General features: G+C 35.6%; 1 protein-coding gene across 1 annotated transcript; it reads left to right on the plus strand.

The window, feature by feature from the left end:
* Nucleotides 1-9,191: 9,191 nt before the first annotated feature.
* Nucleotides 9,192-55,951, plus strand: AHR (aryl hydrocarbon receptor). The gene is made up of 11 exons (XM_058526697.1): nt 9,192-9,849; nt 21,516-21,703; nt 36,928-37,031; nt 41,839-41,928; nt 44,365-44,488; nt 45,188-45,318; nt 46,780-46,982; nt 47,761-47,870; nt 48,523-48,664; nt 49,553-50,768; nt 53,337-55,951. Exons 1-11 carry the CDS (start codon nt 9,785-9,787, stop codon nt 53,472-53,474), a joined length of 2,511 nt encoding a protein of 836 aa, XP_058382680.1. The 5' UTR covers nt 9,192-9,784; the 3' UTR covers nt 53,475-55,951.
* The last annotated feature ends 16,138 nt before the right edge of the window (nt 55,952-72,089 follow it).

The raw sequence follows: 72,089 nt of genomic DNA on the forward strand, positions 1-72,089 counted from the left end.
ACCTTTTAGTCTTATGTCAAATCTAGTTCTTCTTCCAAACTCAGACTTAATCTTATTTTACAGTACTTACAGTTAAACCAACACTGCAAGGGTTTAATACCTTTGAGTATTTTTCTCAGCAGGCTTGCTGCTAATCCATTTAATGTCAGAACAACACAAACCTTCTTACTAAAATGGGGGAAAGGACATTATTAGAGATTACATTAGTGGCTTTCTTTCTGCTGGGTAAAACCTGCCAATATGTCAATATTCGTACCTTATCTTTATTTTAATTTGTGTTTTCCACTAACCATATAAGAAAAATATTAACAAAGGAAAGATTTGGGATGTCAAATCCTCTCGAATTTTAATCACACATGAAAGAAAAAAAGAAGACTGAAAGTTCTCCTAGAAAAATCTCCCTAAGTTTGTACTTCAATATTAAAGATTAAAAGTATGGGTATGTAAAAAAAATATTTGGGGTATGTAAAATATTTTGGGGTGTTTTTACTAATATGGGTATGTAAATAAAAAATGAACATTTTTTAATGCATCAGTAACATCTCACTAGTATCAGTTAAATCATAACTTTCATTCCAAATGCTTTTTAAAGCAACTTTAGGAACACATTTTTATATGCACATTTAATGATTACCGAAATTCCTTATCTAGACATTAAAAGAAGAATATAAATTACTAGATACATGTCTATTTAGACTTATCAACAATACTATGCAAAAATTAAAAGAAGGGGTTAAATTCATGTTACTACATAAAAAATTCAGTTCTTGCCAAAGTTAACATCTAACTGTGAGCTGTTCAAGAATAACCAAAAAGAGTTAAAGTTTGCATTTTATATCTTTCATATACTTTCCATGTACAATCAAAGCAGTCTAGCAGGATTCAGACTGGTGCTTTTACTAATATAGGTGTATGTTGACTTTTTTTTGGTGGTGGCGGTGATATGCTTCAAAGAATCATGCAAAAAGTTGCCATCAATCTGAGCACTCACAAAATATTAGTTTAAATAAGTATGGAAAAATACAATATCTAATAAATATTTGAAAATTCTGGTTTCTGAAGAGTTTAGATAAAGATTGTTTTCATTATAAAATAATCTAGTTGGTATTCCTTAAATACCAATGTACTCCAAAATAATTATTTGAGTTCCATGCTTTTTTTCAGAAACACATTTGCTTTACGTGATTCTTTATTTACAGACTCAGATAACCAAAACAGATGCAACCCAAAGCAAGGACTGAAAGAATGTAAGAGATTTGTCCAAAAGTTGGGAATAAATTAAATCCTTCTAACCCATTTCCATCAGGACTCCTTGCCTCTGTAAAGGCAGATGGGAAGTCGATCTGTATTCAGGCAGGAAAGCAATTCAACTAAAGTTTAAAGTTTGACAAGGGAAATTCTTCCGCCTTGCCTTAGGAGGGAAGGGTGGAGAACCTGCTCCACCCTCAACTACATCCCCTTCATTAATTACATAACCAGATCTGTTTTATCATTATCAACTTAGCAATCATGTAATGGCAGATTTTTCTTGGTATAGCGTTTGATTGAGGAGGGTCCTAAGGCCCTTACTTATTGTACTTGTTAACCACAGCACTAATGTGAAAAGATTTAACTTGGGGTGCAAGTTAACATTTTTCCCAAAAGATTTTTAAAAAGCTATTTTTTTAGCATGCAAGCCTTACAGATATAAATCCTGACTACTGATGCATTATAAAGTATTACACAAGTCAGAGAGTATATGAAGAAAGTGGATAAAGAAGAAATTTCAAATTTATAGTATAAGAACAAGTGAAAAATATTTGTAAGGTATTAGAAACTGTTAGCATTTTAATATATATAACTGACTGGTGAACACAGCAAAATGAATAATTTGTGGTTAGCATAAACCAGCTAAAGTCTTGAAATGCACAGCTAACTACACATATATTCTTTGGCCCACAAATGCTGCAAAATGGGCATGTGGGCCTCTAAGTTTGTTCTCACATTAGAGAAGTGCAGAAATTTCATTTGAATCTTCTTTCACTTATCTTCCATCTGTTTCCTGCAATATCCAGAGTTAGAGCAAGTTATAAAGCTTTATCTTATGTAAGAGCTGGGTCATTAATATATCAGTCCCAGCCCCACCTGTCACTGAAACAGTTATCAGGCTTCAAATAATTATTTTGTCTCTAAATTTTAAAAGTGAGGGTAAATGGTTATTTGTTTTGGCTCTTATTTTTTTCCCTTTTTATCACGAACATTTTCAACATATGGAAAAGTTGAAAGACTATTACAACAAATACCTGTATACCCTTCACAAGTGTGTGTGTGTATATATATTTTTTAAATTAATTAACTATTTATTTTTTTATTTTTGCTAGACTATTCTTAAGTAATTTGCAGACACCAGGATATTTCACACTTAAATATTGCAGCATGAGTTTCTTGAGGATAAGAATCTTCTACATAACCACAATATAACTATTACCTTTAAAAATCCTGATGCCCAGGCCACCACCTAAATCAAAATCAACTAAATCAAAATCCGGAAGAGGACCCTGGTCATCAGCACTTTTTAAATCTCCCAGGTGATTACAATGTATAACAAAGTGGAGAACCACTGTTTACAGATTGATTAAATTCAAGTTAAACATTTTCAAGAAAGAATACATTGTTTTTGTTTCTTAATATGCATAAGAATGTGCTAGTCTTTCAGTTTAGCAGATCTAAATTATAGATTTTAGATCAGAGTGTCACAATAATTTATATTTCCTTAAGTTTTTCTTGTCACATTAATATAATTTTCTTTTTAAATATTTCTTTAATATAAATGTATTTGATCTTCATTTCAGTTTCTTCTGTATCATGATTTAAAGTGCATAAAATATGTATTGTTATATAAATTCCAAATATATTCATCTCTAAAGCTAAATGGCTTTAAACAAAAAATATTTATATATATATTATTTAATAAAATGTTTAATAAATCACATAGGAATCTTATGAAGCTTTTTTATAATCTTTCCCATAATCATATTTCAAATTTATAAGAATACAAGGTCCAGCAAACAAAAATCAAAATCTAAACCTAATACACATTAATATTTTAACAGATAATGTTCTTTCATGTGTTGAAAATCTTGATGTTTCTTACAAGAAAGCATTATACCTAAGTAAATAAAAATAATTTTGACTAATAACAAATTATTCCTACATTTTATTGTAGTTTCCTTGTCAGTGTTAAGACTAGCATTAGCCTAAAAGGTATTTCCAGAATTCTTCAAGACCTATTAATTACCTGTTTTTTGGCTTCTAACTCTCACATTGTTGAGAATATACAAGCGAGGAAAGAAGGCATTAAGTGTTTAGAAATAGCCCTTTGGGGCCGGCCCCATGGCTTAGCGGTTGGGCACATGCGCTCCGCTGCTGGTGGCCCGGGTTGGGATCCTGGGCATGCACCTACGCACCGCTTCTCTGGCCATTCTGGGGCCACGTCCCACATACAGCAACTAGAAGGATGTGCAGCTATGACATACAACTATCTACTGGGGCTTTGGGGGGAAAAATAAATAAATAAATAAAATTAAAGGACAAAAAAAAAGAAATAGCCCTTAGATATTTATGTCTGTTCCTTAGTGTCAGAGTCAAAGCAAGCAGTGCATAAACTGATTATTTTTAAGAAATGATTCAAACCAGTTCAAAGTGAGATAAATTATATATTTTTGACTGGAAAAGAAGTCACAAGACCTGAATTTTAGGCTATAATGCGCAAGTGGCTTGATCTCTCTGGGCCTCAGGTGTCTCATCTGTTAATGAAGGGTTTAACTATGCTCAAGATTCCCAAACTTGCCCGGTTTGTGGTATTCTTAGTGTCTCAGTAATTTTTTCATGGAGTTGCAGACTAAAAGAAATACCTAACAACTCCATGTATTAAGTAGTTAGGTCCAACCTTATCATGTATGTCTCTCCTAAGAACTTAGTAGCTATTTAAAAAAAATAATTCAAATTTTTAAAAAAATTTATATCATTCTTAATGGGCTGTGCATGTCTCTTGGGCACTTTACAACTTCTCAAACCTCAGTTCCTTTTCCACAGTCATTTTACCATGGTCCTTGTGTTTTATAACAGCAACTTACAAAAACTCAGCCTCAGGAAGACATGATGCCATCAAAAGGAATGAGTACAATTCAATATTGAAGCTCTGAACTACCTGGAGCTAGCGGTTTGCATGGTGTCCAATTGATGTCACTGTGTTGGCCTTGAAAATTTAAATATCCCGTGATGGTGCCCCTTTGAGTTTTTTTGTGGTGCCCTTGAGGTGCCTCAGCACACAGTTTGTGAAGCACAGGCTATGCTCTCTAAAATATTTGGTATAACTATAATGAGGGATCTAAGTCGTAGAAGCAGAGTTTGAGTGAAATAGATCATTCTGAAGGCCTGGGGTAAAGAACTGCAGGATTGAAGAGGAGGTAAAAATTGTGATAAATGTTCTATCTGCATGGTATGCACTTCCTTCCCTACTTTACCTACAAAATGCCTACCCATGCCTCAGAATTCAGCTCAAGCTTCTTCACTTCTTTAGCACAACCTCCCCTAAGTCAAACTCACCTATTACACATTCTCAGACTACTCGTTTCATAGCACTTACCACAGCTGCAATTATACATTTATTTGTATAACCACTTGATTAATTCTTGTATCTCTCATTAAAATGTAAGTTCTAAGAGGCTAGGGATATGTCTGATATCACCATAGTGTCTCACAGTGCCTGGCATATTATAGGAGCTAAAATCTTGAATGAAATGAATGAAGGCATGTACTGTGACACAATAGGGTTAGCATTTATTTTAGTTATTTTCCTTTATTCTAAGACAGCTGCTATGTATAATAACATTCCTAAAACTTATTTCTTTTTCTCATAATATTTAGCAGGAAAAAGAAACCCATAGAAATATAGCTGCATCTGAAACCTCAGAAAGTCATCTCACCTAAACTAAATAAAAGGATAATGGTGCTTTGGATTAGGCAGTCAAATATTAATAAACTCTTATATGCAAACCAATTGTTATAAGAAAAAATCACGTTATTATATAAAAATGGCTCATGGAAAATTTAAAAATTTTAGCAATGGCAACAAAACATACTTTGAGAACCATGTCCTACAGTGGTGATATTAGAAGTAGAAGTGATAGTTTCTAAAAGTGGCAACTCATTCTTTTTTTTTTTTTAATTGCATTATACTACAAAGACTGATTTTATTGACATACTAAGCAAAAATTTTAAGGGCAGTGGATGGTGTCACTATTAAAATGAAATGAATTCTGAAAGTCTTGTTGATACTCTTATTTCAATCTTGGTATACAAAGATCAGTTACTAAACTGATTGTAATACAGTATAGCATGATATGATTTCTGGATAATGAAAATGGTCCTAAAGTCAAAAAGAAAATAAAGGTATGGAAGTAGGACAAAATAAGACAGAGAATGATTGTACCAAAGAACTAACAACCTTAAAAAGGTGGACATTTTTAAAAAACACTAAATTAAGATTGATTATTGGGATTTAGTACATTTAGTATATCCTTTTTCTGAAAAGGAGCTTTAAACTACAGAATCAATAAATTATGTTTTGATATGCATTTTTCACCCTTAAAGTTCCTATGCTAGAAGGAAATTACTTGTTTACACTATACATTTTAGATAGAACAGCTATGAATAATAATACAGAGATGAGGAAATAAAAGAGAAGATAAGATAGAGTTGGTTGACTCTGTGCCCCCAGAACTGCTAATCCATCCACAGCAAACTCTCCTGTATGCACTGTCTTCTTTGCTCCATCTTTTGCCTTAAACTGAAAGCTGGCTCTCCCTGAGGGTGTCATCTCCAAAATGGTTCCTAATTATTTTTCCTCATCACCTAGTTCTCTGTTGCCACTTCCTGCATCACTTTCACTTTATAGTCTTGTAAAATTAAAATAAAACAAAACCCATCAACCACAAAACACACCTGCTCCTTTGTAGGTCATGCTAGAATACTCTCTTCATCACATCTCCTTCATCTTTCTGATTCAAAATTACCAGCCCACTACATCTTACCCACCATCCTCTTTTCCTCTAGCTTCTGTAGAGTAGTGCTCCTCAAACTTCACGTACATTTGAATCAACTGGGAGATCTTGTTAAATTCAGATTCTGACTCAGTAAGGACACCCAGAGGTTCTGCATTTCCTATAACTCTCATGAGAAGCTAAGGACACTGTGAACAGTAAAGCACTACATAAACTCTGTCTGGTATTATCTAATCTGCTATAATCCTAATTCCCCTTTTCTTTTTTGGCCCTCGTTCTCTCTTGCCTTTACCATTTTTAATATCTATTGTTCCCTTACTATTCTTTGTCTTTCTTACACAGCCAATCTCAATCCGTCTCCTCTCTTTCTCAACTGCTTAAGTATCATCCATTAAAAACAACAAACCCTAATTTAACACTTTACTCCCCCTAGCTACCATTCTAGGTCTCTCCCTTTCACAGCCAAACTTTAAAAAAAAAAGAATTGTCTGCGCTTGCTGATGTCATTTCTTCATCTCCAATTCAATTCTGCATCCACTTCAATCTGACTTGCAATCCACTAGCCCACTAATATAGTGTTCACTAAAGTCACCAATGACCTCGTGTTGAGAAGCCAAAAGACATTTTCAATTCTCATCATATTTGAAACTCTCAACAACACTCAATAATGTGAACCACTCCCAACATTTTTCCACTTTGTCCTCTACGACACAATAGTGCCCTCACTTTCCTGTTACCATTCGAGCAACTCTTTTTCATTCAGTTTTACAGGACCATCATCTTCTATTCAGCTATTGGATACTACATATTGAAATTCTCTGGGTCCCAGTCTTTCTCTGGTATATATTTGCACCCTACAACCTCCACTCTCTCATGTCACCTAAATGCAAATGATTTCTGAATTTATATCTCCAGTTCATACATCTTCTTTGAGTTACAAACATGTATATCCTATGGCCTACCTGACATCTTCTCTTAGCTATCTCAAAGGTACTTCAACCCTAAGAGATCCAAAGCTAAATTAATAATTTCCCACCAGTACGTGCCATTATCACATAGCCAGATACATAGTTGAGAACACTATTATGATGTTTTTGACACATCCTCTTCCCTCACTGTCATATATCCACTCTATCTCCCAAGACTTTCCCAATATCTATGGAATCTATTAATTTTCTCCATCTCCACCATCACATCCATCCTAGTGTCAATAATGTCATCTCTTGGCTGGATTACTGCAGATGGTTTCCTGAGGAGTATTACTTCCATCCATTCCGCTCTGTTCCTGCCTCTTTGATCTGTTCTATACCCTGCAGATATGGTGATATTTTTGAAACGCAAATTTGATCATTTGTGCCCTTCTCCTCTGCTCATACTGAACTTGTTTTAGTCCCTCATACCTACCAGGCTCCTTCCCACTAAAGGGACGTTGCTTGTACTGTTTCATTGAGTTGGAATGGTCTTCCCCTGCTTTCTCCCAGCTAACCCTACTTTATCCTTCAGACCTCAGCTCAATCAACATTTTGGGGGGAAAGCCCATATTTGCCTCAATGAGTAGGTCAATTTATCCACTAGAAGATCATACTGAGTTGTGTACTTCTCCATTACAGTATTTCCTGAGAGCATAGGACATTTCTGTTTGTGTTCACCATTGTCTCCCCAGTACTAGCATAATTCCTGGCACATAGGAGTCACCCCCAAATCTTTTTTGATTGAATTAATGTGTGGAGGGGATAATATTAGCTTAGGAATCCTACATGGTATGGCATTTGAGCTAGGCACTGTCTGCTATTATTGAAGAATAAAGTTGAGGGAAATGAATTAGGGATATTGTAAAGAACAAAATTTAATAGTATTTGCCGGAATATTTACATATAAGTGGTAGGCGAGTTGAACATGATTCATAGGTTGATCTGGAGAACGGCGGAGCCAATGACAAAGTTTCAGCTAAAGCATATGACGAGCTTAATGTATTGATGCACTGAAGTTGAGGTAACAAATTTACCAGGTGGAAACAGCTTGAAGACATTTTAAAACGTAGGAATGGATATGGTGTGAGATGTCATCTAGGTATCTTAATCTGGATGCCCTTCTGCTCCTGACAAGCAGACTCCTCTGTGTTTACTATCCTGGTTAACAGCACAGAAAGAGTCAGAAATCCTAGAGCCGTTTGAGACTGCTCTTTCTCTTCCCCTATTTTCTTATCCTTTTCTATCATCATCTGAATTTTCTTTCTTCTCTCCATCCCCACTGCCACTTCCCCGGACTTACACCCGGACTATTTCAACCGTAATGAAATAGTACAACGACCTAAGTACGGTCTCTGCATCCATCTCCCGTATTCCAGTTTGCACTTTCCTCCCAGAGGGACTTTTCCAAGACACCAGAATGTCACTTTTCTGCTATCTTTAAAAGGCTTCCAATGCCTACAGAATAAAATCCAGACTCTTTATCAAGGCTTTATGGTTTGAGCCTAGAATTTCGGAACTTCGCCTCCAGCTCCTCTGTCCAACCATAGCAGACTGCTTATTATCCCCAAATGCCTTGTGCTTCCCTTCTTCCTCGTTTCCTTCCTTTCAACTTTATTGAAATCTGACTACAGAATAACAAAGTTATTCTGGCTAAGGAAAAGATGTTATATTGTTTAGGATGGAGACACACACACACACACAAAAAGCCAAGGAAACTCCTAGCCTTCATGTTTTAACTCAGATGTGGCCTCCTGAAGCCTTTCCCTCTAGGAAAATTTAGAGTTCCACTGGTTATCCACCAGCTCACTGCAATCCTTCGCCAAAGGTTAGCTGAGTCACTGTCTCTCATATAGGTGAAGTTAAGCTCACTATTTGGCATGTCTATCCTTGAGATAGTCTAGCTACAAAGAGTTCGGCTACAATACGCAATTTGTTGTCACACCTCTTTCTGGGCTGCAAATCTGGCCACAGAATTCCACCCCTCGACCTCAAGAAGATGGCTACTGGGGGGCGTCGTTACGCCTTACGTCATCACGTACAGGGAAGGTGGGGCCCTCAAGGAAGATGGAATGGAAGGGCGGGGCCAAGTAGGACGGGGCGGGGCCACGAGGGGCTGGGCGGGGCCGGAGACGGGTTGGGGGCGCTTCTGCTATTCAGCCGGTGCGCGCGGCGGCGGGAGGCAGCCCCTGGCGGGTGCACTCGACGTTCCGTCCCGGGAGCGTGCCCAGGACCAGCGGCTCAGACCTAGGGCAGCTGCGTAGCAGAGCGGAAGCTGGTGGCACCGGAGTGGCGGTCGGAGTCCGAGCTCCGCGGGCGGGAAGCACCCAGGATCTGGGAAGCCCCAGGAGCAGCGCGGCGGCGCCTCCCTTACCCGAGGGGCCGCGGCGACGGTCACGGGGCGCGGCGCCACCGCGCGCGACCCAGGCCGGGATTCCAAACAGGCAGCCCAGCCTCCTCCTCCGCCCGGGCCGCCTCACCTGCGGCCAGCGCCGCGCCGCCTCCGCCGGTGTAGAGGACACCTGCGCCACCTCGCGCGCCGGTCTCCGCCCCCGCCCCCCGGCGCCAGGCCCGGGCGGCGCACCTGGACGCGCGGGGCTGCGGGTGCCGAGGAGCGAGGACGCGGCGTCCTCGCTGCCGTCCGGGGAGGACGCAGGTGGAGCAGCGGGAGCGGCTTCGTGGAACCCCGCGCCCGCTGCCGCCGTCGTCCAGGTCGCCGCTGGCTCCCGGGGAGTGGGCCGTCCGAGCCGGGGAGGAGCCGCCGCCGGCACCATGAACAGCAGCAGCGCCAACATCACCTACGCCAGTCGCAAGCGGCGGAAGCCAGTGCAGAAAACGTGAGTGTCCGGAGCGCGTCCTCGGCGCGGGGGTGTGCGCTGTGGCACGCGGGTGCGGGAGGTGGCCGCACCCCGCCCCCAAATCCCCGCGGTCCCGGGATTAGGTCCATTCCTGACACAGTCCGTGGAATCGAGATTTGGAGGCCGGTCGAAAGACTCAGGCCTTGGATTTTCCTTTTTTAATTATTGCATTTTAAAAATTGTGCCCCGTGTCCCCAGCGCACCCTCTCGCACCTCCACCCCTTTGCAGCTCTGTTCTCTCTTCCGTGGTCCTAATTTGTTGACAGCTCTGGTCTGCTGTGTGGGGCTGGTGGATTAGTTAACCTAAATCCGCCTTGAAATCCCTTTCCACTTTTAATATCCTCATCGGTTAGGTTAGAGGACGGTCATAATTCTCATTCCTGGTAGGGCGAGATGTTTTAAAGATCTAAACACGTGCTGTCTGCAAGAAAGTGGCTGAGTGCCTCTGAGGGTATTTTTTGGTCCGGTGCACCTGGCTTCTGTTGGGCTCTTATTTGACAGTAATTTTGTAGCGCTCAACGTGACCATATCGGTAAAATGTATAGAGGTGGTAGCAGGTATGAGTGAGTGTAGTGGACAGGATACAGTGAGGGATTTGTGTTTTCAGCCACCTTTTGGAGGAGCTTTCTTATCACTTTGGGGATGGTTTTAGGGTCGTAAAGAAAAAGATTTGGAACTGGAATTACTGAAACAGACGTTTTCATTCTTAACATCTTTCTCTAATTTCCTTTTCCCCCACTGCAAAGTTTTGTCGATTCTAATAGAATGGTTACAAACTTAGATTTTCTGTTTGTTTTGGTGGGCTATTTATGTGAGATGACAAATACTTTAAAATAATTTTTTTTCAGAAAAAAAAATCTATGCTTGAGACAGATTTACTTTTAATTGGCTTTATTCATGTGTTTATTCCTAATTATCTCTGAGACACTTTATTTCACATTTTTCAAATTTTCATAAACAATTTTAAGAACACCTTAAAGCTTTACTCAGAGCAAATCAGAAGTGTGCATTTTGGTTAAAACTTAACTTAGGTCACTAATCCAAACCGGAAAAATAAGAGTTTAAGATTTATATTTAAAACCAGTAACTTGGTTTAAAAGTTTCATTATTCTGGAGTTTTAATTTCCATTTAGAATTTCAATGATCATAGTTCTTCAGATCTAGACTTGGCATTAACAGAGGATATTCGTCTATAAATAGACTGATTAAAATTTGGAAGTCTTATCCTGCAGTGTGGCTAACATTAGGAATACTGCCGAGTCAGCAATTTTCTGTCTTGCCTGTTCTGTGACATTGGTTTACCATACTTGTATTTCGTAGAGTGGTTTCTTACATAAAAATGTATTTGTCTAATTCTGTGACACTGGTTTACAATACTTGCATTTTGTAGAGTGGTTTCTTATATAAAAATGTGTTTGTCTAATCTGACTTTAACCTTGATGGTTATTAAAATTGAGAGGCGTTCCAAATGCATGTCCTGTGTAATTACTAATACAGTAGCATAAATATAAAGAGGTATCATGGGTTTTTATGTGTATGGTCATAAAACTTGAATATCTCTTTGATGGATTTTTAAGTTACTGAGTTTTAGTCAGTGTGTTACAAAAGGACCTAGATGACTTTTTTAAGAAAAATCAAATACTTTAATTTTGTATTCATTATAAAGTTTAACATTTTTGGCTCCTAGTTAACATTTCATTAAAGATCTTCCCTTTAAACATATTACATTTTCTTTTATTTATATAAGATGTACCTTTTATTATTTTATCTTAACATTTTAATATACTTTCTAAGACTTTAATAGTTTGTATTTAATAATCTCTTGTACTACAACTAAAGCATTTTCCATGTTTACTCTCATTTTATTTTATTCAGTTAGTATAGATGTTTATCAGATCTTTACTGAGCGCCATGCATTGCTTCTAATCATGTAAATGCCTTAAAATATCACTGCCCTGCTCCATAAGGAACGCCTATTGCTGCTATTTGCAGAATCACTTGAAATTGTTTATCAGTTGTTTTTACCTGGATGAAAAATGGTTAACTTTATAATGCAGTTAATCAAAGTTTATTTTAGGAATGTGACCATTAAACTCAATATTAAGTTTAATATGAATTTTTTAAATTACTACCTTGGAGCTAATGGGGTCTAAAATATGCCAACGTTGTCAGAAAAATACATCTTGTTTGAGCTGAAAATGCTATTCAGATGTGGTTAACTTTGACCTCTTAAGTGATAGCCATTTTATTTTACTTAAAGAGAAGATATATTGTAGTATAATTATAGAACTGTTAATAAAATGGCCATTTAAATATATAATTCCATAAAATTTTGGAATCAAGTAGGTGACATAATTTTACCCTGAAGTTCTTCCAGTCTTCTGTTGAATTATATTACACAAGATAAACTCCCCCTAGTGGCAAATCTAACATTGAAAATTATCTTATTAGTAGGAAATACATCTTAAATGTGTTAAATTTAATCCTACTAAAGTATCTTGTACCTAGTAGACACTCAATAAATGTTTCCTTTCTTTTTGGAGTAATGAAAGTTAGGAAATTAAAGGATCTGAAGCAACCTTGCATCTGGTCCATGTTCCTAAAGAAATTTTCGAAGATACCCTTAGGAATAGATTCTGCTATAACTTTCGTTAAAATGTTGTTCTACACTTAATCACCCTCCTCAAAAAAACAAAACAAAACAAAATATTTTTCACTTAAATCCTGTTCTTGTTTTATTTTCTTTGGAGATGAAAGTGTTTTTGTTCATTTGTTTAATTAGTCTCATGATGATAGGTGTAGTAGTACTTTACTGTATTTCTAGAAAGTTAGTACTGAATGTTGGCAAATAATAGGTTTTGAGTAAATGACATTTACACTTAAAAAATTACATCAGCAGTAGTGGTGATCAAACCAGCCATCCTGAAGTGTCAGAACTGGAAATAACTTCACAGCCTTAGCTGATCTGTTTTACTTTGTTGACATACTATTAATGTTAATATGATATAAAAGCATTGTCTTCCTTGCTGTGTTTTCTAAATTGCTGTTCATTCTATTTAAACCTTATGAATCTCATTTATATAATACCTACTTAACAGAACAAAATTATGTAATGTTTCACTGAAAATGTTTCATATAAATGTACTATGAGATCATTTTCTAAATAGCTTCTAAAATAAAAGGATAGGTCTTTTCAGTTACATAATTATTTCTCCACCATCATTTTTCTTTCGAATAGCTTTATTTAAATAGTTTATACATAGTGACTGTAGAGGCTCTTACAAACTGGAACTATGAAATGAGAAGTGAAAGTGTTTTATCGGTAACCTTTATAGAAAATAAATGGCAGCAGTAGGTCTAAACTAAAAGATGAGGTCTACTTGCCTTGCTTCTGTAGATTTGGGCAAGTGATTGACCAATAAAGCGGGACAGCGAGTAGCTACACTGCCACTCTCACAGCTCAAGTTAGCAGAACAAAAGCATTTTATAAACTGTAAAGACTGCTGATGATACACACGAAGCAGAGACATAAATTCTATTCTTTAAATAATTTTAGTTTAGATTATCACAATCAATTCTCCTGTGAAACAGTAAGAGGCAGTATATGATTATGTTCTCAATTACGTGTATGGCTGAAATGTGCTACTTCACTGGTGAGTAAACTTGCATACTACATGCTTATTGATGGATATAATTAAGACAATTACTTAGAAATAGTACCATGCAAATCTTTAACAACAGTAGCTTTCTACTTCCACACTGCTTTTAAAATTTACTTTTCTGCATAGTGGTTTAATATAACAAAAAACTACTGTTTATTAGTACTCACCGTGATACAAACCTACACAGTGCTTTACACGCATCCTTTTATTTCTTTTTTATAATAGTTGTTTGAAAAGGTATTATTATTTCAGTTTTATAGATAGGGACCTGAGGTTCAGATTCACAATTGTTGGGTAGTAAATGAAAAAGCTGAGTTTGAATATCGGATTGCAGGTATTTTGTCTCCAAAGCTTATGTTCTTACCAATTTCACAATCCTGCTCAGGTGATTAAGTTTAGCTCTGCATATGGTACACCCATATTCTAGGGAGTTCCTTAATGTCCACTATTTCTTCTCAAATAGTGTTTGGAAATAAATTATTTCCCATTTCCCACGCATGATTTGTGCTTGCGTATCTGCATAGTTGCATTCATGCCCTTTCCTCTTAGAGTCTTTTCCTCCTATCTTATTGATTTGCTACCTACCTCCCCTCCTTTAAAACATTGGTTTCAATGGCTGCCTAGTATTCTATTATGTTAATGTTCCACAATTTAACTATTTTTGTTTTGGGGAAATTCTGTTATTTCCAGCCTTTTAATATTTTAACTAGTATTTCAGAGAATATCCTTGAGATATATGAATTTCTATGCAAATTTTTAGTTATTTCTTTAGGAAAAATTCCTGTAAGTGGAATTTTGGGGTACAAAGTACTTTTAAGGTTGAGCCAAATATTGTGCTCTGAAACATAGTGTTAAATTACTCTATAAAAAATTTACATTCCTATCAGTAGCCTGTGGGAGTACCTGTGTCCTTGCATTTTTGCTTCAAAAGTATTGATTGTCAATTTCATAGGCAAAAAAGGTGGGGTAGATAATTGAACTTATATGTTGGGATTGTGTGTGTGTGTGTGTGTGTGTGTGTTGTAGTGGTAGTAACTGTGTGAGTGTGCAGATTTTTCTACTTAAAGGGTCCTTTACGTAATGATTTGGCTTTGTGATATATTTTTCAGTTTGCTCTTTTCCTTTTTTTTGATTGAAATATTGTTTTAAAAAGTATACCTACTAAATAACTTTTAAAAAGTCTATAATATGTGTAAAATGCTATCTTAAGTTTAGTGTATTAGGCATTATTTGTTGATGTTTTATTTTGATAGTTAAGGTTATAAGCGCTATTTCATCTCTCCTTCACCTTTCTTCATCCTCCCAGTATAATGTTATCACAATTTTGGATTAAATCCGTTTTCACTGTTTCATTATTCTTTAACTGTGAATATTGTTTACTGCTAAGTAATACCCTATGATTACATTTCCTTCCTGTTCTATGTTGTCATTGGTTTCTTTTCTACCTATTTTTCATCTTCATATTACTTATATCTGGGTTTAGCGTCTCTTACACTTATTGGAGACAGACTTTGTGTTTCTGTCTCTTGTTTTCCTTGTTTGGCATGATTTTCTGGAAAAGAAGGGTAGCTGCAGAATGCTATGTACTTTGCCATCGTGAAACCAGAAGTGACTTACCTGTCTTTAAGACCTGATTTAGATGCCACATCTCCCTGAAACCTTCCGTTTCTCTACCTGAGCTCTTACTTTCCTGAACTCTTGAGCATCACTTTTATGGCACGTACAATTTTGAGTAATACATTATGTTTGATTTTGCCTTTTTATAGAATATGTCTCCTGCTAGTAAGAAAGATAAGCTCTTTAAAGATAGATTTATTTGTCTTTGTAGCAACCAGAGCTTCCTAGTACCATGCATGTAGTATTTGAGAATTATCTACTAATTTAACAGCTGGGCACCACTTAAAATGATATGTTTTCATGATTTTGGTATAGTAGATGTATTTTATGTGAGTTCCAAGGGAAATACTGAAAAAAGGTGTACATTCATAGAAGAAGAGGAAAAAGCGAACATTTTTAATGATTTCAGGATTTTGGAAGTAACAGTGATTTCTAGGGCATATTTCATGTTACAGTTTGTCACTGTTAAAGTCTTGTGCTAAAGGCTATATGCTTTTCTTCCTCATAGCTTCTCCTTAGGAATAGCAAAAAGAGGGAAAGGGAAAAACCCATCACAGCTGGAGGAGAGGAGAGTGGTCGCCGAAGAATTCTGACTCATTAAAAGTGACTTCCAGCCAGTATTTTCAGAAGTTTTTGTAGATGTTTTTTTGCCTCATATAAGAAAGTAAAATATCCAGCAGGATTCAGCCTAACATTGAAATTTGACTTTGTGTCGCAGATCACCTCTCCATTATTACATTAAGCATATAATTTATGACTATCAACATTCAACATTTATATTCAGAGATAAATAAGTACACACTGAAGCCATGGGAAGGAAATGAAGAATGAATGTGTTTAGGAGTTGGGCTTAATTGGGTGTAGTTGGTATGGTAGAGAGATTTATTGAGGAATACTTCAATTTCCTACTTGTTGGATGGAGAGTAGTACTATAGTAGATGCAGAGAAGGGGGTGCCCAAGTTCTGGAAAATATGAATGAGAGGACATTCAGGTACAGGGCCTGGAAATGAAGATAAACAGGTAGACCGAAGCAGTGGGAATAGATTAAATCACCCAGAGGAAAAAGCTGATAGAGCAAAATCAGTACTGTGATAGGTAATCTCTGTTAGAAAATGTCACTTTAATCTCATAGCGTTACTGAAACTGTATCTTCTCCTGTCATTTGAGGTTTTATGATAAATGTCGTATAAAAAAATAAACATTTACAATAACGGTAATTTATGATTAAACTGGGTTGTTAAATTTTCAACTTTGTTTCAAACACTGGGCGTAAGTGATGAGCCTAACAGACATTTTAGACTGGGATATTAAAAAGCCTTTAAAGATAGCATTCACACTGGCATTGGACATGCTGTTGGGCCTGTTACCACCAGTACTTATAGCGTGCAGGGCTCCTAAAACAGCAGCATGGCATGCAGTCAGCTAGAGTCTTGATTTCACAACAATTTTGATTTACAGGTTGGGACAAGATTTTTTTTTTATATATATATTTTTTTGTGAGGAAGATCAGCCCTGAGCTAACATCTGATGCCAACCTTCCTCTTTTTGCCGAGGAAGATTGGCCCAGGGCGAACATCCATGCCCATCTTCCTCTACTTTATATGCGACGCTGCCACAGCATGGCTTGACAAGCAGTGCGTCGGTACGCGCCCGGGATCCCAACCTGCGAACCCCGGGGCTGCTGAAGCTGAGCATGCGCACTTAACCGCTATGCCACTGGGCCAGCCCCGGGACAAGATTTTTGAGGTTAAGGTTTAAAAAAATAATAAATTGTTCCTTTGCCTTGATAAACAGCTATGGTCTCTCTATTTCAGGAGATGTTTGAACACCAGATCTCCCAAATCTTACAGGGATGTATTTTTATATTTCAAGTGTAGCCTTTATTTAAAGAAATTTTTGGCAGTATATTTTGTCATAAATTTAAAGTTAGTACAAAAGTAAAAATACTATCATAACCCAATTCAAGGGTAATTAATGTAGAATTACTCTCTATTTTTAATTATTCTGTGCATCTTCCATATGTATGGATAAGTGGGAAATATTTTCACAAAATATTCTAAGTATTTCTCACAAAATCAGTGAAAAAGTATGTCAAATATATAACTTTAGTTTTTGTAGATTTGGAATACCAAGTCCAGTGGGCCCTTACTTAATTCTCTGTGTATTTGACTTTGTTCTGTGGCCTCCAAAATATTCTACCCTGGTTCTTTTCTTGTCTGTCTTATCATTCCTCTTTTGCCATCTTTGCCTGCACCTGTTTCTCAACCTTATACCTAAACGTTGTGATCTGTCCTCAAGTCCCTTTTCTCTTCGTTTGGTATACCTTCCATTATGAAATATAATTGTTATCCTAAGCTACAAACCCCAGTTATTTGCAACCTCTCCTCACTCAACATTTTCCTCTCCCTTACTTCCTATACCTAGTCAGACAGCAAGTCAGTTCGGTTCAGTGAACATTTGAGTCTGGCCACGTACCAAACTTTGTGATAGGCACAAATGCTGTGTTTAAATATCTCAAGTCAGGGCTTACTTCCTATTCTTACTATCGCTGCCTTTGGTCAGGCTCCAGTCATTTCTTTTCTGAACACTTCTGATCAGCAAACATTAATTGAGAGTCCACTCTGTGTCAAGTACTATGCTGAGCACTGGGGATACAAAAATGCTTAAGTTTACATAGTAAAAAGAGCAACAAACAAGTATAAGCCATATAGGTTACATAACACTTGACTTAGGAAATTTGATCTCATGCTGAATATTCCATAATGTGCATAATAATACATTAGAGCTGTGGACAGTTTTCCATTGCATAAAGAAATAGTCTCATCTAGTGCAGGGTTGAAGACTGCAGAGCCAGCACAAGAGTGGCAGCAGTGCCACATGGAGGAATACCTTTAAGCTTCTTTCTCGTGCTGTTACTGTTATTTCTATCCGTATCATGTCAGCTTGTCTTGCTTCAGTGTTTGTGTTACTCTCTTCTCCCCACTGTTTTATAATCATTACTGGAAAGCTACCAAGAGTGCAAGAGGGGATTTTATTTTCAATTTATGGGAAATGCTATCTGCACAGAATATTCCTTAACCGAATGGTTGTGTAAGGCATTTACGTAAGATGCATAAGGTACAGAAGTAGTATGAGAGGAGTCCATTGTGAGTAGGTCAGGGAAGACTTTAAAAAAGTGATCTAATTAAGCAGGGCTTTGTAGTTGGTGAGACAGAACAGGAGATTCTGGGGAGTAACACGTATGAAAGCACCAAAGTACGTGTTGGTAACTGTAAGGAATTTCTTCTCTCTGGAGTATAATGGACAAGGAAGGCTTTAGCTGGAGGAAGTGAGGCCAGAGGAATAGTTAGGGGCTGTGGAAACATCAAGAAGGATTTTGTTTGTTAGGCTAAAGAAAGTGGACTGTGCAGAGCTACTGAAAGCTTCTCTGATTCTTTGACTCAGAGAAGAGACATGGATTTATATTTTAGAAAGAAGCGCTAGCCTCGGCGAGATCTGCCCTGCATTCCATCCTCTCCATCACCAGAGTCAGCTTAGTAAAACACAAGACTGGTCATGTAAATCCCAGCTGGAAGCTTAAGATGACTCCCAGATACCAAAGTCCGATTTTGTACCATTTCTGTGAGGAAACTTGCTGTTTCCTCTGTCTTGAACATTTTTTCATCAGGCATCCACATGGCTCAGTCCGTCATTATATTCATGTCTTTGCTGAAACATTACATCAGAGAGACCTTCCCTGGCTATCAAAACCAGCACCCCCGTCACTCCTTGGTTCCTTATCTTGCTTTATTTTTCTTCTTGACACTTACCAGCCCCAAAAGGTATATGTTTCTTTATTGATTCATGTATTTATTTATGTATCCTCCCACCGGCATGTAAGCTTCCTGAGAACAGGAGCTTTAGTATGTTCTGTTCACGGCTAGGTGGTCAGTGCTTGGCACGGGGCAGGTGGTTAGTATTTGTTAAAAGAATGGGGCCCCATCCAGCTTCCCCCTTCTCTCTCTTGCACCCTGTTCTTCACTCTTCACACAGTTCACCGTTCCTCAGTCATGCTTCCTCCTGAAATCCTGTTCATCTTTCCAGACCCATCTCAGATACACCTTTTGTATAAAAATCTTTTTTCAAGCAGTTGCTTGCTGTACTTCACTCCCATGACACTTTTTGAATGTTTAGAAGGGTGTTTTCTTGGCGTGCCTGGTACAAGATAGGTGCAAATAAATATTTGTGTTAACAAGGGGCCAGCCCCGTGGCGCAAGCAATTAAGCATGCGCGCTGCACTGCGGCGGCCCGGGGTTGGCGGGTTCGGATCCTAGGCGCACACCGACGCACTGCTTGGCAATCCATAACTGTGGCGGCATCCCATATAAAGTGGAGGAAGATGGACGTGGGTGTTAGCCCAGGGCCAGTCTTCCTCAGCAAAAAAAAAAAAAAAAAAAAAGAGGAGGATTGGCAGATGTTAGCTCAGGGCCGATCTTCCTCACAAAAAAAAAATATTTGGGGCCGGCCCGGTGGCGCAAGCGGTTAAGTGCGCACGCTCCGCTGCGGCGGCCCGGGGTTCGCTGGTTCGGATCCCGGGCGCACACCGACGCACTGCTTGGCAAGCCATGCTGTGGCGGCGTCCCATATAAAGTGGAGGAAGATGGGCACGGATGTTAGCCCAGGGCCGTCTTCCTCAGCAAAAAGAGGGGAGGATTGGCGGATGTTAGCTCAGGGCTGATCTCCTCACAAAAAAAAAAAAAAAAAAAAAAAAAATATTTGTGTTAACAAGTGATTAATAGGTAAGGAATTATTTGATGAGGTAGACGCGCCTTATAGGTAAAAGTTGCAATTGTCGATTAATTGTAGAAATGGAGTCATTAGGTGTGACTTGAATTTGATTGTAAATGCAATATGATTAGGGGAAAATAGCTAGAGGAACAGTCAGCAGTTTCTGTTAGGTATGCAGTTATACCAACAGTCTGGAGAAAGTATTTACTGACTTATTTTGTATATATGCTACTCGATCAATTTATTACTCTTACTTTTTGTGGAAATAATACGAACTATAATAGAAAAAATAGAAATAGACAAGTTCTGAAGAAATTACTTGTTGGAGACAGTGTAAAAACATGTTAAAATTTCATATTTGCTTTTTATCATCTTTTTGCATAAAGTATTACCTTTCCACATATAACATTGAAAACAAATTATCTAGAAATGTTTCGATTGAATCAAATTAATAGCACTATACTCAAGCCAATTTCTACTTTTTAAGATACTATAATTTAATTTGAATTGTCAAAAATGTCTTTGTCGTCTTCTCAGTAAAACTGGGGAAAAAATGTCTTTGTCATAAGAATACTCCAGATCATTCTTTATTTTTCTGGCAAATCGGAAGGTGCAGAGGCATGATCTAAAAATTTCTTTGGTTGGTTTTTGAATATCTTCTCTATTTATATTTCAGCATGGGTGTCTAATGATCTATAAATTCACTTTAAATAATGAGTTTCTGCTATGAAATCCTGGCTAAGGCCTTTGTGTGAAGTCCAGTTTCTCATTTCTGAACTCAAGTTCTATTCCCAAACATAAGTATCTTTTCTCCCGGATGAAAGTCATGCTAATTGTTGGAGTTGCATTGAATTTTCTAATTCAGATACAAACTATGAAAGCTAATAATTAAGTAGAGTTACTAACCAGTCATAAAAGCAAAATTTGCCAATAGTCACAGTTAACCTCCAGTATTTGTCAGTCAACAAGTATAAATAACTGGTCATATTTTTCTTGTTTTAATATTGGAGGACCCCCTTGGGTGGTGGGAGGACCATCTGGAGGTACCAGGAGGGCTCTGAGAAGTTGTCATTGACAGGATGAAAGTCTTAAATATAGGAAGCTGGGGATGATGGAGATAAGCCTTTTATTTAGGATATAGCTCTTATTTATCTACAACATAAATGATGCCAAGATGCTTCTTGTGGAAGATAGCAAAGGAAGCATAATTTTCACATAATTGATTGCAGATTTCATTTTTTTCTTCCCCTAACAATGGCTGTGTTTGAGGGAAAAAAAATCCTGGTAGATTTTTAATTGGGAATCACTATACCACAAATGTATGGAGTATATGAAGTATGAAGTATGTAAGATGTACTCAGCATTTTCCTATGATGGGTTCATAAGCTTTTAATAAAACGTTATAAAGAATTTTACCCATTCCCTTGTTTTTCTTAATGAAGATATGAACAGAGCATTTTGAAGGGATTTATGTAAACTTGAAGTAGGTTTTAGAGGTTTGTTTTATTAGAGAAATATTTGAGGAGATGTTACAATGTAATAGAAATTTTTGCTTTATATATTTTAAATTATTTTATGGCATTTTGTTTGTTTTTCAGCGTCAAGCCAGTCCCAGCTGAAGGAATCAAATCAAATCCTTCTAAGCGGCATAGAGACCGGCTTAATACAGAGTTGGACCGTTTGGCGAGCCTTCTGCCTTTCCCACAAGATGTTATTAATAAGCTGGACAAACTGTCCGTTCTTAGGCTCAGCGTCAGTTACCTAAGAGCCAAGAGCTTCTTTGATGGTAAGACAGAAGGGGTTAATTTTTCAATAATTGCTTACAAAATACTTAAGTTGAATATGGCTGTTTCTGCTTCTGTGTTGAAAACTGCAAAAATTAGCCATACGTGAAAAAGTTTTGTTTATTGATGTACAGTAAAACTTGAGTAGCAAAGCCAAATTTTTAATATTTCAAAAAATCAATTTTCCAAATTCATTCATCAAACAGCTGCTGCCGCTTAAATGATATGTGGTGTCATTCTTTGAAAGTCTTATATTTGGAAGTTACGCTCATATTAAGTACGTCAGTTTCCAGTTCCCCTTCTTCCAATTCAATTTTTTAAAGTCTCTCCTTTTTTTATGGAAGGAGTAAAACACATTAACTACTATGATGTTTTTTTACTGGGTTTCCTTCAATATGTTTTGATGTCATTTCATTTATCCTTCAAAATTATGTGTACTTCTCCTGCTTTAACTGTATGTTTACTCCAGGGAAATGTAATTAAAATTTTTTTTTGCACTGGAAAGAGCATTTCGTTAGAATTTCAGTAAAATTGGATTTCAGTCTCCATTGTACCACCAACAAACTATTTGACTTTAACCAAACCGGTTAGCATCCCTGTAGTACCTCAGTTTACTCAGCTATAAAGTTAGAGATTTGATCTAGGTGATATTTGTTACCTTTTAATCATACAGTATTTCATAGTCATAAAGTACTTTAGATGGAAGATTTTGTTTGAAAAGAATGTTTCAGTGTGTCTTCTCATGTACAATAACTCCTTGCTTTCTCGTTTTATCTGTTTATACATCAGAAATAGATTTTTTCAGGAAATGTTCAGTCTTTTAAACATATCATGTTATTTTACAAACAGCAGTAAAGGATGAATGATAAAACCTCAGTGCTTCTCAAATTTAATGTGCTTACAAATCACATTAGGGATCTTGTTAAGAGGAAGTAGGTTTAGGTGTGGTGAGATCTTGCATTTTTAACAAGCTCTCAGATGATGCTGGTACTGCTGCCCTAGACACATTTACAGATACCTGAATTTGTAATTTGTGTTTAGATTATTGCAAAACAGTTATTTCCCCTTAGGTTTATACTTAGATGGTTTGATGTGTTTAGTCTGAGCATCTTTTTATTTGTTTGCTTGCTCTATGTTCTTTATTTTGGATAAAAGCTATATAGTTTAACGGTTGTGCTCTGGGCAATATACACTGATTTAAGGATAATAATTTCAGGGAAGATTTCTGTTTAAAAGTTCATAGTAGACACTTAAATTTTCTCTGATCTATATAAAAAGTCTTTGAATTTTCAATTTTCATCTATACCAGACCTTTCATCTTAGAGATGAGTTATGTGATACTTGGTGGTAGGGGGTATGTGTGATCAGCTGTATAGTCAGTTGTGATAGAGCTGGAGCTAGAACCTAACTTTCCAGATTCCCTATATTGTTTTTCCTGACCATATGTCAATTACTTCCCTTTTCTGGGAACCAATTATGTACAGCAAAACCCTGAGGACTTGTCCCCAGATCTGTGGTTCTCAAAGCGTAGTCCCCAGAGAGGCAGCATTAGTGTTACCTGGGAACTTGTTAGAAATGCCAGATCTTGGACCCCACCGTAGACCTACGGAGTCATAAACTCTGGTCGTGGGGCTAGATGCATGTTGAAGTTTGGGAGCCCCTGTTGTACATTGTAACCTCGAGGCCACTCCCAGCTTCATGGAATGCTGTCCTGGTCCTCAGCGTTTATTCACATGCTGTGCTCATTGCTTGATGCTGTGGTCAGGGGTCCCATGACAGGTAAGATGTGGTCTCTGCCCTTAGAGAGTTTACAGTCTAGAAGCCAGGGAGGTACTATTCCTTGCCTCTGGTAAAGATGTATTGACGTGAGTCATTTTACCTTTTCACTTCCTGCTCCTCTATAACAGGAAATCAAGCTAGATAGGTTAAAAAGAGAAAAAAAAAATGTGTAGGTTGCTCCCTGTTTAGAAGTAATGGAGCAGAACTGAAGCTGCTTAGACAGTAGCGAGTGTGTCATTTAAGTACTAACATAATTACTACTTTCTAGGCAGTGTGTGTATATGTATGTACATATGTGTGTATATATGCACACACATACATATACATATACACACATTAATATATGTATATTTAATGTATAAATTTATGTATATATATGTATTTTTCTTGATTAGACATGTGTGTCCTGTTCAATTCCTCAGGTAAAGGAGATTCCAAGGTCTACCTTATAAAGAATGTCATAGTTTAGCAGGGCTCATTTTGGAGATCTCACTAGTTGAAAAGTATTTTCTTAGCTCTTCATTAATGAGTTTGTTTATTTTTTATTCTGGTTCAGTGTATTTGACAGTAGGATCTTGTTACCCTATTTGCGTCATTCCTTCCTCAATTTTATTATCTTCAGTTTTAGGTCCTTTGCATTACTGGTTTTTAAACTTTAATGTGCATCAGAATAACCTAGAAAGTTTGTTAAAATGCACATTCTGGGGCATGCCCCTTTTGTGCTGATTCTGATCTTATGCTGGGTTCTCTGTAGAACCCAGGAATCTGTATTTTCATTAGCATCCAAGATGAGTCTGAGGCAGTGATTTAACTTGGCCTTGATTATGCCCTGAATTATTTAAAAAAAAAAAAGTTTTCTTTGCCTTCAGTAAGACCAGTCCAAACGTACAACTTTTAGGAAGACTGTAAGTGTGTTTGCTTGGGTTTCAGTGGAGTGTGTACCCTAAGCAGTTTCTTAGGTTGTTCAGTACAGGAACAGAGTTAGATGGAAGGTGAGGGAAATCAGTAAAAAAGTTCCCAAGTCTTCTCGAGACCACCAGTGGTCTAGGAGACAATGTAATATGTTGAGAAGACACAGAGAATAAATTTTTCAAGGTAATCCTTATGACTTGAACAAATACTAAATGCAAATGAGGAGACCTGGAGCATGCCGACAGTGGTTAGGATTTTGTGTGCAGTTAAAGCCACTCTGCCACTATTAGGGAAACAGTATAGTGAAGTGAAGGGAAGCTCTAAGTGAATAACAGGATGCAAACGGGGGTGTGTGAATTCCTGCGGAAAGAACAATATAAACGAATAATCATACAATCATGTTAGAAAGGAAACTCAAATTTTACTGTAACAATAGATATTTTTCCAAGAAAATACATCTATTTATTGCAAGTTTAAATAATCCAACTTGGATGGATGTTCTTAAACTTTGGAGCCATGACTATATGCTGTGACTGTCTGAAAAGTAACACTTAAGTACAACATTGATATTTATCCATTTCTAATTAATCAGAACATTCTAAAATATAACTTTGAAGTATTTGAACGAGACTTAATAATTTTTCAGTTATGGTTAAGTTAGAAGCAGCTTCTTTGACACTATTAAATTGAAATTACTTTATAATAAATTTTGTAATTCAAGATTGTACTTTCTTCTAAACATTGTAGGTGCTGAATTCACAAAGCAAAAGAGGGAAAAAAAGGTTTCTGTCCTCTGATAGCTCAACGTCTAATGTCTCAAACTGACAAATACAGTATGCAAATATTAAATGTACATATTAAATATTTATAATGCAACATTTAGGGAGCATTTTCAAGAGAAGTAAAAAGATTAGAAAATTTGTTAGTTATTAATTTTGGTTTCAACTGAAGAAATAATTGAGGGAATCTGAATGTTTAATCTTTGAAAACTCTTGAATTGTAGAATGTTCTAGACAATAAAACTCAGAGAATTGTTTTTAATTTGTACTCTATGCTACAGATGAAGTAATCGTTACAAACATTTTCATTTTCATAACATAATCCTCTATTTCTTTTGGTGCACTTAAACATGCCGTATCTTGTCTATTTCTCTCACTAGAATGGAAGCTCCTTGAGAATATTGTGTTTACTGCTACACCTTAAACGCTTATAATAATGCTTGCCCCATAATAGGCATTCAATAAATATTTACTAACTTAATTTCACTAACTTATATCTGAAAAACAATGTAAAATTCATGTTGAAATTCTAGATTATGTGTTTTGAAATATGTTTCTAGGGCTTGGTGTAAGGTGTTAATATTTTGCTATTTCTTTCTGTTAAGAGCCAACTACAATTATTGGTTCTATCAATTATTTTATTCTCTGTGTATCAATATATAGATGCAAGAAGTATTTGTTTTATGGAGGTATAGCAGTAAGAAATTTTTTACATTATCTCTAATTGGTTGGCTGAAACAGTGAGTCGTGTAGAAGTATTTAAGGATTCAAATGTCAAAGCCGTATACACCTTTTTTGAACTGACTGCTGTCAGCTGTACCCTTTGTCCCTGCTTTCAGTACTGTCCTTTCTGTTCTTCAGCCACTCTTTGCTCTTTGCCTTCGCTTTACGTTTATTATCTGTTCCTGGGCCACTGGTCACTTTCTTCTTTGCTGGATGTTCCTTTTGTTATTTCCCAGCAGTCTGGCAGTCTTGGTACATTTTTTATTTTTGTCAGTGTAGATGGGATGTACAAATAGGACTCTGGATTTAAAAAAAAATCACTCCTTTTGTAAATTTTATTGATTAAAAATTTCAAAATAAGGTGATACTTTATTTTAAATTTCTGCACAATGGACACATTTAGACATATTTTAGGATTAATAACAATATATTAATAATACTAGATTAATTAAAATAGTAGAAGCTGTTTAAGTTCTATTCCATTTCCTCAGTAACATTGCTTTTCTGTGTTACCTTCTGTTCTTCCCTGCTTACTTTTATTTTTTAAAAACTTCTCTAAATTGTGTATCTTTGAAGTATTTCTTTAAAGTCTTTTCTGTTTTTAGAAAATAAATAACAGAAATCCAGAATTGCTATTTTCTGATGTTGGCAATTAAATGTGGTAAAGTGCAGTTTTTGCCTTTCAAGAAAGATTAAATCAAACTCGAGGGGAGCCTGAGGGCAGCTAAACAATCCAGTGGGGCTGTGACAGGACAAGTCAGTGTGGACCACGTCCCAGAGACGCAGGCTGAAAGCCTAAAAGCTTTAACGTTACCTTCAGACTTGATCACCGAATTCCAGAATGTAAGATTAAACTATCCTCTTATAATTAAAAAAAAAATTAAAGACCCAAGATATCACGTTGCCTCTGAAATGGAAAATATTTAATAAGTTTAAGTAACTTAATGATTAGGATCAATAATAGTTTGTTAAAGGGAGACTAGGATTTGGGTGGTTACAACCCAACCTTTGAAATGGGTTGATGTTAAGGAAAAAGATTATTTCTTCCTATGTTGTGTCACTGAGTGCCAGGATCAAACAGTGGACATTGGGCTTGTTGACCAATCTGAATCAGTATGGTAATGTTTTATTAGTAAGAGTAATTTCAGCATATAAAAAAACTTGAATTAGATTTCATTATCACTTTTTAAAGTACTCATCATCATGTAAGTATTGGATTTAAATTATTCTTCTTGACAACAATCCCCAAAATTAAAAATTTGGGAATGACTAATTCGTGTCCTCTGTTGAGACATAAATGTCTAATGAGGTATAAAAGGCAGAAAAGTTTTCTTTCTATGAGACAATAGTGGGGGGGTGGGGGTCAGTGGCATATACTAGTAATTCAATAAAATATTCATAGTACAAATTGCACATTAAAATATAATCATTAACTGAAATCTTTTATATCCTCCATTATATCTGAGTCATAGGTTATTCTTTATGACATTTTTATAATTGAGATTTATAAATTTAATTTGTGGAAAGGAAAACTTAGAAACAAGAAAAAGATGATTTTGTCTAGGTTACATTAAGCCTGACAGAAATGAGTTTGGGGATCTGAATTTCTAATTCCGAAGTCCTTGTTTGCAACTGTCATAGGGAATAGTTTTCTGGTTATTTTAAAAACTAGCTAATGTAGGGGAAAATCTGAGTATTGAGTCATTATACATGCTTAAAATAATCACCATTGTAGTAGTATTTACGTGTTGGAATATTTTAAATTCACGAAGTCTGAAAATGCTATGAGAGAGGATGACAACAGTTAACTTGCATTATGTGATGATCAACATTTATTCCACCTCATTGTTTACCATGAATCTTTGTTGACTTTATTTTAAATTAAAAATTATATGTGCTCTTTTCTTGGTCATCCTTTTGTAGATACTTTAACAGTTCATTTCCAGTTCATTAGGTTTTAAAAAGAGAGCTATTGTGTTTATTCATCTTCAGCTTGTGTGTTCCTCTGGATTTCACCCCTGTTTTAGTATCTGTGTAACCAGAACATTATCTTGAAAAACAAATACATATGCCAAGAATGAGCTTGAATAAGCAGTAAAAATGAATTAAATAAAAAGCCCTTTTAAGGGTTGATGTTTTATAAAGTTGAATGGGTTCATATGTGTGCTTTTCCATTCATGAGATTTGTATACTAATTTCATTTGCTTTGATGTGATCTTTAAATTACTGTATGACAAGTAATTTCCAGGATTTTCACTATCACAATATCACAGCAAATGTGATTTCTTAATTCTAGAAATGTCCAAAGTAGGTTTGTTTGCCTAAAAGATCAGCACATTTGAAACCATCAAATATGTAGTGTTGAGTTTCATTTACCTGGTATTAACCATCTTAGATTGTAATTTAACTATAAATTTTTTTTTCTAGAATTCACATTCTAAAACATGAAACTTGATAACATACATGATGCTTTGCATAACTAAAACTATAAAATTTAGAGATTCTTTTCAGTTTTAATTTATGGATTTTATATAGTCAAATCCATACACATTGAAACATGGATGAATAAAAAGGATAGTAGAATATTCTTATTGAGTCAGATTGAAGTGATATTCAAATCCTGGCTCTTACATTTAATAATATGACCTCTTTGAATCAGAAATTTAATCTCTCTTTTCCTCAGATATTCTAACTTATAGTATAAGATTCATTAGATTCTATGAATAAATTTAATACTCTATGATGTTTTATATAGCACACATTCATCTCTGAGTGTTTTTGTTTGCTTTGACAGGTATTTTTAAAAAGTGACTAATAAATATCGAAGATTAAAACTGAACCTAGGGGCCAGCCCGGGGGCGTAGCCGTTAAGTTTGCGCCTTCTGCTTCCACGGCCCTGGGTTCTCATCGTGGTCGCTGACCTACTCGCCACTCATCAAGCCATGCTGAGGCAGCGTCCCATAGAGAAGAGCTATAACTCTACAACTATGATACACAACTATGTACTGGGACTTCGGGGAGAAAAAAGAAAAAAGAGGAAGATTGGCAACAGATGTTAGTGCAGGGCCAGTCTTCCTCAAAATACAAACTGAACCTAAACTCATTACATCCTTTATTATATGATTTGCTTCTTTCCTGTCACTTTTAAATTTACTGCTTTAATGCATTTTCCTTTTTTTTTTTTTTTTTTTGTGAGGAGATCAGCCCTGAGCTAACACCCGCCAATCCTCCTCTTTTTTTGCTGAGGAAGACGGCCCTGGGCTAACATCCGTGCCCATCTTCCTCCACCCTATATGGGACGCCGCCACAGCATGGCCTACCAAGCAGTGCGTCGGTGCGCGCCCGGGATCCGAACCAGCGAACCCCGGGCCGCCGCAGCGGAGCGCGCGCACCCAACCGCTTGCGCCACCGGGCCGGCCCCAGCATTTTCCTTTTGATCATTACCTAGTGTTATATGACTCTGAGATCCTTAATTGCTTAGCCATGAACAGGTCCAGTTGGTCATAAGTTGATGCCTTTATCTTTCTTTTTCTAAGGAAGATTAACACTGGGGTAATACAGTCATGTACCACATAACGATGTTTTGGTCAACAATGGACTGCATATATGACGGTGGTCCCATAAGATTAGTACCATATAGCTTAGGTGTGTGGTAGGCTATACAATCTAGGTTTGTGTAAGTACACTCTATGATGTTTGCACAATGACAAAATCGCCAAATGATGCACTTCTCAGAACACGTCCCCATTGTTAAGTGACGCATGACTATGTTAAAGCCAGCCAACTTTCAGCAATTTTTCCTTTTTTTTTCCCTGAAATACAGAATTTAATTGTGTATAGTTGAATTGTTTGATATTTTGTGAGGCTTTGTGATCTGGTTAATGGAAATATACAACGTCTTCATGTTATAGTGTTTTAGAAACTATATTAACATATAAAATTAATCACTTTAAGGTCTGTAATAAAACACAGTTACATTACCACTAATCATGTTTTTTTTTTTTTTGTGAGGAAGATCAGCCCTGAGCTAACATCTGTGCTAATCCCCCTCTTTTTGCTGAGGAAGACCAGCTCTGAGCTAACATCTATTGCTGCCAATTCTCCTCCTTTTTTTTTTTTCCCCAAAGCCCCTGTAGATAGTTGTATGTCATAGTTACACATCCTTCTAGTTGCTGTATGTGGGACGCCGCCTCAGCATGGCTGGAGAAGTGGTGCATCGGTGCACACCTGGGATCCAAACCTGGGCCGCCAGTAGCGGAGCGTGCGCACTTAACCACTAAGCCAGCGGGCCGGCCCCATAATCATTTTTATTTAGTAATCATATTTATGTGTTATTTTAAATCCTGTTCTTATGGCCTTTTGACTTTTTGATCAACTATTTTTAATCAGTAGCTCAAATTTCATTTATTTGTTCATAGCTGGAGATTTAGATTTTGGAGTCATTATAATGTAGTTGGAATAATATTTTAAACCATGAAATTGAATAAAATATTCTAGGGGAGAGCATATAGAATAAGAGAAAAAATACCAAAGGTGGAATGTTTTAAGGATGGGCTGAGGTGGAGGAAAAGGTGTGTGTGTGTGTGTGGAATATGAAACTGTACCTAGGTAATAATGAGTTTGCTTAAAGATACCTTCATTTGGTGTTTCAAGTTCTTAAATTAGAGAATCAAAGAGAAAAATTGCACATGAAAGTGTAAACTAAAATGAAGTTAAAGTCCATACGGAAAAATAATAATAGTTAGATGAGGTAATTTCTGGTCCTTGGTTGTCCATAGAAGCCATAAAGGCATTCAGGTGTCAGCAGTGGGAGTCTGAGGAGGGAGACAAGCAGTCAAATTGGATCAACTTAATGAACCTAAAATTGTCTGTATTGAATATTCTGGTTTCTTTAGCCTTGAATTTGCCCACATGATGTGGGGGTGACTTTTCAGGTCAGTGTTATAGAATATTCTATTGTCAACTGGATTCTTAATAGTGTCTAGTTTTGACCGTCTAATCTCTATGTTATGGAAGCAGCATTCCCTCTCTTGGGGATGGTGGAGGGAGAGTGTGTCATGTAATGGAAGCCCCGGCAGGCAGGGGAAGTGGGGCTGGGTCAGTTAACTAATCTTGTGGCTTTAGATAAGACCTTTAACCTCACCGTTCACAGAGTCTTCATCTTCTCATCATGGATGACAAGAATGCTTGCCTGCCTGGTGTTTTGAATTTGTAGTGGATTTATCCTAAAAATAAGAGATTTGTGAAGTGAATTTTATAATTAAAATTATTGTAGAAATTCTAATTGTTTCTTGCAGAATACTAATATTTTACTTGTTTCAATGGAGAACTTTTGTTGTTGTTGAATATGCATAGGTCTCTTTAGGGACCTGGTATTAATATCATCTGAGAATCCTTTTGTTGAATTAATTTTGTATTTCAATTTAGAGATGGAGATTTGCTAATAAACTCTCTTTAGCCTTTTGGTATAACATGTAATAATTTCCCCATATTGTTTTCTTTTTCAGAAGTGGCATACACTCAAATGTAGACACTTTTGTTCAGGGAAAAGTGACATAGCTTGTTTTGGTGAGGATATAAACTGTGGACAGTGTGCTACTTTCTTTATTTGTATACATATAGAATTTTTCATTATTGCCCTGAGTTTAAATCTCAGATTATGTGCCTCTGTTTTCATTTTTATAAAATTGGGATTAGAGTTATTTGCTGAAGAGGTTCACATTAATGAGTGTACTCTTTAAGCAGAGGAGTGGTAGTTTTAGAAAATATGAGGGAATGAGATCCAGAACATTTGTAAGTTATTTCCTAAATCCTCATTTTGTAAGTAACTAGTTCTCAAAATGTGGCACCTGGTCCTCAGCATCACTTGGGAACTTGTTAGCAATGCAAACTAGACCTGCTAAATCAGAAATTTTAGAGAGTGGGATCCAGCAATGTGTTTTTAGTAGGCTTCCAGGTAATTCTCATGTCTATGAAAGTTTGAGAATCACTGCTCTAATTGATTAAATGCTGCTACTTAGAATGCAGTTTGAATTCCACTCTTGTATATGTGGAAAGCTAAATGCAACTCATTCCCCACAGAAAAAGTAAATTAACTGCTCTTGTTGGTTCCATTAATTCAGATACCTAACATTTAATTATAGTAGAATTGCATATAACTAAATGTAGAACTGGAAAGATGTTAAGTAACATCTTTGGAAGTCAGTTTCCACACAGTTGAGAGTAGGAATAGGTCTAACTTGTAAGTACTTTTTCAGCTTTAAAAGGATGTTTTTTAAAAGATTTGCGAAAAAGGCAATAACCACCAGTTATGCAACCTACATTCATTCATAAAGATATAAACTAACACTTGCATTTTAAAAAACTGAATTTACTTTTATTCTGCCTTGGTGATTAGACCTTTCTAGGCAAAAAAAAAAATATCATCAGAAGGTACTAAACTGTGTAGACTTAATCTTTGTCTCCTAGGAACTTAGAATATAACATAGTTTTCTTAATTTCTGTTTCTTCTTTCTTTCCCTCAAAAGAACATTTCATTTACAAAAAAAACTTCGTGTATGAAGTGAAATATGTTTTACCCCAAAGTGTGTAGAAGAAACTCTATTTAGGTACACTTAATATATTATTTGGAAATTATTTGGAAATACTCATCCATACCAGACTAAACTAAACTGGGGATGTTTTCATTATATTTAAGAAATACTGCATTACTTAACCCTTTCTAATTTATAAAAGTTTATGCAGTTGGTTGAATTTTATAATAAGTGATAGCTTTTTTCTCTTATGCTTATATCATTGTGGGAATGGAATTTAAATTTTCCTGCCAGAAGTAATAAAATAGATGATAAATATTATTATAAAATAAATTGAATTTATATCAACAGAGATTAAAAATGCTTGTGCTTTTCCCTGGCAAGACATTTATCATGTCATCTTTCTATTTAAGTGCAAACTACAGTAACAAAACACAAAATATAGTTTACCACATGCCAATATTTCTTCCTTATGAATTTCTCTCTTGAACAATTCAGAGCATGTTTTGAAGAGGAAATATTTGGCTTGTAGGAGGAAATGAAAATCTGAGCTTAGATGTATAAGGAAGGAAGGTGCCATATTAGGAAACATGGATATGGTTAAATGCATGTGGGAATAAGACTTGAATCCTTAGGTAATATGACAATTTGATAATGCTGTGGTAGATCTACGTTCTGAACTCCATCATCAATTAGATTAAATTCTTGTGTAATTGCTTCATTGATCTCTCGGTGAGGAAATAGTGAGATATTTTGACGGTTTATTATCTTAATATTCCACTGACTGCTCAAAGTCAGATCCTTAACACTTTGGAAGGTGTGGTGATCCTGCAGGTGGGGAGGATTTTAACAGGTCAGTTCAGTATAGCAAATGCTTCCCAAGTAGCAGAATTGGCTCGTGACTTATTTTCAGATATTACGTTTTGTTTCTATGAACTGTCGTGTCTTTAATTCCAGTGGTATAATATTTAAAGTGTCCTATACATCTGATTGTGCATGTAATTTTTATAACAATTTACAATTTTGAAGTACTTCCAAATCTGTGTTGTGTAGTCATCATAGCAGTGCTATTAGGTACTCATTAATGCTCCCTGTTCAGAGATGAGAAAACACTCATCTGGTGTGCACTTTTAGTGTCAGCTTTCCATAGTGGTTTGAGGGTGTGTAAACTCAGCACAGAGCCCATTGTCTCTGTTGTTGACTGTCAGTTATGGATGCCAAGCGTTACCCAGGTACTCTGCATGTTGTTTTAGCCAGCACTAGAATTTGTCTCCAGAGGTATCATGGTCCTCATTTAAAGATGAGGAAACCAAAGGTCAAAGGTGGTTAGCATAGGGGGAAAGTCGGGTAGGTGGTTAATAATAGCTCACACACTTGGGGTCAGGCTACCTGGGTTTTTATCTAGGCTCTACCACTTAAAGCTCTATGACATTGGGAAAGTTTCCTAACCTCCCTAAGTCTCAGTTTCGTAATATGTAGAAAGGACAATAAGGCTGGTCTCGTAGGACCGTTAGGAAGATTAAATGAGATATAATACATGGAAACTGCTTGGCATACACTGTGTGCTCAGTAAGTATCACGTGTTATTACTAAGGAAATTATTTAAGGCCACTCAGATGGTAGGAAGTAGCACTGGTGACAGTATGCTGCTCCATCTTCTTACTCTTCTGTTGCTTTCTAATCAAGGCAAGAAATGTACATGTGAAAGTGAGTAGTATGAATTAATATAGTTCTAGTAATTTTAAGAAGGGAGAGGTGGTCAGTATGAGGTCAAGAAACAGGACAAACTTCGTGGAAGGGCAAAAATTACATAGTTTGAGTTGAGAGGCTGACCCAAGGACATAAAATAAGTTTTCTGAAAAGTCATATTAGGATTCTTTTTAGATGAGAATGGGAAGAGAGTTCTCCCTTCCTAGCCTCATCTTTGCACAATATTTACTTAAATCCTTTGCTGATTATTAACTTTAAACATGAGAGCAACAAAAATATTTGTTTATTTTTGGTAGAACCCTCCAGTGATCCTCCCCCAAAATGCAGTTGTCACTTTTCCTACTTGAGCAATAGTTATATTATTAAATATGTCCTTCCAACATTTAGAATTGTAATCATTGTTGTTTAGAAAGAGTTCTTTTTGTTTTTTCTCTCTTTCAAGTTCCTGTAATACTTTAATTAAGTCCCATTCTGGTAAGTAATATTTTTGACATTCTTTTCTAGTTCTTTATTTCCACAGCTTATATTCCCAACTTAAAGGCAGAGTCTGTCTAATGTCTAATTACCTTGGCTAATATCCCCTGTACAAGAGCAGAAACAAATTGTGAATTACTCTGAGATGAATGGTCTCTTTCATTTCTTATTCAGCTTCTCAGTGGTCCAGTAACTCTAGTTGGAACTGACATCAATCCCACTGATAAAATTAATTTTAAAAGATTCCTAATAAGATAATTTAGACATTTTAGATTCGACACTATTAATATCTATCCGTTTTTAGGATTACTTTACTTCTTTCATAATCTAAGGGTTTTGATTTTGTTGTTTTCTTTTTAATAGCAAATCTTATTGATATTTGGTATAATTCTTAAATTGTGCCTCATACTGGAGCTTTGGAAAGCTAGCAAAGTGTAGTTAACCCTGACATTGTGAGGTTTTAATGCATTCAAGCAAATTTGCCCATTAGAAAGCAAGGAGCAACAACAAAACTGACAGAATAGAAAGGGAGAAAAGGCCTTTCTCTCTTCTACCTTTCAGCAAGAAAAGATTAAGCATTTCCTTTGGTCTTGATTAACTATTAGATCAATTAATTTACCTCAGACTATTTTATGGCCTAAGGAAATCTGTTCTCTGGCCTTTTGAAATTGTTATATTCAGAGGCCACACTTTTGGCCTCTTCTTTCAAAGAGGTATGTTTAAGTTCTGCAAAGGCAAGAACTTGGCATAGGATTCCAGTGTAACACGTGCACTGATGATTTACCAGAAAATATACTTCAACATGAAAATGTTGTATATGTGATGCTTTACTCAGACTGAGAGAAAATCTTGTTATTAGTAAGTCTCCAGTTTTTCACTGAGCCAGATTATCTTTCACACATAAAAGTCTAATGAAATAAGTCTTAAAAGGAATGTCAAAGTCAGTTTCATTTAATGGTTTCTCATACTTAAATATCACAGGTTAAAAAGAGATCAGAAAAGTGGAAAGATGTTGTAATTGTATCTAAAAGGTTATACCTTATACCAGGGCAGTCCATAAGGGACTGGGAAAATACTGCTAATAATTAAAGCTACCATTTAGTGAACTACTGTTGAGCTGCTATATGCCAGGAACTTCACATATATTCTCCTTGTCCTTCATAGAACCCCTGCAGGGTGGTTTTCTGTTGGTTGTGTTTTTCAGTTAGCACTTCACATATTAGGAGACAGGCTCAAAGAGCTCACACATTTAGTAAATGGCAGAGCTAATATTTGAACTTCAATTCTCACAGATGCCAATAATCACATGCTTTTAAATGAGATAATATTTGAGAGTGCTTAGAAAAATTCTAAATAAGTAAATGGTAGCTATTACTATTATTTCGTTTCAGCTGTGTTGCCTCCCAGACTACAGATACACACACACACACACACACACACACACACACACACAATGACGGAGAGAGATGGGAGGGAAGAGGTAAAGAGGAGAGAGAGCATTACAACATGACACCTCCAGTAGTAAGCATCCTCCAGTAGTAAGCATCCCACCATGCCATCAGTCTTTCTTTCATATATATAATCCACAAGCAGTTAGAAGGTAATAATGAAGGAGAAGTCACTTTACAAGATGTAATACCTGGGAATAAACATAAAAATTAATGTGCAAATCTTTTTTGTGGACAACTTTAAAATACTCTAGTGGCACAAAAAATATAGACTTGAACAAATGGAAAAACATACATGTTCTTGGACAGAGTGATTCAACATCATAAAGATGTTAATTCTCCATGAGTTGATTTATAAATTTAATGTGAATCTAATAACAATATTAACAATTTTTTGACCCTAAAACTAGACAAGAGGATTCTAAACTTAATGGAAATATATTTCTTAATAAGGCATGTGGTTGATTCTTTCTTCTCACCACCACTAGTTCACTGATGTTTAGATAAATATGTAGAGATACTAAAATCATTTTTATAGGTTATATCCTGAGGAACCTTATTCTCATAAGTAAGTAGATAGGAATGGGAGGAGTATTAATAGCAGCACCATACATTTCTTTGAAACTTGTAAGACATATGCCAAAAATCATATAGTGAACTCATCAGAAATTACTTGTAAGAATCTGTCAGCTGACTTAGAAATCACTCATTGGCAAAAGATTATTTACTTAGTCATTATTGTACCAGTAGACACCAGTATTTCAAATTGTCTCTTTGTTTGGTGTACAGACGTTTTCCATTGTAGCCCTTTGAAATTGCTTATTTTAAAAACTACCTACTATATCATTGTTTTCCCTTTTTTCCATAGTTGCATTAAAATCCTCCCCAGCTGACAGAAATGGAGTCCAGGATAACTGTAGAACAAAATTCAGAGAAGGCCTGACCTTGCAAGAAGGAGAATTCTTATTACAGGTAAATTTTAATAAGTATCATTCCATATAATAAGGAGAATTATAAATGGAAAATTAATTAATCAGTCTTTTAATTATTTCCAGTTTATTTAGAACTCACCCGGTGTTTCATGCCACTTTGATCTGAACTGCAATAGTTGTGTAATGCTAGTACATGAAAAAATGGAATTTTTTATGAAGTAGATTAGTTAAAAGTCTACTTATCAATTTCCCTGTTGTATTTCTTTAAATAGCAAGAACTCATAGATTATTTTAAGAGTTCTCATTTAAGACATTGGATTTACATATACTTTTTATTTTTATTGCGGTAACATTGGTTTATAACATTGTATAAACTTCAGGTGTACATCATTATATATATATATTTTTTCAGGGATATAGCTCTATTAAAGTAGTTAATTGCATTTATTCAATAGTTTGAAATTGTTCCTAATCTGAATTTTATTTTTTTCAATGTGTTCTCGTAACTGTATTGTTTTAGCTGCTGTGTATCTTATCACCGTACTATAGATTTTCTCAACAACTGGAAGGCCTATTTTTATGCTTTAGAACTTGGAGGGTTTCTAGTTGATTTGCCTGTAAAAATATTGTAAATCTTTTTTTACTCTGTTTCTTTGTCTTGGAACTGATATGATGCTTGATTCTCAGTTGAAATTCTCAGGTATTTATTTTGTTGAAGAAAGATGGGATGAAGATATGTGCTATTGCTATTATGTGATAATTTTCAATTCCACCCAGTGAAGTGAGTGAAGAACTTAGTTTGTCATTTGTCAAAAAGTAGCCATAAGTTTTAGTAACTCCGTTAGTTCATTCAGTAAATGCTTAAGTGTAACTAGCAATTCATAACATTTTTTATTATAATTTTGTAATTGTGTTCAAATCTTGGATAGTGAAAATTAATTTTTGCTTCCATTATGTTAAACAAATTAAATATATTCAACCATGAATCCTTCTCCTGCCCCCGGCTGAGGCTCTTTATATGTTAGCTGAAACATAAAGACTCCTTATTGAGGTCATAGGAAAACATTGTAATAACTGCTGCTTAATGTGAGTAAACACACATCTTGGGTTATGTAGTAAAGTAATAAAGAAATTCTTTATTTCAAGTGAAAATAGACAAATATGGAATGCTTAACACTTGGTAAACTGGTTTAAATTATGGGCCAGTGATTTTTATTTTTCTCATAGAATATTTAAACAAATTGTAAACATACTTTATTTCAGGGACACAGAATAAGAATAATACTAATGCCAAACTAGTGTCCTTTTTAAATTATCTGAAAATGGGAAACATTTATGTTTTTAAAATAAACGTACCTGTTATGAATTATATTGGATACCATTTGTAGATGACTCTTCAGTAGGAAGCATCACATACTATATGGTTTGCTTAGGACCATGCTTTTGTTATCTCTTATGTAGCAAATGACTGAAAACATTGTAGACATGTGAAAACGGCATATTTCATTATATACAGTTGCCATAATGGCATCTAACTCTATACTTTCAACATGCGATTATCAACCAATTACCTGTAAGATGTAGAGGATGTTTCCAGAGATATAGCATACCACTTGGCTTGAAACTTGGGATAAAAAATCTTTTACTTTGTTTTTAACAAAGGAGGCACGTGAAGAAACTGTTACAAAATATTTTATTAAAAATTTAAAATGTTTACTTTCTAAATTAACTTAAATTTATTACTATTTTATAAGAAATAAAAATGAAAATAAAAATTACTTTTTGTATCTTTTCATGATCTATTATTTACTTCAAATGTTTATTTTCGTATATTTAAACATGTTCTATCTGTTGCTATTTAATACTATGCTTGTTAAAATCTTCATCTTCATTTTTGAATTAATGGCAGTTGAAATTATAAATAACAGTATCAATTGCAGTTTACTTCTTATAACAAATAGTAAGTGGGGCCAGTTCTGATAACCTAATGTTTAAAGTTCAGCACGCTGCTTCGGTGGCCCAAGTTCAGTTCCCAGGTGCGGAACCACACCACTTGTCTGTCAGTGGCCATGCTGTTGTGGTGGCTCACATGAAAAAAAAAAAGAGGAAGATTGACAACAGATGTTAGCTCAGGGTGAATCTTCCCCAGCAAAAAAAAAACAAAACAAGCAAACAAAACAAAACAAAAACAAATAGTGAGTGAACCTCACCATGATTTCAGATAGGTAGGGCAAATCTTGGTGACTAAGACTAAACAATGATAATCTCTTTTATTAATATGTAATTACCATATTAATTCCTCTATTAATTTACTAAGATAATAATTCAGTGTAATAACTTTGTTCCACATGGTATTTAAGATCATTTGAGATATACATAAAATTGATATGCATATATTCTTTTTAAAGGCTTTTTGTTTTATTTCTGATAATTAACATTTGTCTAAAAGGGTTTGATATTGTACCTTAAATTGTCTTTTGGCATAATGAGCTTATTGGAAAGTACTAAATTTCTTTCACTGTTTGAAAAAGCATGATACTCTACAAAATAATATGCATCTAATCAGTGGATACTGTTCTCTAGAAAGAATGTATTTTCAGGATGAAAAAATACAGAAATGGGTATGTACTATTACTGCCAACTAAAATTTAAGAATATTCAATTTTGGAGAAGTTAATCATTAAACATTTAAGTTCCTGGTGAGTGCCATCACCATTCTTCATGCTGGGGAAATTGCCAGGTATTTTAAGGTATGGTCTCTAAAATCAAGGGCCTTAGAGCCTAGTTGTGATTGAAAGAGTTAGAGTCATGCAACAATTGGTGAGCAATACATGTAAAGGCAGCAGATCCTGATAGTTAGGTGGGCAGGCTTTAGAGCTTTCGGTTACCTCCTGGCTCAGCTTTTTCCTACCTATGTGATCTTGGACAAGTTACTATACAGTTCTTTACTTCGGTTTCCTTGATTGTAAAACTGGAATATGGCACCTACCTCAATGGTTTGTTGAGGAAATTAAATCACTTGAATACATAAAAACATTTCAAAAAGTAGCTGTTAAATAGTAGGTGCTATTTGTTGTTTTTGTAATCAAGTTCTCAGAAGTATAATACAGACGAAGGATCCTGAAGGTGAAAGGAATTAGAGTGACAAGGAAGACAGTCACTGTATTTCAAAACCTCATCTAATAATGAAGGTGTCTGCTAGACTGTGTGAGCATTCAATAGCACAGGGGCAGTATCTTGTTAATTCCTGAATCCCAGTACTTAGCCTGGGTCCTGTTTGGTATATAATAGTTTATTTAAAAAGTGTCGAATAAACTAATTGCTGTCATTTTTATATCTCTTTATAGTTCACAAAGCAAGATCATGTAAACCTTCATTTGCTCATTTCCACAACCTTATATTATAGTAATGGTGCCCTACATTAGTTAAGTGCCAACTCTGTGTCAGGCACAGAGTTAGATGAGATATAGTTATCATATCTACCTGATAAAGTGCGTATTTTTCAAATAATGACACTAAAGCTTGAAGGGGTAAATAACTTAACCAAAGCCACACAGCTAATAAGAGACTGAGATGGGAATCTAGTCCAAATCTGCCTAACTCCCAACTGTATGGTTCTTATACGATACTGTATCATGTCTCCTTTTACATAAAGGAGAGAATCTCAGAAGGTTTTAGTCATGATCACAAAGCAAAGAATAGATCAGGTACTGAATTGAAGTCAAGCAGGAAATAGTGAGGGCTGGTAGAATTAAAATATATAATATATGTTTAAAGTGATCTGAACACTTTTGTTATCTATGAGTATAGAGATATTAATATTGGACGTGAATGACGTGAATAAAAGAATAGAAAAAGAGAGTATAACTTCCAAACTAAAAGAAGGAAAGAAAAAGAAATAAAAAATGTTTGGCCAAAAGCAGGCAAAATGGAAAGGAAAAGAAGCGTAGTACAGATGGAACAAATAGAAATAGCACATATAAAATGATAGCTTTAGGGCTGGCCTGGTGGCATAGTGGTTAAGTTCATGTGCTCTGCTTCGGCAGCCCCCGGGTTCGTGGGTTCGGATGTCAGGGCCAGACCTATACACTGCTCATCAAGCCATGCTGTGGCAGCGGCCCACATACAAAGTGGAGGAAGATTGGCGTGGATGTTAGCTCAGGGACAATCTTCCACACCAAAAAAAAGAAAAGATAGCTTTAAACCTATATGTATTAGTAATTATATTAAATTTAAATGGACTACATTTGTTATATATCATCTTACATGTGTATATTTGTATTACATATGTATTATATGTGTTTTATGTATAGTCCATATATGTATATCTGCCAATAAAAAGTTTTTAAAATGTTTTATAATAATTTGAGAGTCTCCAAATTTCAAATTGTATCAGTGCTTGAACTGTCTTTATGCAAAGATTTTCTCCTATCAGATTTCTCTTAAGGATCTAATAGCATCTTTACATGCTATCTTCCTCTAAAAAGCAGTGTGACGGATTATAGTAAATGATATTTATAAAGCTTATGTTTAAAAACATGAACAGTATATTTAAAACAAAATCTGAAGCATGAGGAAGAAGAAACCAATTTTCTATTAAAGTATCATGATTGAGCATTAAATTCAGCCTAAGCTTTTCCTTAGCCAAATCAAAAGGGGTATGAATAGATTCCTCTCACTCCACAGGTAGGTGGTATGTCTGCACTTGTGAGGTGTAATAATTTTAATCATTTTAAAGAGAAGATTTTTTTCAGCAGTAAAAGCAACAGCTTTAACTGAAGTCAGTATTTATGAGTGACAATATTGTTATTTAGTCACATTACTAATTTTATAACTTTTTCTTGTAGGCTCTGAATGGCTTTGTGTTGGTTGTCACTACAGATGCTTTGGTCTTTTATGCTTCTTCTACTATACAAGATTACCTAGGGTTTCAGCAGGTAAATATATTTTTCTTAGGTCATTTAAAAAAATTTTTTTTAGAAAATTAACTTTCTACTTCTTATATATCTTATACTTTAGGGATACAATTGGTAATTTACATATATAAAATATGAATTAAAATATATATGCTGTAGAATAAAAAATAAAATATTTGCAGCTATATATTTTATACTGTTAATTTACTGCATTATAATTTCTTTAAATGTTTATGTGATGCATGGATATTGCCTTCTTTCACTTATTAAGGAACTCTTATATATAAGAAACTTCCGTAAGGGGCAGATAGGGTTTTGATGGGAATAGACAAGAGAATATCTGCTATTAAGTTAGTTATAGATACTGAAGGGCATATGTCAGCTATGAAATGAATGAGGTGATGTATAAAAGTACAAGCAAAATACTCTAGCTTATTCCTTTAATTCTGACTTAATTGGTTATGGAAACTTTCCTGAAGGAAGTGGCATTTAAGCTAACCTAAAGAAAGTGTAGGATTTAGATGGGTCGACAGTTATGGAGGTAACACAGGGAAGAAAAGATAGAAGTACTGTAAGCAGTGTTCTGGCAGTCCTTAAAGGAGGTGAATGAGTCTGGTTTAACGTTATTGAGTGGATGGTGAATAAATGGAGTTGTAAGGTATTTGGCATATTTGAGGGATAAGAACGTTCAATATGATTGAAGAACAGTTTGTAAGTACACTTGAATGCTAGCTATTCTTACCTATCAATAGTTCTTAAATTCTAATGTGCATCAGAATCACCTGAAGAACTTGATAAAACTTCATAAAATCTTTGGGCCTCATTCTTAGATATTCTGATTCAGTAGGTCATAGAGGGGCCCCTGAACTTGCATTTCTAACAAGCTCACAGGTGATGCCAAGGCTGCTGATTTGAATAGCACTGTCTATACTGTTATGTAGACTGAAGTTTAAACTATGTTATATTTCTAGTGGAAGCCACTAAAGGGTGTTTTTGTTAAAAGGAATGTGTGTGTTCTGATCTGTGTTTCAGATGATAACTCTGGCAGTTGTGTAGTGGATGGCAGAGAGATGGTTTAATGCTAGAAGATTAAGTTCATAGGGAGATTTAAGTTTAGGCTAAAGTAGTGGAATCTGGCTACTGCCACAAAGCCTAACTTTCAGTATTTTTGAATTTTAAAGAAAATATACTAATATCCTTGGAAAAGCCTGTTTGAAATTTAATTAATTACATAACTGTCTTAATCATTATTTGATAATGTGATTTATAACAGTTAAGAAATCAAACAGACTGGCTATTTCTCAATCTATTTTTTTCCTCATATATTCACATAGCCTGGATATTCTTTAAGAAACCATTCGTATCTGGCATTCATTGGTGGTGGTTTAAGGCACAATTTTTATTTTACTTTGATGAGGAAGATTCACCTTAAGCTAACATCCTTTGCTAATCTTCCTCTTGTTTTTTTTTTTTTTGCTTGAGGAAGATTGAGCCTGAGCTAACATCTATGCCAGTCCTCCTCTATTTTGTATGTGGGATGCCTCCACAGCATGGCTGATGAGTGGAGTAGATCCTCACCCAGGATCTGAATGCCCAGACCTGGGCCACTGAAGTAGAGCTTGTGGAACTTTAACCGCTCGGCCATGGGGCCGGCCCCTAAGGCACAATTTTTAAAACTGCCAAGTTGTGACTCATTAGTAAGTAATGAAATTGATATAGTGGATCACCATCAACCGTTCTTTTTAGTTCCTTAGAAAGGAATAAGATATAATATACAATATCATCACAAAAAAAGTATTTTGTGAAACTTTTTTCCATTTGTGTATGTGTGTGTGTATGCACACATGTGATGGATGGAAAATGTGTTTCTTACCATGAGTTGCAATAAAAAAAGTTAGAAAAATTCTGGTTTAAGGGCTAAGAGCTCAGCACTATAGTAAATGCTGAGAGGCAGGAGGTGGAGGAAGGATTCTGACCTGGTGAAGGCATAATCCTTTATTCCTGTGGAGTCTATTAGAAGTAAAAATTTAATATAAAGAAAATTATTAGAGAACAGTGAAGGAAATACATAATACTATGACACTTAGAGAAGTCAAAGATGACTGGATGTTCAGACAAGGTTTCATGAAAGAAGTAAAATTTAAAAGATCAATAAATAGATAAAAATAAGCAGAACTTAATGTGTTGCTATTAAGGAATGGGGAGGTGACTTATTTCACTGAAGAGCACTCATGTAGGGAAATGATGGCAAGTAACTTTTGGCTTCTCAGTTACAGTGCAGGTCTCTTGCCAGCATTTCCCATCCGGATGACTGGAGAGCTTTGCAGTCATTTGACTGTATTCTTCACAACTAACAAGCACCCACTAATCTAGCGAGGTTTTGAAATTACTTTAGTAAGCCACATTTTTTTAAATCATTAGTTTTTTTTAAATTTCCTTGTATCTTTTTTTCTTTAGTCTGATGTGATACATCAGAGTGTGTATGAACTTATCCATACTGAAGACCGAGCTGAATTTCAGCGTCAGCTACACTGGGCATTAAACCCTTCACAGCGTATAGACTCTGGACAAAGAATTGATGGTAAGAATGTTTACCAAAAGATGGTCTTTGTGATTTTTTAATATAATTCTGTGAAAGGAGGCAGACGACATTTAGGGGCATAGAACTCCATGGTGAAGGTTGGGAAGAAGTGGAAGGACCTGAGTGTGTAGCTGTAGACCAGAGCCAGGTCACAAAGAGCCTGATCACCTAAGGAGTGTTTTGACAGATGACAGACATTGATGAATTTCAGGTGAGAAAGTGTTGCCATACTCAGTAACATATTTTATAAAAATAAATCTTACACTATTGTAAAAGATGGGAAGGAATGTACAAGGTTGATACTGGAGTGTGTATAAATTGTTTTGTGTTTAAAATGCACCAAATAAAAAAGCAAACTAGAATCGGCAAGTATAGAAAAAAACTTTTCTCCATGCAAGCCGTGTTTTCAGATGTCTGTAAAAGCATTAAAAAGAAAAAAAGGCATTAGAAAATATGGTAATTATTGACAGTGATAGCTCAATAGAAATAAAAACAAAACTGAGTATGTAAAGTTCTGTGTAGTAAAAGTAATATTCAGTGTTTTAGGTTCTTTTCATTAGCTCCTCTTCTGAAAATGATTATTTTTTTGTATTCAGAATACAGACTCCAGTTTAGAAAATTAGCACTGATTTCGGCTACTTAAACACTTCATTTTATAAGAAAATGGAAAGTAAATTTGTGTTGCTATCATTTCTACAGAAACTAATGGCCTCCCACAGCCAGCAATCTATTATAACCCAGACCAGCTTCCTCCAGAAAACTCTTCATTTATGGAGAGGTGCTTTATATGCCGACTGAGGTGTCTGCTGGATAATTCATCTGGTTTTCTGGTAAGGTGCAAAATCTTATGATACTGGCATTTACTATTAAGTTTTAGAAAATGAAAAAGAAAAGTGAAACCAATTTTCTTTGGTTATATTTGAGTTTGGTTTTTAAAATCCACTTTATCAAATAATTTGATAAAGGAAAGTAACTTTTTATTTCAGGTTTTTTAATATCTTCCGTAACTCAAAATCTCTATCCTTTAGCATGCAGTAACAAAGCCTGAGTGAAATAACATGGAACGTTGTATGTGGCATATTTTTAGGACTTCCTAGGTACAAGATAGAGAACTCTGTAGCCCTTCTTGAGCAGCAGAAGCTTACCCTCTTTGGAGTTAATGCCTGCTAGACAGAAGAGTTATCATCGCCTTTTTCACATGGCTAGAAGAACTGCCATGTAGACAAATCATTGTATATTCATGATTGCAGAATCAGCTGGTATGAGATATTCCTGTGTAGTCTGAACACCTTAGTGGGATAACCAGGGAGTGGCTTAGACAGGATACCCAAGAGTGGAGATGGTCCATCCTCTCAATTGTCTGTATCCTTAAGATAGTGTACTCCACCAGGCACAGGAGAAGAGAATGCAAAGCATGTTGCATATTACTTTTATAAATTATCAAGAATTTTAAACAGATAATCAAATCTTAAACATTAGCAAACAATAATTTTTGTTGATTAATTTCTGAAAATAATTTTGCTGACCCAGAGTTAGAATTGTGCTTTCAAATAGTTTTCCTAGTAGTGATGATCAATTAGTACGTATTTCTGAGATGGAATTTCTTTGTGTAATCAGGTCTTTTCTTTCTTGTGCTGCTATTATATGATGTCAGAATTATCCCTTGGCCTCATTAATACTGTTTTAAGCAACTAAATTGATCATGTTCATGTTTAAATTGTCTTGATTTCCTGTCTGCTAAAAGTATTCTTTATTTTTGCTCTAATAGAGTTCTGCATTCTTTATGTGATTTCATGATTCATTTTAGTGTTTTAATAAAATTGTATTTTATCTCTATATAAAAGATTACCATGAGCTATGGAATATACTGTGAGCTATAGAATATAAAATATAGCTTACAGTATATTTGAAAATTAATGTATACTTGATGACTTGATCACCATTCATTCATTCAAGAAATATGTATTGATTGCCCAGTGTGCAAGGAGCTGTGTTGGATGTGAATGATAGGGCAATTAATTGCAAACTCAGAAAATGATACAGGTATTTTTGTCATGACCATTAAAAAGCAAGGAGTGGTTTACTTATCAGTCCCTTTAGGGTAGACCTCGAACCACCTTTTGGGATCCTTTCACTGGGCTTCCTGTGGAGAAAGGAATGAAAGTAGCATTTGTCAGCCTTAGGAACTTTTACGGAATTATCAAGAACACTGAAAATGACATAATTGAGCCTTTAAAAAAGGAACAGTTTTAAAGTGTTCATTTTAATGGACTGTTTTTGGTTTTTTTAAGGCAATGAATTTCCAAGGGAGGTTAAAGTATCTTCATGGACAAAACAAGAAAGGGAAAGATGGATCAATACTTCCACCTCAGTTGGCTTTGTTTGCAATAGCTACTCCACTTCAGCCACCATCCATCCTTGAAATCCGAACCAAAAATTTCATCTTTAGAACCAAACACAAACTAGACTTTTCACCTATTGGTTGTGATGCCAAGTAAGTAACATTTTTTCAGTTTAATTTCATCAAAAGTATGTTTTGTTGCAGTAAGTCTCTCTTAGCATGTAGAAAGTATAGTATAGATTATAATATTGTTTATTACTATATTAGCTATTATTCCTACTTTTTAAGTTATAGCCTTTTAAAACAAAATAATTTCATCAGACTCACAAATCTAGTTATTTTATAACGTTTCACAGTACTTGCCACAATTTCTGTTTCATAAAGATGATATGCTTATATCAGTTAAGATTCAGTTTCCTGATGACATTGTTGGTTTGATTTACATTGTTAAATTGTACAAACTTTGGTTGATCTTCAGCCCTAGAAGTTTAGTAACTTGGAGAGAATTATGAAGTAGACTGTGATATTAGTATTCATATATCAAAACATACCATTGCTTTTCTCCTTTCTAATATGGGAATGCAGACACGTTTGAAAAACTCTGTCCTCAAAATGGAGGATAAGCATTCTACATTTTTATTAAAGATTTTGTTTCACCTGCATAATCTACCCTGTTAGGTTCCTCTTTAGCCATACTAATTTTCACGGTCTTTATTCAGGAGAGGAAAATAGTCTAAAACTGAAATTTTCAGCCATAAGCAAAAGAGAGCAATTACGTAAATGTGGTTAATTGTTTCTGCCTGCTGATGTGAAATTCTGAATGTCGAGTGAAACAGTGCAGAAAACAGCATATAAGCAGCAAATTTATATTGGTTACTTCATTCATGATAAATTTTAATTTCCTTCTTGTTTTACCTCTTTGTTTAAACAGAGGCTCAATTATTTTAGGCTATACTGAAGCAGAGCTGTGCAAGAGAGGATCAGGGTACCAGTTTCTTCACGCTGCTGATATGCTTTATTGCGCTGAGTACCATCTCCGGAGTAAGTTGTAGTTCCTTAAGAACGTGTCTGTAAAAACGGCATACACTCTAGTACATGTTTCAAATTATGTAATGTAACGTATTTAAGGAAACTAGTTGGATAAACTTCCACTCAGCATCGTACGTTATGATTAATCTGAGTTACACACTTCATTCGTTAACTACTCTATAGCTGTCACATGGGAATATAGTAGTTTAATTACTATGAAAATGAGCATTTTTGTCCCGTGTTTTGTTCAGGAATTTTTTAATGGCATCATTATTAACTCATAAATCTATGTTAATCTAGATTATACTTTAAAATTTTATAGTAAAATGTTAAGCTACAGAAAACGTTCCTTTTTTAAAATGAAAACAATTTTTATCTTTTTTCCCCCAAACTATACTCTCTCTAGTTTCATGTTACTGGAATTGGCTGACTTACTTAATCTTCCCACCTTTTAAATAATAAATTGTCTGAAATAGGAAAAAATAATGTTAAAGAACTATTTCCATGCATATTAATATACTGTGTTTAAAGTTGTGATGATATTTATCATCTTTGGTGATAAATGAAATACATTCAGAAATATGTCAGAGGGGCTTTGTTTCAGAGATTTTCTTTAATACGTTGATTTTGGGTTTGATAATTTAATTTTTTTATTTCATTTTAGTGATTAAGACTGGAGAGAGTGGCATGACAGTGTTCAGACTTCTTACGAAAGACAATCGATGGGCCTGGGTCCAATCTAATGCACGCTTAGTTTATAAAAACGGAAGACCAGATTATATCATTGCAACTCAGAGACCTCTAACGTAAGCACAAAGACAGAATGTTTCATGTTTTTGTTTTTTATTTTAACAACACTTTCTTTTATAAATTCTCTTACATGAAAACTTAAAAATACAGCCTAAGAGAATTTACTCTCGAAATAAAAATTGAAAAGTTCAAATAGTATCTACAGACAGAAGAAGGCGTAGGTGAAGGACATTGAGAAGACAGAATTGACAAACTTTATTGAAGAACTAAATATGTAGAGCTACAGAAAGAGAATAATCAAAGAAAATCCCAGGGTTTTGTCCTGGGTATGTGAAGGAAAGATGAAAAGCTAATGCCATCTGTAGAATAAAGTAAAAATAGAACAATGCTTTGTTTAGCCTGTGTTTTCTAAGCAAGCAGTGACTTTTAAGTTTCTTGGAATACTCATTCTATTGAGTTGTTTGCCTCTCTCTCCGACTTATTGAAGCTCTTTACCTCTTATGGATATTAAATTATATACATATGAAATTATAAATGTATATATTATGAATATTTTCTCTGTGCCTTAACTTGATTTATGAATTCTTTTCACCATACAAAAATTTTTAATTTTTATATTGTCAGTTATGTCAATCTTTTCCTTTATAGTTTCTGGGTTTTATGTTTTATTTAGACATGCTTCTCCCATTCAGATTGCTAAATTCTTACAGTTAGTTTTTATATTTAGATCTTGATTCCACATAGAATTTATTTTTCTGCAGGATGTCAGGTAGGGATGTAACCTGAGCTGGAATTAATGACTGTAGAAAGTTTTTGGACACATTCTAAATCATTTAAATTTGCTTGTCTGAAAAATTTGTCAAAATAGTGTATTTTTTTAATATTTAAAAATGTTTGATACAACTCGTCCTAATATATACAAACTTTCTTATACACAATTTTAGAGATGAAGAAGGAACAGAGCATTTACGAAAACGAAATATGAAGTTGCCTTTTATGTTTACCACTGGAGAAGCTGTGTTGTATGAGATAACCAGCCCTTTTCCTCCCATGATGGATCCCTTACCAATAAGAAGTAAAAATGGTGCTAGTGGAAGAGATTCTGCTACCACGTCAACTCTCCATCCCAGTTCCATCCTGGGTGCTATGATGCAGCAAGACGAGTCTGTTTATCTTTATCCTGCTTCAAGTAGTGTACCTTTTGAAAGAAATCTTTTTAATGAATCTATGAATGACGGCAATAATTGGCAAGACAGTATTGCACCGATGGGAAATGATAATATCCTAAAACATGAGCAAATTGGTCAGTCTCAGGAAATAAACCCAACACTCTCTGAAGGTCATGCAGGGCTCTTTCAAGATAATAAAAATAGTGACTTGTACAGCATTATGAAACACCTAGGCATTGATTATGAAGATATCAAATACATGCAGCAGAATGAGGAATTTTTCAGAACTGACTTTTCTGGTGAGGATGACTTGAGAGACATTGACATAACAGATGAAATCCTGACATACGTCCAAGATTCTTTAAATAAGTCTACCTTGGTGTGTTCAGGTTACCAACAGCAACAACCCATGGCTCTGAACTCAAGCTGTATGGTACAGGAGCACTTACAGTTAGGACAGCAGCAGCAGCTACAGCACCATCAAAAGCACTTAGCAGTGGAGCAACAGCAACAGCTGTGTCAGAAAATAAAGCATATGCAAGTTAGTGGCATGTTTGCAAATTGGAACTCTAACCAAACCGTGCCTTTTAGTTGTCCTCAACAAGACCTGCAACAGTATAATGTCTTTCCAGACTTACCTGGGACCAATCAAGAGTTTCCCTACAAATCTGAGATTGATACTATGCCTTATACACAGAACTTTATTCCCTGTAGTCAGTCTATGTTACCACGTTCCGAGGGTACACAGTTAGACTTTCCCATAGGGAATTTTGAACCATCCCCATACCCTACTACTACTTCTAATTTAGAAGATTTTGTCACATGTTTACAAGTTCCTGAAAACCAAAAGCATGGACTAAATCCACAGTCAACCATAGGAACTCCTCAGACATGTTATGCTGGGGCTGTGTCAATGTACTCAGATGCGGTGCTCGTGCCTCAGATGGAGTACAATCCAACAGTGCCAGGCCCACAGGCATTTTTAAACAAGGTAAGGGTTTCGTCAAACTAAGTAAACTCTTGTCAGTGATTCTTCTTACATTACAAATAGACATGAGTTAGAAATTTTTTATGTCAGTGACTGATTTTAATCTATTATCTGTAGCATTCCTGTGAGAGAGCATTTCTAATTGTCTGTGACTCCTACTTTTTTTTGTAAGCCAGTATTTTTCCAGTATGTTACTAATACAGGTATATCATATTCACCTGAATCATAAAGGAGAAAGAAATCAAGGGCTAATGTAACATGAATATGCCCTTCAGTTACCAGGTGAACTTAGTTGTGTATTGTTTAGACTAGTGACTTTGCTTTATATTTAATTCTTTAAAATTATATGGCCTTTAAAAAATTGACTTCAAAAATATATTTTTGAAAATAACTTCTTCAAAGCTCAACTCTTTTTTATGTGTGGTTTACCCTTGGTGATCCCCAGAATTCAGTCCCAGGCTCTTCAGTGTCTTCTGGCACTCCCTCCAAGTTATCTGCCAGACCCTCATTGGATCCTTTAAGGTGCAATTCTTTTTCTGGCATTCTTAAAAGCAGATAACTCAGCTGGCTTTCTAGCATAGGACTCAAACTTGATATTGTATTTTTATTGTTTAAACGTGTCATCAGAACCCTTCTAGCAGCAAGCATATTTTAGCTAAATCTAAAAATAATCACTTTAAAAAAAAAAAGTTAACATGATGATATCTGCTCTCTATGGCCACCCAGGAGTATATCATGTTTGCGTTTATGATTAGAAAATATTTAGTTCATTTTAAAGTGTGTTTTAGTTTTGAAGAAAATCCTGACTAAAATTAAGTTCATTGTTCTCTGTTTACTGTGTATTAGAGTATAGTAATTTAAAAATGTTGCTTGAATCTTTATCCTTAATTGTTTTTTTCTGGCTTTTTTTTCGTACATTTGGTGTGCCTGATTGTTTATGAGCTTTTTAATAGAAAATGGCAGTAAAGATTTTTCTTATTTTCATTCCTGACATCCTTCAATTATATTAAAATTTAATATCCATTTACAGTCTATCTCATAACATTGCCATGAAATAAGCATGGATAGGTAACCTAACATATATACTCTTGAGTAAAGTAAATTGTAGAGAAGTTAATGATGTAAAATTACATTTTGAATGGGGCTTGCATTAGCACATGAATTCTTTACAGTGTTTTATCCCCTGCTACTTTGTATTATTTCTTTATGAGTAATAAGATAAAAAGGTAATAGTTAAAATTACGGTCTAATTCTGTAGCCCTGTGTATTCCCCCAGGGTAGCCACTCTACATGTGGCTACTGAGCACTTGAAATGTAGCTAGTCCCAGTTGAGATGTGCTGTAAGTGTAAAATATACACCAATCGTGAAGACTTTAAAATATCTTTTTTATTGATTTCATGTTGAAGTGATAAATTTTGGCTATATTGGGTTAAGTGAAATATATTAAATTAATTTCACCTTTTTCACTTTTTAGTGTGGCTGCTAGAAAAATTAAAATTACATATGTGGCTCACATTACATTTCTGTTGGACAGCACTGCTCTAGACAATATATTTAAAGAGAATTGCTGACATGCATTGTGTTATGATTGATGAGAGTAATTTATTAAAACCTACCGTTCTCTGGGCAAATAATACCACCTTCCATTTGAAGACTCAACAAAGTTGCCATTCATTGATGATCTAGATTATGTGATTTTTACTATATATTTCATATATGTTTTGGAGGATCTTTGAAGTAATCAATGTTTTGATTAGAAAGGTAGATTTTATTTGAAGCAATTAATGGTATTATTTTAATTTGTTTGAAAGTTCCCATGACTTTCACTAACTATATACTAAAGTATAAAGGCTCTATAATCTATAAAATCCTATAGAACTATGTATCTCCGTGTCCTTCCTCCCACTTTTTTTTTTTTCTAGTTGCAGTTATAGAAACCAGACTAATTTCATTGTAAGAAGGCAAGAAAGAGCATTTTATTTTGGTAACTTGATTCTGTAATTAGGATAGTAATTTTAGTGGAACTTATAAGCATATGGTTCAGGAAATCATACCAAGCATGTAATATTTTGGGAATATTAAGAAACCTGTAGCAAATCAGAACTGTCCTCTTTTGGAGAAGTCCTAGGTCATCTGCAGTCCATTGTGGTAGTCTTGAATGTAATCAATTCATTGGTACCCAGAACTTGACTGAGATGAAGTCTGGTCAAAGCAAACCTACTTATTATAACTGGGATTCATGACTGGTACTCTCTGATCCATCAATTCCTGTCCAGACCGAAGGCAATTAATTGGTCAAATACTCTCTTAAGGTCTGGAATGCCAAATCTGAATTGAGACAGTTATATCATCTGTACCGTCTAATGGAGAAACCAGATTATACATGCAGCTAATACATCGTATGTGCTCAGGATGTCGTTGTTGAATGATTTAAAATTTAGCAACAGTAAAAGAATTTGAAGTTAAAAACATGCATGATGATGATTTTAAAAATATTTTTTATTACTTAATGGCTTAGGATATTTTAAAAGATTCATTCTAATAAATTGCTTTGCTATTTTTGTTTTCAGTTTCAGAATGGAGGAGTTTTAAATGAAACCTATCCAGCTGAATTCAACAACACTCAGAATACCACACATCTTCAGCCCCTTCATCATCCATCAGAAGCCAGACCCTTCCCTGATCTGACATCCGATGGATTCCTGTAATTCCAAGCCCAATTTTCACCTTGTTTTTGGTATTAAATTAGTTTGCAAAAGATTACAGAGTAATAAAACTGTCAGTGTTGGACATCAGCAAGTTCACGTGGAGGCACTGATGTATGTTGCCCACAGTGTTATTCCAAACCAAATTTTAATGTTTTTTGAAAAGGAGTTAAAAACATAATATCAAAAGTACATATACTACAGTCGTTAAAATAGGAAGTGTGCTGCCACAGAGGAGTGAGATAGCATCTACCTTTCACGTTCTTCTGAGCACCACACAACATACAAAACTGATTCAGGGGAACTTGAAAATCAGAAAATTTTCTTTGTGAAAATTATTTCTGTCAGACTAAAAATGAGATACTTTGAGTTGTCAACTTCTGACTTCTTAGTCCTCCAAATACAAAGTTATAAAAAACCAAATTATCTCCTTATGTTATTAACTTCTGCTTTTATCTCAGATGTTAAAATAAATGGTTTGGTGCTTTTATAAAAAGGTAATCTCAATGCTTTCCTCCTCCATTGTTAATGCAAGTGCCTCACGGTTTTTTCTACCTGTAACACTGTAGGATGTATATTTTATATAAAATGTACTTTTTCTTTTTTAAATTAATAACATTCTGCACACAAATATTATTTTTATTTCTTAAATTCAGTCATTTTTATTGGTCCAGGCATGTTTTAACTGCACTTACCCACTTTCTTCAGGTAAAGGGCAAATAATGATTGAAAAGATAATTATTTATTACATCATCTAGTTGCCTCTGGACTTGAAATGTTGCTCTGTGCCTTATGTTGAAAAAATTTGAAAGTAAACTGTCTTTCCAAATTATTTCTTAATTATTATATAAACGTTAAGACAACAGCACTAAAATTTCAACAGTGTTTTCAGAAGAAAGAGATATACCACCAGTTACCTTTACTAAAATCTCCACCATGATAGTTGAATGTTGCAGTGTGGAAAATCTGCTGTTAAATGCGACCATGTTTATTAACTTGCAATGAAGAGAAGCAGATTTGTTTCTGGCTCTTTAAACAAAGCACCCATTTCAATGTGTATAAATTCTTTAAAAACTGTTTTAGATCTATAATCTTTTAAGATATAGTATGTTGACTTTATAAATTTCACTTCGTACAGTGGAAACTATTTGTTTTTCTCATATTTGAGGAGTGTTAAGATTGAATATAGCAATGGTTGGTGCACAGTATTGTTACAAGTGAAATGAGTGGTGCATTGTATAGTTTATACTGAACAAAACTACTTGCGAAATATTTTCAATCTTTTGTTTAAAAATAGTCCATACTTTATATATGCACTTAAATAATTTAAATATCAGTCCTTCTAAGAAATCAAATAATGAATCCAACTGCTTTTAAGTTGATATTAAGAAAAAGACAACCATGCAGTTCTCTTGATTCCAAACGTCAGGTTGTTTCTATAGTATAATGACCTTTATTACCAGTAAGGCAAATAATCACCCTACTAACTTTACTGTCCTCAGGTGACTTAAAAGTGCTACCATCTGCCATTCTTTCATTCAGATATGAGGTCTGAAGGGCATAGACACGTTTTGTATGTATTATATAAAAACGTGATGAGATCCCAAACTGAGAGGTAATATTAAAATACATTTTCCATTTCTTTTCTTTTTTTGGTAAATTAATGTATATAAAAGTGGCTTCAGACAAAATATGTCAGTTCTATGCATTTTTAGTCAAAATTTTGAATCTGTAGAATCAATTTAAGTGTTGAAAAAACCAAATTTGTCTAAAACAGTTCATAATTTGTTTCCAGCATGAGGTACCAGTAGAGATTTAGATCAATGTCTAGAATAATAATCCATTTTTACATTTAAACCTTTCATTAAAAGTCTTCATATAAACCGTTTTTGTTAGTCTCTCCTACAGGTTACTGGATGAATTGTTTAGTGTAAAAATAGGCTTTTTAAATTGTGAATATGATGACAATGAATTATACACGTACTATAAAATTAAAAATTTTTAAAGCAATATTGTATATTTTTATCTATATAAAATAACTAAAATTTATCTAAGAATAATAAAAATCACATTAAACCAAATACACCTTTGTCTATTGCTAAGTGCCAAAGAAAGAAAGAATGCTTTGCATACTGCTGTATTGAGGGGTTTATTCTTGGTTGATGTGCACTTCTAAGGCTATGGATGTGTCTAATTTGAATTTTTCCTGTACCATGTGGTTCTTAGAGTACCTAAGATTACCAGTGTTCTAATGTATTATGAAGCTTTTCATCGTTACTATGCACAAACCTAGTGTTTTTCAGTATTACGAAATTTTAGGTAAATGTTCTCATGGCTTTTCGCTTTCCTTCAAAATGTTACTGCTTACATATGCCATGCATACATTTTTGTTTAAAATATGATTTATAATATCCTTATTATCAAACAAAATTGTATACAAAAATATGTATGGTAATAAAATAATCACCAAGTATAAATAATATGTTTTAATGTAAATTCTTCTTTATGGTCCATGTAAAGGAAATTAGTATTTGTAGTATAGTATTTTAACTATTTTAGATGAAGGCAATCTGTAATATTTAAGGATACATTAAGTCAGTAATTCAGAAACTTATAAAGTTCTTCACCTGGATAGTTTGGCCTTTACTTGAATATAAAAAACATACTTCCAGTAACTTCATAGATTAAAATGCTTCTGAAATGGACTATTCTTTTAAACCTTGTATTTTCAGTGCTGTAGTGATGTTAGTATCTTAGATTAAAATCTAAAATTCCATTTTAATAGATAATATTTTAATAATATTTATGAGGAATTTTGAAAATAGTCGTTAGTTATATTTTGTGCTTAGATTAGAAAAATTATTGCCCAAACCTGTGCTAATAAATATAAATGACACGTTAAGCCTTTGGCGTTAAATTCATCACTGCTAGACACTCACCAAGAATTCTGCAATTAAAATTGCTTGAAGAAGAATTCCTGAGAAAAACAAGTTTCATTCTAGTAACAAGTATTTTTACATTAGTTTTATGTTTATCCTTTACAATCAGATATTTTTCTCAACAACCCAATATAAACATAGCAAGTTAGCATCATACTTAGTTCTGAACATTTTAGAAAGACTAACACTGAATCTTGTCTAAGAATTACATAAAATAGTCAGTTTTAACTATTTGATCTGAAAAAAATCAAGTAAAAATCCAGATAATTGTATTTATGATCTCTGCTTTCACTCAGTCAAATGGCTTCTATCAGCATGAATGACTTCAACTTGCCCCCTTTTCACCAAGCCTGCCCAACGGTGACCTAGGGATGTTAGCTACTCACAGCACTAGGCAATACCTCTCGTTTTTCTCCCAGTGTGTGCAGACGACCTTGCTTTCAGTTTTACTAATAAAATTGAGACCATCAAAAACCCATAACACATCCTAAGTTTGTCTGTACTTCAACAATACCGCGCTCCTTGGTCTCTCAGGCTCACCTCCAACATGTGAGGAGGCGAGGTTCCCCTAACTCCAAGATTAACATCCTTCCTTTCCAGTTCTCATGCACTTGGCTCCTACATTTCCCTTCAGAGCCTTTTCTCTCCTTGTCTGTCTTTATGCTTCCCTGTGTACAGGTCTCTCTCCATCCTGCAAAAAAGTTACTTGATCCTGCATCCCTTTTCTTATTAAATTATTTCTTTACTTCCTTTCTCTAAAACAATTTTTGATCTCCTGAAACCTGGTTTTGTTTTCCACTCTTCTGTTATACTGCTTTGTTGAAGTTCACTTAACTCTCTTAACCATAGGCTGATTCTCTATGGCCCTACACCCAAAATGATTGTACCCCCAGTGAACTTTTTACTTCCCATCGCTTCCATGATATTAGTTGTCCTGCAACCTGCACTTTCCTTTGTTAGCTTCTTTCCCCTCCTCCCACCTGACAGCAGGTTTGGTTCAGACCATTTGTGGTTCTTTCTCTACATACTGTCCCTTTGGAAGTTCATCGCTTCTGCAACTACTTCACTTTTATGATGGAGCCCTTCAAAATCTTTTATCTCGCCTCTAAAAAGAGGTATCTTATCGCTGACATTGGTAGAGCACCCTTTCCTTTTGAAAGCAGCATAGACAAGCTAAGCACACAGACTCTGGAGTCAGACTCCTGGCTTCAACATATAGAAGATGAATCACTGGGAAGGTTTCTTACTTTTTTTTTTCTTCCCCAAAGCTGCAGTAGATAGTTGTATGTCATAGTTGCACATCCTTCTAGTTGCTGTATGTGGGACATGGCCTCAGCATGGCCGGAGAAGCGTTGCATCGGTGCACGCCCGGGATCTGAACCCGGCCCACCAGTAGCGGAGTGTGCGCACTTAACCGCTAAGCCACGGGGCCGGCCCAGTTTCTTACTTTCTGAGCCTGAGTTTCCTTTTCTGAAAAATAAGGATATTGGTAATACCTGCCTCACTGGATTGTTGGAGGATTCAATAAATAATTTATGTAAAAACTGTTCCCAATGGTCAAAAGTTGAACAATTTGAGTAGCAAAATAAATAATGATAGCATTGGATTACAACCCAAATAGTAAAATAAATATCCATGGGTCCATCCTGATATAAATAAATGATTGAATAAATAAATGAATGAGGGAGAAGGGACAAATCTTCCTTACAGAAGAATCCCAAATAATATTTGTAGATACTACGCCCTCAAAGAGATGGAGCTTAATACCCCTCCCCTTGAGTGTGGGCTGGACTCAGCAACTTGCTTCCAAAGACTAGAGTACAGAAAGGGAAAAAAATAATAAGTTCACATTGTAGAAATCTGGCCAGCACTACTTTAACCAAGTGATCGAGGTGAACATCACCAGTGATAATCGTGTGTCCGCCCTGATAGGATGCTGTGACAAGCACACCTCAGCTTTGGTATTCTCACAAACACATTGTACCAATGTTAATTTCGTAGTTTTGATCAATGTACCATGGTTATGTAAGACATTAATGTTACAGGAACCTGGATGCAGGAAATAAAAGAACTCTATATCTTTACAACTTTTATGTAAATCTAAAATTAATCCCAAAGTTTATTTAAAATCATTTTTATATTAAAAAATAAAACAGTTTGTTGATTGCCACATAGCAAGTACTCAAAAAATGTCTGCCATTACTATTTCCCTGTGACAGCTAAACAGCCTCTTTTCAGGTGGAGGTAAATCTGCACATTGATACCAAACCTTCTCATTCTGTTTGTGTACTGTTGATTTGATGAATATCTTGGTTGTTAGTCGCCGGTTGAATGTTCCTTTCTACTTTGATCTCCAGACATCATTCTTTTGAATGACCCTTCTAGCCTTGTTTCCATAGCTCCTATACATCAACTATAATCTATTTTTCCATTCAAGTACAGCCACACCTCAGACTTTGAGCATTTGTAACTGCCTGACTTCTGTCAACTTGAAATTTCCTCTTCTAATCAGAGCCTCTTCTCTCCACTTTCCCAATCCTGTCTTCTTCATTCAACTAGCTCTTCGCCTTCATTGTGATCTCCAGACCCTTGAGTACACGTTATTCTTTGTCAGGCCATTAGCCTGGACTGCAGTATTAGGATTTCAGCAGTATTTTTGCTTGTATTCTGGAATTGCTCACTTCCTTATTGGTAACTGCCACTCTAATCCATAGCCCTGGCCAAACACTTTGTTTTCTTGATAAGCAGCAGTCTTGCTAGAAAAAGTGGCAAAACTGAAATAGTTGGCTTCACCCCAAAGTTTTACCATGTTTATGGCAGAGACTGACAATTACCTACACCAATATCATTTGCCTTTCCTTCTTAGTAAGAGAACCGTAACATTTCTCTGGTCACACTGAGAATAAAAGGACTATATTTTCCAGCCTCCTTCGTGGATAGGTGTAGCTTAATGTATGTTCTGGCCAAATACATGAGAGCAAAACTTTTGTGTGATACTTCCAGAATGGCTGCTGAAAGAGACCTAATGCACCTGGAAAGAGCCTTTTTTTTTTTTTGCCTTTCTGCTTTTCCTCACCTTCTAGCCAGCACATGGATGTGATGGATAGAGATCCAGCAGCTATCTTGAACCATGAAGACAGAAGGCATAAACTAGGATGATGAAGCAAAAATAGGATGGCCCAGCATCCCTCATGACTTGGAGCCACTAGACAAACCCTATCCGCCTACCTCTGGACTTCTTTTCTATAAGAGAGAGATAAATAGACTTCTGTCTCGGTTAACCCGTCTTTCTCATCTCTACCCCACCACCACCCCTGCAGTATCCTCATCTCACTCTGCAATGACATTATCTCCAACTTGACTTAAAATTGTCTAACGTCATCTTCAGTTTTCTACTTCTTGACTTTTAAGTTTCTTTCTCTCAACTAACCACTCAGATTTTTCTTACTCTTGTATTTTGCTTTTTCCTGCATCTTCAGTCATTGAATGCAACAGTTTCTTTAGCATATAGGCATAATCCATTCTCTTCTAAGGAAAATGAATCAAACTACCACTTCATTTTTTTCTTCTTTTTCCTTGTATTGCCATACATCTGAATAAAGCAGCTGGCTAAGAGTTGCTTTCTTTACTTCCTTACTGACCTCTTATTTCTTAAACCTTCACAGTCTCCATTTAACTGCTACCAATTTTATGTGGACAAACATTCTATTAAGTCAAGAAGTCTACCTTCCTTGATACTTGCTTACTTTGGTTTCTGTAACATTGTAGTCTCCTAATTATTTTCCTGATTTCTGATTATCCTTGGTTCCTCTCCCTCCTTCTATAATTCTACAAGTAGACTTTTTTTAAAGGTTCTGTGTCCTCTTTCCTTCCCTTTCTGTATCTCTCTCTCTTTATAACTCACCTAATCGTATTATTGTGTGTAACTCAATAGGTAGCCTAGATAGATCTTTCTTCTGAGTTCCTGGCCGTGGTTTTCAACAGTATATTTTATACAATGTATAGTGTAATACACATGTTAAAAGATCCTACCAGCACTTAAGTTGTCCTTGAACAAAACTTAATGAATCTTTTTTCCCTCCTAAGTCTAGTGATTCTCCTATCAATTTTGTTAACATCTCTACCCCCATGCTTCTAGCAGCCCAAACCCAATCCTCACACCAGTCCCTCTCTGTTAGCACAGTAGTTCCACTGGACAATGGCATCATTTGCTTCTGCACTTACAATCTGAGATACTTTAGGTTGAAGTTATATTTAGGAACTCAGCTAGAATGATCTACCAACTCACAGCAAGAAAAGGCAGACCAGGAGAGAAAAAAACTTCTTACTGGAGATAGGAGAGGAGCTTGTAGGAATGACCTGGTTATAGGGATTGAGATTTAGAACTCAGACTGAAATGTGTCTTTCAGGATTAGGTTAGTAAATTCTGACTAAATAAATATTTTGAAAGGTATTAATTTCCGTGGTCTTTGAAGATACTTCCCTTCTTATTGAATCAACTGACATGTAGTATATCCAGACTAGCTATCTTAGAATACTGAGTGAGTCCTTGCACTTAGAAAAGAATGGAAAACTGTACCTTCGTCTCAAGAACTGTGAAGGTTTTGAGATTTTTACCCCACATTGAAGCTAACGAGTTAGCCAGCCACAGTTTCATGGATGCTGGCAAAAAGATGTCAGACTCCAGGGTCAGAGGCAAAGGGCAGTTTATTACCTACAACAATAGCAGTAGCCAGAGTGTCAGCATCTGCACTTGTTCCCCACAAGGCAAGACAAACATCTCCACCTACAGTTATAGGAAAGGAACTCTGAACTCAGGGAACCCAAATCTTTTATAATGGCCAGTACACACACGTGAGACTTTGCTCTGAAGGGAGACACTCTATCTTCCAAGGCTGTTCACTGTACAAATATCCTCGAAAAGACTGGTGAGAATAAAAGCAGTCAGTGTCTCTGCTTGCAAAATGTGCAGAAACCCAAGAGACCCATGGCAAACTGTCTTCAGCACTTATGACTGGTTCTGCTTGCTCTTTCAAATAAAATTTTCATCCTTCCTCTCTTGACTGCCTCCCTGTTCTTGGCTGAAGAGAAAACTGTTATTTGAGAGGGACAGCATGGCAAACCTGAAAAATTCTCTATCCCCAAATTACATTTATTCTGACACTCTGAAACCCTGACTTGAACACTCTGCTCCAAGCCCTTGTAAAAGGGAATGTGCCATGATGTTTAAGATTCTCAGGGGTAAACTGGGTTTGAAGTCTGGCTCTGCTCCCTTGCTAGACGTGTGATCTGGGGAGCTTATATAACCTTCCTGTGTCTTAATTCCCTCCTCTGTAAAGAGAATATAATGATTCTACCTGATAAGATCTTTATGAGAACCAAATGAGATAATGCATGCAAAGTACTCAGTATAGTGAGTGGCACATGATAATAAGAGATAATGAATTGCTAGCTCTTATTACTTTTGGAGTCTGTTTTAGGGTAAAGGTCAAGCTAGTATAATGAGGAGACCAAAAAATGTATTGTTTCAGGAATAGACATTTGTCTAATGTAAGTAGGTGGGCTCTCCTCCACACCACCACAAAGACACCCAGGCTGATGGGGCAACCCTTCCATCCTCAATATGCTCCTGACTCTGCCTTTTCCAACCAGGAGGAAGGAAAGGAAAGAACATGCCCAGGCCAAGGAACTTTGAGAGAATAAGTCAGAAGTTGCACACATCATTTTTGCTCAACATTCTATACCCATGAACTTAGACACATGGTCACAGTTGGCTGCAACCATCTGCTCAGCTATAATTCTATTTCCATGGAAAAAGAAGAAGCAGATTTTGGTGGATAACTTTTAAGTTATACTAATAAATAAATAGCACTTTGCTTTTCCATTTGAATTTTGAAGCTATTGAGAAATGAGAAAAAAGTGTAAACATAAAAAAACATGTCATCACTTTAGAAACCATAACTTAGCACAAGAGTCAGATGGGGATTGCCCACTCCATTCCCTAGTCTCCAATCTAGACCTTAGAACAGACTATTCTGGGATATTTTTGAGTGGGCGGAGCCAGCCTACTTTTCCATGTAACTGCCTCTTACAGTTCCAGATAGAGAAAAAAGAAAAAAGAGACCAAATTCCTCATGCCCAAGACCATTAATAGATTTGCTTTGCATATTTGAGGAACGTGGACAGTGGCTGTCGCCCATTCAGCCTTTCTACCACGGAGAGAATTAAGGGAAAAGGCAAGAGGCTAGGAGTGCTCATCCTTTTTCATGGAATCCTGAGCAATAGGAAAAAGATTTTTCTGTCCAAAACATGACCACCACCATCAATATCATCATCAACATTATTGTTATAAGGCAACCTAATTTGGTAAAAACTTCCATTAAGGACTCTTTCCATTGTCCATTATTTTGTTCAATGGCTTCTGTGAGATGCAGAACTAAGTCAGATTTAGACTTAGAAAAAAATTTGTCTCTTCTGGCAAAGTGTTGTTTAATTCATTTCATTTACTTCTTTGCACTGCCAGGAAGCACAGAATTCAGCTTTGTACTTAGATGCAACAGCTTCCGTCTGCCTTTATTTCAAGCAAAGTTATTTGTGCTTCTGCTCTACTACTATTCCTACCTCATTTGTTACTTCTCTCTTGATATCATCGCCTTTTTTTTTTTTTTTAAGTTTTCACATAAGTTGCCACAAATTCTTTTAAGGTAGGATATAAATTATCCTTAAGATATCCTTAAATTATCTGTAAAGATGCAGTCAGTAAACGCAGTGATGTAGACAAAATATTGAAGAGAAATATGCTATCTGTGAGTGCTTTCAGATAAAATGTTGGCCAATTTAACTTAGGAGCGTTTACAGGAGATAGAGTAGCTCAGTATAGAAGCAACATGTTAAGATAAAGGAATGATGACTACGAATAATGGTTTCAGTCCTGTCTGCCTTTCCAGAAGCAATGACATTTTTCCATGATCATTCTCTTTGACAGTACTACCTTAAAATTATTTGCAATGTCCATGAAATTCTTTGCTTTGGCCCCTCTAATATTCCCAATCATAGTTGTCTTACATCTTCTACTATTTCTTACCCTTCATATTATCTGTTTTCTTTGCTAGACAAGAGTAAACCAAAGGGGCCCAGAGTGGAAAGACTTGAGAGAGTTTATGTAGGGATATATGCAAAACAGCTCCTTAATACTCCTACAAATAAGTGGATGCTACTGTGGGGAAGTTTCTTTCTTCCGTCCTTTCTTCTGTAGGTGGGGTCATATTGAAACTTGAGTCATTACTGCCAATTCTCATAGGCTGATGAGAAACCTCAAGTTACACACTTAGAGATGAGGAAATTGAGGCCAAAGAGGCAAAGTGGCCTGTTCAGGTCACACAGGCGGAGTCTGTAGTGGAGACAGACTCTAGTCTCTGCACCTATGAATTAAGAGTGCTTCAAAGAGTAGATCTTCTAACAGCCACCATGCATGTGCTTTGCTGTGTTGCTTAATCTAGTTTATCTCATTGACTTACTATATCCCCATGAGATAAATACACTTATTCTAATTTTACACATGATAAAACTATAAAAGGAATCAAAATGATGGTTGTGGTGAACAGAATGAGAGCCTCCCAAAGATGTTTATATTCTAATCCCCAGATTAGATGGCAAGAGGTTCTTCACAGATGTTATTAAGGTAAGAACCTTGAGATAGGAAGGTTATCCTTGATTATGTCAGCAAACCCAATGTAATCACAAGAGTCCTTATAAGAGGAAGGCAGGAGGGTCAGAATCAGAGAAGGGGATATGATAACAGAAGAAGAGGTGACAGAGAGAGAGAAAGAGAGAGAGAGCAATTGAAATTGATTTGAAGGTGCTCTGCCACTGGCCTTTATGATGGAGGGCCAGAGGCAAAGGAATACAGCCTCTAGAAGCTGGAAAAGATAAGGAAACCAATTCTCCCCTAGTGCCTTCAGAAGGAATGCAGCCCTACTGACCTTTATTTTAGGACTTCTGACCTCCAGTACTGTATGGTAATAAATTTGTGTTGTTTTAAGCAACTAAGTTTGTGATAATTTGTTACAGCAGCAACAGGAAACTAATACAGTGGTTATAGATTTCAAGAGGACAAAGGAGGCTTTTGGGAAGAAAACAACTAGTCCTCTATTATCATCATTTCTAAAGAAGAATAAAAGAGCTGTTCTCTGTACTTCTCCCTGGCCATTCTGTGAGGGAGGACCAGGAAGGTCTGGCAGTATTCCCCATCCCTCCTCTCCACCCTGAGATACATCTGGGCCTGCAAAAAACCCTCAACTTTATGAGGATGACAGTGGTGCCTGATGGGCTCCAGCCTTGCCTTGGCATTGCAAAGAAATGTGGAAGAACACAGCCAACTCACAGTTTCATTACAGCTTTGCCTTTTCCAGATGGTTAGCTCATGCAGAAGCCAGGAAATACATTGCTTACAGCCCCACATGTGTTTCTGAAGAAGAGTCCTGATAAATGTGTCTGGTCTTTGAAAATAACCTTAAAAATTGGCCTGATTCCTAGAAGAAAAATGGCTTTGCTACAGTGAGTTAGATGTTACACAAGCAGTGTCAGTTATACATTTTTAAGTGTTTGTTCTGTGCTTAAAATTAACAAAGCTATTTTGAGGATGCTTTTTACAGCTCTGCATCTAAGGTGCTTGTGTATGGAAAGAAAATAATAAGTTTTAACCTATACCATGATGTCATCACCTCATAGGATCTAAGAAAAGACCATTAAAAGAGTATAAGTGACCCAAAACTGTCAGAAAAGCTCTTCTTTTCTGAACACAGTGCAGTATATATTTGTTCAGCTCTTTATTTGCACAGCAATTTCACATCCATTACCAGAATTGATTCTGACTAGTACACTATAAGGTGAGTTTTTATGGAAAAGGAAGAATCCAAGAAGATTGTTCAACACCACATAGATAGTTACTGGTGACACCAAAGATTGTATTCAAGTCATCTGACATGCAAGATCAAATTTTTTTTTTAATATTTCAGGATGATCTTCAGTAGGATACAACAAGAGTTGAATCATTTGTTTAACTACATGCAACAAGCAGTTACAATTTCCCTTGAAGTTCAGACGCTAAAGTGTGGGTTAATCCTCAGATAGTAGGGTGGGATTTCTACTGTGGAATCTATTGAGGAATTACTATTGAAGAATTATTATTCCTACAGTAGAGGAAACTGAGGCTAGAATGTGAGATAATTAATGCTTGTTCTACCTTAAGTGCCCCTCATTTGTCCAATAAGTTAATAAACCAGATTTAAGAATGATTTGGTCATTTGACTTGACCAATCTTTCAGGAGGTTTCTCTCCTTGATTTAAGTGAGATATGAAATTAAATGTCTCCCATTGAACATTCATATCAGCTAGGATATTCAAGATGGCTCTTTGCTCTTGACAGAATTTCATCTTTCCTGGAAAATTAATGTGTGCCTCTGCACAAAGGCTATTTACAAAATTTATTCTTACCTTTGTGTATGTATCAAAGTCCTTGACTGCAAATTAGACATTTAAAAAGTTATGAGAATACCTCAGTTTAAAACAAAAGACTTTAATCTTAATTGAGTCAATGTCTTCAGAAACTACAAAATGTTTTTCAATGTGTGTTTTATAGAATATTGCTTACACAAGATGTTAACACGTGGATTTGATGCTTAAATGAGTTTGGGAAACACTAGGCAAAGAAAAGTTAATCAGATTCTTTTACTACAGGTCTCTAATGTGTTACTGTGCATCGTACTTTTCCAAGGGATGGAACTGGTATACAATATTTTCCAAAGTTATTTGACACTTGAACAATTTTCAGAGCTCATCACGTGATGTTAGTATTCGGAGGAAAATACTTTGAGAAAATCTGATCTATTGTAAAAGATCACAGGTTCTTCTCTTGGATTGTTCCTATGGCTCAGAGTCCTTATTTTATAGATGATTTGGAATACCTATGATGCATTTGTCTACATTGAACTTATCTGCCATTTCTCTGCCTAAGCACACAGATTCCCCAATCCAGCTTTTCACTATTGGAAGAGTTTAATGTTATTTCCACACCTGAAGTACTCACTGTATGGTCTCTTCTCCATATCACCTATAAATACATTCTAAATGTTTCTTTTGATCAAGCTTGACCATCAAAAAACTCATCATAGTTTAGCCATATTATTTTGACCATCTGAAGAAAGAGTTTCACTGAGTTTTGTTTTGCTGCTTTTGATCTTAGTTTTTGTTGAGGGGTACTAGAAAAAGCAGTCATGAGATATATTATGGCATTTACTGTAGGGATTATCTTTGAGTCCCTTAGAAAAGATCTATCTTTTTTTTTTTAGTGTTAGAACTAGGAAAACAGCATGTTTTCTCCTCATCAAACTGTAATTGACTCTCTTTTCATTTTGAACACCATTTATTTTGTTTTGAAGCTTAAAACCAAATAAGGGCACAACTAGAGCAATGATTTATGCCCTTACAGCCTGCACATTTGTGTTGTGCATATTTTCACCTCTCCCTAACTTGCATTAACCTCCTACTCTAATTTTTATTTTCTCTGCTGTTATTTTGCTTTTATTTTTCTGTTCATGATATACTATTTTATGCATTCTATTTTAATAAAATTCATTTTTCCTTTTTGGAATGATTTGAAAAAACAACAAAACAAAGAATGTAAAAAAAGGAAGAAAAATAATTCCGGTTCCAACCCTGATTACTAGAAGCTGTGTTACCAGATATAACTGATGCTGAGAACATTTAACATTCATAGTTCCATTTGGAGTACATGTCAACAGGTTCATGGTAGCTGATTTTTTTATGGTTTTATAATAGTGCCACTGTACACATTAGAGGATCTAGATTTTTCAATCCTCTTTAATTGCTTCAGTTAAAAATGCATTAGTGCTTAAAAGTTTGACATAAACCATCATGATAGTTATGTCAGGGAAGTCAACCAAGATGGCAACATAGGAGACTCCTGAATTCCCCTCCTCCCACAGACCTAATCTACAGCTACACAGAGCAATTACCTCTGAAAGAAATCCAGAAACTAGCTAGTGACTCTTACACATTAGGCAAATGAGAAAATACCCACATCAAAATGGGTAGGAAAGACTGAGACACACTCTCACAATAAACCCCACTCCCGGAACAGTACCATACAATTGGGAGGGAACTCCCAACTCCCAGCTTCTCCCTGAGGAGTAAAGGGTTTTGCTTTGCTCCAACATTTAGAACCCCAACTTTTAAGACTCCAAACTGAGAGATAGGTCCCAAAAACATCTAGCTCGGAAAGCCACCAAGGCTTGTGTCCATGAGACCCACAAGACTACAGCAAACAAAGGAGCAGTTATTAACAGGCATGCAAGAAGCTGTCATAGGGCTATCCTCCAAGGCTCAGCACAGAGGGAGCAGGCAAAATCTCCCATCTCCCAGTCTTTCCCTGAAACGGGTCTATCTGAATACTTCAAAAGCTGCTGCTGAAGGTCAGGCTTCTAATGTAGCACATATATAGGGGCTGGCTGTAATCCTCCCTGGAGACTGGGGAAACTGACAGACACTCACCTCTCCCACTGACTTTCTGTAGCCTGCTCCGAGTCATCACCCCTCCCACTGACTTCCTGTAGCCTGCTCCAAGTCACCAGTATCTCCCTCAAAGGAGCTTGTACACATGTCTGTGCCCAAGCTTTTGCAGCTACTATCCATGAGGCAAGTCCCCAGTACACCCAGCTCTGATAGGCAATGGAGCTTCCATTCACAGGTCCCACAATACTGTAGCAATCAAAGAAGCAGTTCTTAATGGGCACTGGAGCACCACCCTGTGGCTATACACCCAAGCCTAGTACAGAGGAAGCAAGAAAAAATGCCCACCTCCTAGTTTCTCCCTGAAAGGGACTTAACTGTATACATTCTCAGCTGCTGCCTAAGGGTCCAGCTTCCATTTAGTCTGCATTTAGTTGCTGAATGTGATACTCCCCTTTGGAACACTGACAGGTCTTAGAATACCCTCAACTACTGGGAGTCACTAAGAACAAAGAAGTTGGCTTGGACGATCACAAAGTCTTGAGAGAAAACCAGGATCTCAGGCTGGGCTGATTGATGAGGTTCATCTCCTACACAAGACCACTCTGTCAAGACTGGGAAAGGTGGCTGTTTTATCTAATGCACAGAAACCAATATAGAGAGTCAAGGAAAGTGAAGAAACAGATATATGTTCCAAACAAAAGAACAAGTAAATCTCCAGAAACAGATCTTAATGAAATGGATATAAGTAATTTACTGATAGAGATTTCAAAATAATGATCATAAAGATACTCACCAAGGTCAAGAGAGCAATGCGTGAACAAAATGAGAATTTCAACAAAGAGATAGAAAATATTAAAAAGCACCAAACAGAAATCATAGAGCTGAAGAATACAATAACTGAACTGAAAATTTCAATAGAGGAGTTGAACAACAGACTAGATCAAATGGAAGAAAGGATCAACAAACTTGAAGATAAGGCAGTGCAATTCATCCAATCAGAGGAGGAAAAAAAACATGAATGAAAAAGAGTAAAGAGAGCTTAAGGGACTTATGAGACTCCATCAAGTAGACCAATGTTTGCATTATAGTGATCATAGCAGGAGAAGAGAAAGAGAAAACGGCAGAAAGCTTATTCAAAGAAATAATGACTAAAAACTTCTCTAACCTGGGGAAAGAAATAGACATCCAGATCCAGGAAACCTATAAGTTCCAAATAAAAGGAATCCAAAGAGATCCACATGGAGACATATTATAATTAAAAGTCAAAAGTTAAAGACAAGGAAAGAATCTTAAAAGCAGCAAGAGAAAAGCAATTTTTACATACAAGGGAACCCTCATAAACCATTAGCATACTTTTCAGCAACTTCAGCAATCAGAAACTTTGCAGGTAAGAAGGGAGTGGCATAATATATTTGAAATGCTGAAAGAAAAAAACTGCCATCAGAACACTCTGCTTTGTGAAGTTGTTCTTCAGAATTGAAGGAGAAATAAAAAGTTTTTCAAGCAAACAAAAGCTGAATGATTCATCACCACTAGACCAGCCTTACAAGAAATGTTAAAGGGGGTTCTTCAAGCTGAAACAAAAGGATGCTAATTAATAGCAGGAAAGCATATGATAGCACAAAACTCACTGGTAAAAGTAAATATATAGTTAAATTCAGAATACTCTAATTTTGTAAAAGTGCTGGGTAAGTCACTTATAACTCTAGTACAAAGATTAAAAACAAAAGTATTAAAAATAACTATAACTACAATAATTTGTTATGGATACACATGGTAAAAATACATAAATTGTGACATCAAGACATAAAATGTAGGGAAGGTAAGTTAAAATGTGGAGCTTTTGTATGCATTTGAAGTTAAGTTATCAGCTTAAAATAGACTGCTACAAATATAAGATGTTTTATTTAAGCCTCATGATAACGACAAAGCAAAAACTTATAGTAGATACACAAAAGATAAAAAAAATGGAATCTAAGTATGCCACTACAGGAAATCAAATCACAAAGCAAGAGAGCAAGACAGGAGGAAAGGAACAAAAAATTTACAAAACAACCAGAAAACAATTAACAAAATGGCAATAGTAAGTCCTTACTTGTCAATAATTACTTTAAATATAAATGAACTAAATTCTCGAATCAAAAGACACAAAGTGGCTGAATGAATATAAAAATAAGACCCAACTATATGTTGTCTATAAGACACTCACTTTAGCTTTAAAGATACACATAGGCTGAAACTGAAGAGATGGAAAAAGATACCCCATGCAAATGGAAGCCAAAGAAAGTAAAGATAGCTATACTTACACGGACTTTAAGTCAAAGACTGTAACAACAAACAAAGGTTATTATACAATGATAAAGGGGTCAATTCATCTGGAGGATAAAACATTAGTAAATATTTATGTACTCAACATAGGAGTACCTAAATATATAAAGCAAATATTAACAGATGTGAAGGGAGAAATAAGTAGCAATACAATAATAGTAGGGGCCTTCAATATCCCACTTCAACAATGAATAGACCATCAGACAGAAAACCAATAAGGAAATGAACTCAAACTACGCATTAGAACAGATGGAACTAACAGATATTTACAGAACATTCCTTCCAAAAGCAGCAGAATACACATTCTTCTCAAGCACACATAGAATATTTTCCAAGATAGACTATATGTGGTGCCACAAAACAATTCTTAATAAATTTAAGGAGGTTGAAATAATAACAAGCATTTTTTTCTGACCACAATGGTAACAAACTAGAAATAATTACAAGAAAAACCTGGAAAATTCACAAATATGTGAAAATTAAAACAAGAGACTCCTGAACCACCAATGGGTCAAAGACAAAATCAAAAGTGCAATAAAAAAATATCTTGAGACAAATGAAAATGGAAACACAACATACCAAACTTATGTGATGCAGCAAAAGCAGTTCTAAAAGGAACATTCATAGGGATAAACGTCTATATTAAGAAACAAGAAAGATTGCAAATAACCTATCTCTAGTCCTCAAGGAACTAGAAAAAAAAGAACAAACTAAGCCCAAAATTAGGAGAAGGCAGGAAATAACAAAGATCAGAGTGGAAATAAATGAAACTGAGATTAAAAAGATAATAGAAAAGATCAATGAAAATAAGAGCTGGTGTTTTGAAGGAAAGATATAAAAAATAGACAAACCTTTAGCCAGACTCACTAAGAAAAAAGAGAGAATATACAAATAAATAAAATTATAAATGAAAGAGGAGACATTACAACTGATACCACAGAAATACAAAGGATCATAAAAGAGTACTATGAACAATTATATGCCAACAAATTGAACAATCTAGAAAAAATAGACAAATTCCTAGAAACGCAACCTTCCAAGACTTAAATATGAAGAAATAGAAAATCTGAACAGATCGATTACCAGTAAAGAGATTGAATCAGTAATTTAAAATCTCCCAGCAAACCAAAGTCCAGTACCAGACAGCTTCACAGGTGAACTCCATTAAACACTTAAAGAAGAATTAATATCAATCCTCAAACTCTTCCAAAAAAAATGAAGAGGGAACACTTCCAAACTCATTTTACAAGACCTTCATTACCCTGATGCCAAAACCAGACAAGGACACCACAGGAAAAGAAAATTACAGGTCAATATCCCTTATGAACATAGATGCAAAAATATTCAACAAAATATTAGCAAATGAAATTCAACAATACATTAAAAGGACCATACACCATGATCAAGTGGGATCTATTCCAGAGATGCAAGGATGGTTCAACATCCACAAATCAATCAGTGTGATACACCACATTAACAAAATGAAGGATAAAAATCATATGATCATCTCAATAGATACAGAAAAATCAATTTACAAAATTCAAAATCCTTTCATGATCAAGTCTCTCAACAACCTAAGTATAGAGGAAACATACCTCAACATAATGAAGGTCATATATGACGAGCCCACAGCTAACATCATACTCAATGATGAAAAGCTGAAACTTTTCCTCTAAGATCAGGAAAAAGACAAGGATACCCATGTTTACTCCTTTTATTCAGCGTAGTACTAGAAGTCCTAGCCAAAGCAATGAGGCAAGAAAAAAGAAATAAAAACCCATCCAAAACAGAAAGGAAGAAGTAAAATTGTCGTTATTTG

This window comes from Diceros bicornis, chromosome 3 (assembly GCF_020826845.1).
Source record: "Diceros bicornis minor isolate mBicDic1 chromosome 3, mDicBic1.mat.cur, whole genome shotgun sequence".
In the NCBI taxonomy this organism is placed as follows: domain Eukaryota; kingdom Metazoa; phylum Chordata; class Mammalia; order Perissodactyla; family Rhinocerotidae; genus Diceros; species Diceros bicornis.

Bases quoted from the DNA above. Each gene is read 5' to 3' on its own strand.
- AHR (XM_058526697.1), top strand. From the start codon at position 9,785: ATGAACAGCAGCAGCGCCAACATCACCTACGCCAGTCGCAAGCGGCGG. The intron at 41,929-44,364 runs GTAAATATATTT...TTTTTTCTTTAG, and splicing joins ATTACCTAGGGTTTCAGCAG to TCTGATGTGATACATCAGAG. The intron at 45,319-46,779 runs GTAAGGTGCAAA...GGTTTTTTTAAG, and splicing joins ATAATTCATCTGGTTTTCTG to GCAATGAATTTCCAAGGGAG.